This window comes from Salvia splendens, chromosome 10, assembly GCF_004379255.2.
Source record: "Salvia splendens isolate huo1 chromosome 10, SspV2, whole genome shotgun sequence".
NCBI classification, from domain to species: domain Eukaryota; kingdom Viridiplantae; phylum Streptophyta; class Magnoliopsida; order Lamiales; family Lamiaceae; genus Salvia; species Salvia splendens.
The window spans coordinates 13,358,399-13,429,864 of NC_056041.1; the positions used below are offsets into that span (position 1 = coordinate 13,358,399).

Consider the following 71,466-nt stretch of genomic DNA (forward strand, 5'->3'; position numbering starts at 1 on the left):
TCAATATAGATATTTTCATTTCACTTTTTAAATGTGTTCAACTTTTAATATACATGTTTTGTTTGGATGCATGTATCATAATCATACATTACATTAGACCTTTGGAAGATTATGTGAGTAATACAAATATTTTGAAAAAATAACAAGCCAAAATATTTGAAATGCATCAGAATGAAAAACATATCATTTTTAATGGACCTGTATATTTTTGTATATTAACATAATGCTACATTTTAAGTTACCATTCTGAATTTTTATATCTTTCCATGTTAACATAAGATGTGCATTTACGTATAATTTAATTGTAATAAACTTATTTTATTTATTTTAGTTGTATTTTGGCAGGGTTCTAAAGATGTGAAGGGGCACGTGAGTTATCATTTGCCGTAAAATAAGAAAGAATGTATGATGATTATTATTACTCAGCAAACGATTTCATAATGGGGGTCTAAAATTAAACTTCAAAAAAAATTACATAAATTAAATTATAAGGTTCAAAATGTAAAAGTCAAATGCAATCACATCATAACATTTGTCTTCTATTCTTCATCTTCTGAAACCGCTGCATAATAGTTTCATTGGTAACTTTAACAAACACATCATTTTCGATGTAAGGAACTAAGCAATCATTCAATAGTTGGTCTCCCATGCTATTACGTAGAGAAGTCTTGATGATCTTCATTGCTGAAAAGGCTCTTTCTACTGATGCAGTGACAACTGGTAAGATCAATGACAACTTAACTAATGAATAAACCATTGGAAAAACTTCATGTTTCCTTGTAGAAACCATCTTTTGAGCAAAATCACTGATTCCTGATATTTGTGAAAACTTTTCATCTATGCGCACATCGAAAATAAAGTTCTCAAGTTGACTTTTAAGCTCCGACAAAGCAACTTCAGAAAATTCAGAAGGATAATACCGTGCAAGACGAAGCAGCTTCTCCAAATCAAATGCAGAAAATAAATCCCTAGGATCAAAACATGACATGCATAAAACTAAGTCTGTGTTGACTTCATCAAAACGTTGATTCAACTCTTGAGCTTGCAAGTCAATAACAGAACAAAAGAGCTTAACTCGATAATAGTGGAGATTCTTCATTTTCTCAGCTCTACGTCTTCCTTTTTTTCGAGCTACAAACTCATCTTCTATGTCAAGCACATCCAGTTCATATTTGCTACAAAACTTAGAAACATCAGCAAGCAATACATCCCAATCTTTTTCCCTCATTATTTGCAGACGTGATTTTGCTACCTTGACAAGATTCATCGCATTAACAATGTCTTGATCTTTCTTTTGTAGCACTTGGGAGAGTTCATGTGTGATTCCCAAGATTTGCTTCATAAGATGTAACACAAAGACAAACTCAAAACTATTTATAATTTCTAGCACATCATCAGCTTCAGCCCTTATTGAATCGTCATGACCATTCTCCCCAACCTATGTAGAAAAATTAATTGAATTATATTTGAGTTTTGAATATACCTAGTTCTAGTTTACCAGATTTCAGACTTGGAACGGCAGAATGAATACGATAAATTCAGACTTGGATTGGAACGGCAGAATGAATACGCTAAATTAAGAGGCACGATTCATATATATTTTGCTGAAACCTATCTCTAATATTATATTTATTATAAATTATAATTATTGTGAAATTACTAAAATACCCCTAAGTTTTTTAAGAATTAGTGAGGGGACCATGGGCCCCCCTGGCCCCACCCTCCCTCCGCCCCTGGCAGAAAGCATGCTAATTTTTAATTGTAATTGTAGGGATCAGATCATTCGGGATTCACTAATTACCGGGACCTCTTTGATTACACCGTGTGTCGGAGATGGTCAGTCCCCCAAGAACACAGACCATAATACAATCAAACAATGATCTACACTATACTACTTAACAGTAATACAAGTTACAGAAACCCTAGCTCTGGTTAAAGTCCTTGACCGGACTTGGCTCCAAGCAGCTATAGTTAATCTCGTACCTGCACACTCAAATAGAAGTATTAGTATTACCAGAAATCAGATCCTAAAGGATCTGAACAAGAAACTAGAAAGTAACAAGTTAGAAACAATTGATATTGGCTCAGGTTGCACACGCAACTTCACAGTGCCAAAGACCTCCACTGTCTTCACCAACGAGTCACAAGAGAGCACCGTGAGACAAACAAGATCCCAAACCCTAGGGATCACCGATTGCTACGTTGCAAAAGCTGTCTACAACACGAACCAACCACGACACTCCTCAACCTCTACCAAACCACCAAGAACATCACAAATCAAATGAGAATGAGAAAGGTCAAAGGACCTTATCTCACAAAACAAACACATCCACAGATCCAACGGTTCAGGAGCTCGATCCTCGTGGAGTTGCCACGCGGCAGCAATCGGTGACTTCCAAGTAAGTAACAAGCCTTATTCCTTTTGGACCAACTTAACCAAGGATCCGGGCTCAGAATTAATTCAGCCCAACTAATTAATTCCTCCAGCCCAATACCAATAGGGGTCCATTTATCTCACAGTAATATTCACGCTTCTCGAATAATATAGTACTAGTACTACTTCTTTACTTCTATGGTGGATTTGATCGTCTTACTTTTTGATACAAACTTGTACGAATATTCGACATATAAATTACTCTAAATTGTTACTACAAAAATATAAATAAATGGTTACATTACGTACGTGTCAAAAAAATATTTATTACAATAAAAAGGTAGAGTATATACATAAACAAAAATCAAATTCAATAACAAAATTTCCAAACGAAAGGGTTAATTTTAAGAAGACGAATAGTGGATATATATATTTCTAAAGTTGGGACAATCGAATCTTGAAGTTTTCGATCAACAAATTTTCGGTCGATTTGACCACCCTACAAGGTTTCATGTCTTAATTCCTAAATTAAGACTAAACCAATGTCTTTGATGCTTAACCAATTTATTACCACCTATTTTGTTTAAGTTTCACGTCTATCATTGTATAAATAAGACATCTATATATATCAGTAGGGGATGGCTAAAATTCATTCTTAACACTATATAATTAATCTCTTCAGTTTGGATTTGTTATTGCATTATTGGGCTGCTTAAATTGCATAAAATCGGCCACTTCAGAGTACTCATCTAGACCAATTCTCAAAATATCATTTTCCCTTCATCCCACTTTAGCAGTCCCATTAATTTTTTTTGCACTTGTTTTATAAAAATGATAATAAATAATTCAAGTGGAGAAATTGTAAAATAAGAGAGACAATTATGTAGAGAAGAGTGAATTGATGAAACCGGATCTCTTTATGGTGAATTGATGACTTGTATAGTCGCCGAATAAATATTCCAGAATAATATACTATTATTTATAATATAATTATAGAGAAACAAAATAAAAATAATTTTCTTCATCAATCTTATATATTCTTAATCCACCTTACTTAATTTTAATCCGATTAACTCGTACTCAACTAATCTAATATACTATTTATAATATATTTATAAATAATTATAGAGAAACAAAATAAAACTAATTTTCTTCACCCTTCCAGTCTCCGAACTCTAATAAAACCAAGAAATGAATTCTGTCCAGAAATGGAATACTATGGCCCACATATTTAAATCCGGCACCTTTATTTAGTTAGCTAGTTTTGAGATGAAAACAGTATCCACTTTTGGGGTTTTTGAACTAATTTTCAAAGTGGAGGGATGGAATTAGGCCCTTAAAAAATTAACCAAAATTCAGCATGGGTAAGAGGAGACTTTGAAATTTTAATATCGATTTTTGGTTGAGTTTTCAATGCAGATAACAACTCTTAGCCTTTTTCAAAGAAATGAATTTGCATCAAAGTTTAGTCTTCCCAGAATTAATTCGAAGACATCAAACAGAAAGAAATGAACAGATTCGACCCTATTTCTTTATCATTTCTTCAAAGGTAAACACGCTCTAATAATCTAAATGTGGCTGCCCTACTTGATATCTCTAATTATCACTTTAAAAAAGAATGTAGTAACAAATTTCTGCTTCTGCAATAATGGGAATTTTTCTATTGTTGGACCCAAAAACGGGTAGGACCATTTTGGACTTCATTAATGCAGGGATCCTAAAAAGTGACAAAATTTAGGAATATTTTCTATGATGGCCCAATAATGAGTGAAGAGCTTTTCTTCAAACCGAATCATTCTATTCCATTAAAAATCAACGCTTAATTCGACTTCCCAAAGCCACTTTATTTTATGAATTGTTCGTCATCTCCAATTTTTTTTTCTTTTTTTTTTAGATTTAACCCTTAAATGCAAGACTGCATCTCATTTATTAGATGAAAATATGAAAAATCGAGATTCAAGAAAATGTTTTTTATAATTTTATCGTAACATTATATGAGTAAAATTGTTTATATTATATTAACCCAATCTTTACAGGTTGTTGATCGGATCGCTGTTATTTCACTATTACTAATTAGAAAATCCATTTTATAATAGCATTAAATTTATATCATCTTAATATTGAATATATCTAATCAAATGCATGTATTTCAACTTCATATCTCTATATTCCTACGAGATTGGAGGATTCTCTTTGCATGTACATGAAACACCAAATTGCAAAAAGGTATCAAAATTAATTAAAAGAATATCACAAAAAGACTACATATGTTGAAAATATTGTTACACGTATATACACCCTCACCGTGTGGTTCTACTTCAAACACTTCAATTCATTTTCAACTTTTCCCAATTGCAAATTCCCCAACTTGGCCACCCACCTCACCCCCTAAACCTTTGTACTACTACTACTACTACTATATAAGAAGCTTGCATGCAAGCAAATTACCACCATCCCACATTTCAAATCCACATCTATTTTCTTTCTAGATTTTAATTTGAGGCCAAACATTACACCTCTTTAGTGTTTTTTTGGTGATCATATTAATATAATGGCATCCGGTTCACTAAGCGCACACCGGTCCGGTTCATGGACGCAACAAGAGAACAAGCTTTTCGAGAAGGCATTGGCTCGGTTCGACACTGAAACTCCGGACCGGTGGCAGAACGTGGCCCGGGCCGTTGGAGGTGGGAAATCGGCGGAGGAGGTGAAGCGCCACTACGAGATTCTCATAGAGGATCTTTGCCGCATCGATTCCGGCTACGTTCCCATTCCCAAGTATAAGAAAACCTCCAATTGAACAAGATCAATGAAAAGGTATATTACTATTATTTTCAGTCAAATAAAATTAGGATTGCTATTTATTACTATGCTCTTTTACTTTTATGGAAAAATGAATTTAATATACATGTTTCGTCGTTGTGTCATACAAATTATATTTTACATTACACTAATTTCCATTAATCATAATTAGTATATTGTGTGAGGCCATGAGGGTATGTCAGTAATAAAAATGTTTCTATAAAAAACAAACCAAAATATTCGGAATCTACCGGAATGAAAGCATGTCATTTTCAGTGGGACGTGGTATATTTTTATATATTAAAAATATTTTTAGTTACTACTGATTTAATTAAATAGCCTTAACTGCGTTTTTTTGGATCTCCTTACATATAACATAAGATGCATATTTTCGTATGATTTAATTAGAATAATACTAGTAAGTAATAAACTTTTTTTGTTGTATTTTGGCAGGCTACTCAACCTTCTAAAGATGTGACGGGGCTCCTGAGTTATTATAGAGCTTTTGCAGTGAATTAAGAAAGAATGTATTTTAGTAGGATGATTATCATAAATCGCATTTTGAATTGTTGAAGTAATATAAATTGGCAGCAAGCATGCTAATTTTTAATTGTAATTTTCACGCATTTCAAATAATATAGTACGTACGGCTCTACTTATATGATGGATTTGATCGTCTTACTTTTTGATACAAACTTGAACGAATATTATAAGACATGGAGTATAAATTAACTTAAATGTTACTACTACAAAAATATAAATAAATGGTAACATGATTACGTGTCAAAAAAAATATTTTATTAGAATAAAAGGTAGTATATACATTAACAAAAATCAAATTCAATAACAAAATTCCAAACGAAAGGATTAATTTTAAGATGACGAATAGTGGATATATATTTCTAAAGTTGGGACGATCGAATCTTGAATTTTCCGATCAACATATTTATGGTCGATTAGACCACCCTACAAGGTTTCATGTCTTCCTAAATTAACACTAAACCATTAATGTCTTTGATGTTTACTTGCTTAGCCAATTTATTACAACTACCACCTATTTTGTAAGTATAAGTTTCATATCTAACATTAAAATAGGCAGCACAATTGGCAACGGAGGTCAGATCTTGGTGCAATAAGTTTCATATCTAAGACATTTATTTCAAATTTAATTTAATTTAATTGAGAAGAATGGCTTAAAATTCATTCAATTTTCTTCATCTTAAAACCGTACAATCTCTTTAGTTTGGATTTGAGATTGGGCTACTTAAGTTGCATAAAAGTGGCCGCTCCAGAAAAAAAATCAAATATACCATTTCTCAAAACATCTTTTTCGCACTTCTTAGTTTTTTTTTTTGTTTTTTTTTGGCAGAAAATATTAATTTGATTGGAAAACAAAATAGAAAACTTAAATAGAGAATGAAAAAAAAAAAAAAAAAAAAACTTAAATAGAGAATGAAATGGATGGATTTTTCCAACTTCTTAGTTATATCTTATTGGCTGTCAATTTAATTAAATATTTGACAAACTATGCTCTAATCATCATCATCATTACTACTGCTGTATTATTATTATTATTACTATTATTATTATTATTATTATTATTATTATTATTATTATTATTATTATTATTATTATTATTGAGATCCCATATAATCAACATAGAATGGTTAACGCACAAGGAAAAACGTCTCGGATTCGAATCCACCATATATAATCATCATCATCATTATTATTATTATTATTATCACTACTACTATTGTATTATTATTATTATTATTATTATTATTATTATTATTATTATTATTATTATTATTATTATTATTATTATGGAGATCCCATATAATCAACATAGAATGGTTAATGCACAAGGAAAAACGTCTCAGATTCGAATCCACCATATATAATACATATTTGTACATAGGGTCCTGTTAGGTTGAAATTTTTTAGCTTAATTGAGAATTGAGATGCATTTTCAGCCACTTATCCGCAATATTTTCGAAATGTCAACTGCAAATATGTTATGTCAACTCGGGGTATTATCGTCAATATCCTGCACATCAAATGTCAACAACTCATAGTTGACATTATATGTGTATAGTTGACTTGAATTGTATATGTAGTTGACATTATATGTGTGCAGTTGACATGAATTGTATATGTAGTTGATATGGATTATACACATAGTTAACATTATATGTGTATAGTTGACATGAATTATATATATAGTTGACATGGATTGTACACATAGGTGACATTATATGTGTGTAGTTGACATGAATTGCATATGTAGTTGACATTATATGTATAGTTGATATGAATTGTATATGTAGATGACAAAAAAAATTAAGTTTTTTTAAATTAAAAAAATTAAAAATGTATTTATTGACTAAAATGTACCATAAAATTACCATTCTGCCCTTTTCATAATTAATTAATCTAAAAATATTTTCCATGTGGTAAATTCTGGACCACTCATTTAATAAAAATGAATGGCTTATAATGTATCTCAATTAGGCTAAAAAATCTCAATTGATCACAATCCTTTGTACTTATATATTTCAATATTCAATTAGGCTAAAAAATCTCAATTGATCACAATCCTTTGTACTTATATATTTCAATATTTTTGGGCTAGCTAGGTTAGCCCAAAATATAAATATTTAATTAGAGTTATGATTTTAAATTTCTAATCCCATAAAATTCACTCCCATTAATCCGCACCTAATTGATCTTAAAATCTATGTACGGATGATCCAAAATTCGATGGTGTGGCTCGATTGAGATCTTTAATTATATTGAATCACTTTAAAAACGAGTGTAATAAGTTTTAAAATATATTCTGTTGCACTATTGAGAATTTAAATTGGAATTGGGCCAGAAAATGGGTTGGACCAATTTGGAGTGGGAATGGATCCAAAAGATGACAAAATCTTGGAATATTTATATGATAGGCCCAGTAATGTGTGAAGAGCTTTTCTCCAAATCGAATCATGCATAAATATCAACACTTTCGACGTCCAAAAAGCGACTTTAATTTGTGAATTTTTCGTCATCTGGAATTTTGTTTGAGATTTTTTGGAGATTTAAATGTGCCATTATAAATTTCTCAGAATATCATTATATGAACAAATTTACAAATTATATCATTATATTCAACATATATAGTCTTTCAATATTCCTATAAGATTGGAGGATTTCTCTTATCACCAAATTGCAAAAGGGAATAAAAAACAAAAATAATACTACTATATATGTTGAAAATATTGGTACACGTACACACATACCCTACCGTGTGGTTCTACTTCATTCACTTCCAACTTTACAAAATAGCATATTCCCCAACTTGGCCACCCCCTAAACCTCTCTATATAAGAAGCTTGCATGCAAGCAAATTACCACCATTCCACATTTCACTTCCTCTTCTAGTTTTTTCTTTTGAGGCCATACATTTCACTTTTTTAGTGCTCAAATTAATTTAATGGCATCCGGCTCACTAAGCGCACACCGTTCCGGTTCATGGACGCAACAAGAGAACAAGCTATTTGAGAAGGCATTGGCCCGGTTTGACACCGAAACTCCCAACCGGTGGCAAAACGTGGCCCGGGCCGTGGGAGGCGGGAAATCGGCGGAGGAGGTGAAGCGCCACTACGAGATTCTCATAGAGGATCTCTGCCGCATCGATTCCGGCTGCGTTCCCATTCCCAAGTATAAGAAAACCTCCAATTCAACAAGATAAAAGGTACTACTACTATTTTATATCTATATTACTATATATACGTACTATATTTCATTGTTTTGTTAATTGTTATATACTCCCTCCGTCCCGGATAATTTGTCCCATTTTTTCATTTCGGTCTGTCCCACATAATTTATCTCATTTCACTTTTACCATTTTTGATAGTGGATCTCATATTCCACTGACATTCCTACTCACATTTTACTATAAAACTAATATATAAAAGTATGACCCGCATTCCACTAACTTTTTCAACTCACTTTTTATTATATTTCTTAAAATCCGTGTCCGGTCAAAGTGAGACGAATTATCCGGGACGGAGGGAGTATATTCTATCAAAAAAGTGAGAGAGAGAGAGAGAGAATCAATCTTAGATATTATCTTTCTGCTTTTTATATGCGTCCAATTTATAATATACACATGTTTTCTTATAGATACATTATACATGCATCTGTCACAATTAGACATTACCTTTAGAAGATTATGCGAGTAGCTAGTACAATTATTTCCAAATAAACTCCAAATATTCCAAATGTCAATCTCAATGGGACCGACTTATATTGCCTTAACTGCATTTATTGCTCTCGTTACATATACATTAAAATGAGATATGCATTTACTTAAGGTTTTATTGTAATAACTTATATTTATTTATTTTTGTTGTATTGTGGCAGGCTTCTAAAGATGAGAATGGGCACGTGAGTTATTATATAGTACTACATATTTGCGGTGAATTAAGAAAGAATATTGTAGGATGATTATTAACGCAGAAATCGCGTTTTTTTCTTTAGTAATATAAATTGGCACCAAGCTTGCTAATTTTTAATTGTAATTTTTCCGCATCTCAAATAATATATAGCACGTCTCTACTTTACTTATATGGTGGATTTTGTCGCGTTTCTTTTTATACAAAGCTTACACGAATATTCGATATATCAATTACTCTAAATTTGTTAGTATATAAATGGTAGCCTTACTTGTCAAAAAATTGTACTCCCTCCATTCTGCAGTATAAAAAACATTTCTTTTCATTATAGAGATTAAAAAATACTATATACATAGTATATTAAATATGGACAATAAAGTAAGAGAGATGAAAAAGTAGAGATGACAAAATAAGGGTGAGAAAATGTGTTAATATTTTAACTAAAAGAGGAAATGACGCAATTACCATGGAACGTCTCAAAATGAAAAAATGACTCAACTTATAGAACGTCTCAAAAATAAACAACTGACTCAACTACCATAATACGGAGGGTAACTAGTAATATTACGTGTCAAAAATTGAAAAATAATTACTAAATTCAGTTGTCAATTAACTAGTTTTGACTATTTTAATAAGATGGAGTACTTTATAACTCTCCTCTAAATAAATACGCTATATACTTTTAATTATCGAAATCCCTGTTACGTTTGCATAGCATAAAAATTTTTTTATTACAGTAAAGATATGCATAAACAAAATCAAATTCAATAACCAAAAATCCAGACGAAAGGTCTAGTCTCGATAAACAAATTATTGGTCGATTAGACCACCCTAGCACTTTATTCGCATTTTGTTAGTATAAAATTTATTATAGAAGACTATATAAAAAATATAAAAATAGGATTTATGTTTCACTAAACTTTTTAACTCTTTTTTTATTATTCACTCCGTTCTGACTAAGATGACATATTTTAATCAACACAAAATTTTAGGAGTTGTTGAATAATGTGTTTAATTGGAGAAAGAAAGAGTGAGTGGAAGTATTAAATGGAGAGAGAAAGAGAGTAAAATATTTAATTGGAAAGAGAAAAAAGTGGCTGCAATAATTAATTGGAGAGATAAAGTTACAAAAAATAGAAATATATCATCTTGGACCAGACAAACTAAAAAAAGAAAATGTGTCGTCTTAATTGGGATGAAGTGAATACTATATTTCTTGAAACATATGTCTCTTAGTTGGATATCTCAAAATAGCAAATTGTGATAGTACTGTATTATTTTGTGGACGGATGAAGTATCTCATATTTGCTGGCAATTTTATTAAATCTTTGACCAATAAGTTATAAAGATGTTTATTATAATAATAAATTATTATTATTATTATTATTATTATTTAATAAAAGAAAATCCCGTGTGATTTTTGAGCTCGTGCTTTATTTGTTTGAAGAGATAATACGATCAAGTAGTTGGCCTAGTTTTTATGAAACAAATAAATCAAATGAAATTGAATCTCTTTTTTCGGAACTAGAAATCAATATAGGAAGAAAATGTAATCTCTTTAGTGAAAAAAAATACTGGTACGTACATTAAAATTCCCAAAAAATACCATATTTAAATTAATTCACAGATGGTGATTGTATAGTGGCGTGTGGAATAAATATTCTAAAATAAGTATATTATATTATGCTCCCTCCGCCTTCGAAAAATAAATAAACTTATAAATGACACACGTTTTAATTTGCAATTGATAAAATAAGATAGATGGAAAAAAATAGTGGATTGTGGGATCCACATCATTAATAGTGGTATGGTGTGTAATTAGTTAAAAAGTTTCTATATTTAAACTTGGTCTAATTTTGTGGAATGATTCAAATTAGTAAAACTAGTTTTTTTTTTAAGTGTGAGTATAAAAACAAAATAAAACTAATTTTCCAACGAAAATATATTCTCTTGCGGGAATATTTCTTTAATTGGACCAATTTGCAGTGGGTATGGAGCTGATTAGGGTCAGGGATCCTAAAAGGTAATAAAATCTAGGAATATTTATAGGATGGCCCAATAATGAGTGAAGAGCTTTCCTCCAAATCGAATCATGTCATCAAATATCAACCCTATCGACATCCAAAAACAACTTTTACTTTTTGAATTTTTCGTCATCTCGAATTTTGTTTGAGATTTACCCACCCCTTTAATGCAACAGAGCGCATCTCATTTATTAGATGAAAATATGAAAGATCAAGATTCAATAAAAATGTACTTATAATTTCATGGGAACATTATTATGTGAGTGAAATTATCTAACTTAAAGTAACTATTATTAACCCATGATATTTAAAGGTTGTAGATAGCTGTTATTTTCATTATTATTAATTCAAAAATACATTCTACCATAATATTAAATTTATATAATTGAAATATATTTCATCAAATGCAATTAGATTAGCTTCACTATAATTATGAGTGATTGACGGATATAGTTTGCACTATTACAGAATTTAAAAATATAGGGAGTAATAATTTAACGTAACATTAAATTTATAATGTCATAGCATTGAATCTACTATATTATAATGACAATTGAAGAGATACTTATATTTCCCATGTGAATGCATGCAATTAGTAGCATTCCGTTGCAATACTCATAAAATTGTCTTTGATTTGCTATATAATATGTGAAAAATAATTTTACTTAAAAGAGATGTTTGATAACTGTCTTTTAAAATGACAGATGTCATTACAAATTTGAAATCAATTATTATACTTATCATTTATACTGAACAAATTATTTGGAAGTGAAGAATTATAATTTAATTTTGTAGTTGTATACCGAACGAACATTAATTTAATTTTGGAGCATGTATAATTAATAATACGATGGAATATGGTATTTATAGTTAATGGAGTATTTAAATGAGCATGGAGTTAGGACCACCAATTGTGCGAACAACTAATGAATTTGGGGTGCACCCTTTTGGAATTTCTGATGCCCAGCTACTTCTACTAGGGACAAACCCCACCCCTTTTCTATTAATTTCTTTTTTCCTCTAAATAATTTCTTGTGGAATTAATTTTGTTTGGCTTATAGAGACAAACACTAAAAAACAACAAAAAAAACTTAGCCTGAGAAGAGATGTGAGTTGTGCATCAAAATCGAGGAAATATGAAATAGTAGGGCAGTGCATGGTTGCAGGCAGCTGGTATAAGATTCGAAGGATTTCATTACCAAAAAATACATGCATCACTTGTCTTTACTCACTATTAACCACAGTCCAAATCCAAAAACCAAAAAATAAAAAAGTAAAAAGATTGAAATATATACCATTTTAAATTATTAATTACTACTGGAGTCACTGGGCGGTCAAAACATAATTAATATGACAAACTAAATTTCATTTTGTTTTCATTTGACTGAATCTTTGTTCATTTTATCCTAGATTTATTATTCAACTACTCCCCTCATTATTATATTTTGCCAAAATAAATACTAATTGTTTCCTTTCCCTCAAGTCAAATTTAAACACCGTCCAATTGTGGTTGCATATTTGTTTAGGGTTTGATTAATCATATGGAGTACTACTAAAATACTAGCAACTAAACAACAAATATATTGAAGCTTTTTTCTCTACATTAAAATAGGAAAATTTGGAAGCGAGTCGAAAGATGGATTCAAACAATATATGTATCAGTCTGATCTTGACTTATATATAATTGCAATTTATCCTCATTGATAATTACAAATGCCTCAATTTCTCAAATTTATCTGCTAAAAGTTGATACCCGTGTTTAGTTCATCTCCACAATATTAACCTTAGATTCCCAACAAAAAAGAATCAACATGCGTAGTCACGTACACAAACTCCCTCCGTGCCCCCATTATATGTCCCAGTTTTCCATTTTGATTTGTCCCATATTAATTGTCCCTCTTTATTTTTACTATTTTTAGTAGTAGACCTCATATTTCACTAACTCATTTATACTCACATTTTATTATAAATCTAATAGTACTAAAAAAAAGATCCACATCTCACTTACTTTTTCAACCCACTTTCTATAACATTACTTAAAACTCGGGTCGAGTAAAAATGAGACTATATTGAGGGATGGAGGGAGTAATTAAAAACTCACAAACTCAACTAATTAATCTAACAAATTATGACTCTATCATTCTTCACATCTCTATATTCCTACAAGATTGGAGCTGGATTCTCTTTGCATGTACATGAACACCAAATTGCAAAAGGGAATCAAAATTAATTAAAAAGAATATAACTAGTAGAAAAAAACTATGTTGAAAATATTGTTACACGTACACACAAACACAACCGTGTGGCTATACTTGAAACGACTAATTTATTTTTCCACTTTTTCCTATTGCATATTCGCCAACTTGGCCATCCCTCACCCTCACCCCCCCCCCCCCCTAAACCTCTATATAAAAGAACTTGCATGCAAGCAAATTACCACCATCCCACATTTCTTCTATTTCCAAATTAAACATTACAATTTTATAAAATGGCATCCGGTTCCCTAAGCTCACACCGGTCCGGTTCATGGACGCAGCAAGAGAACAAGCTTTTCGAGAAGGCGCTGGCCCGCTTCGACACTGAAACTCCTGACCGGTGGCAGAATGTGGCACGGGCCGTGGGAGGCGGGAAATCGGCGGAGGAGGTGAAGCGCCACTATGAGATTCTGATAGAGGACCTCTGCCGCATTGAATCCGGCTACGTCCCCATTCCCAAATATAAGAAAACCTCTAGATAAAAAGGTATACTACTTTTTCATTTAAATAAAAATAGGATTGCTGAATACATTCATTTACAATGTTTATGATTTTTATCCTGGTCCTGGGCCGGATCTTTTGGGATGTCTGCTTATTACTTTCTTTACATGCGGTGCACAATCGGTATAATTTATATTCTATCAAAAGTGAAAGACAAATTCAATCTAATTAGATATTTTCTTTCCGCTTTTTTAAGGATAATGTTTTTTATGGACAGAGAGAAGAGTAACAATGCAAACTCAATTTTTGAATGTTCGTATGATTTTATTATTTATATACACGTAAGTGCATTTTTGATCTCGTTATATATAAGTAATGTTTATTTATTTTTGTTGTTTTTTGGCAGGCTAGGCTTCTAAAGATGTGAATGGGCTCGTGAGTTATTATTCATAAGCTTTTGCGGTGAATTAAGAAAGAATGTAGAATGATTATTAACGCAGAAATCTCGTCTGTTTTGTTTAAGTGATTATTAGCACCAAGCAAGCATGCTAGTAATTTTTAATTGTAATTTTCACGCTTTGCAAATAATATTGTCTCGTCTGTTTTGTTTAAGTAATTATTAGCACCAAGCAAGCATGCTAGTAATTTTTTATTGTAATTTCCACGCTTTTCAAATAATATTGTACGGCTCTACTTATATGGTGGTTTGGTCGTCTCACTTTTTGATATAATAAAGTGTACGAATATTCCAAAGTATAAATTGTCATATCTAACGTTACACCATCCGCATCCATGCTCTTGCCAAGAGAATAGACGTGGGCTCTGATCCACTTTTATTTATTTTTAATTTCATGCTCTTGCGTAAAAGCACAACATCCACATTCATGCTCTTCTACAAAAGCATGCTCTTATACTATTCAAAGGTCTCACCATTCTATTATTCAATTTAAATACTTCAATTACTAAAAACATTTCCACAATATTAAAATGCATTAAAAATACTCGAAATACTATTACAAATTACTAAAAAATTACATAATTAAAATCCTAAAAATTACATAATTAAATTCGTAAAATTTTTTTTAAAAAACCCACTACTTGTAGCCGAATTTCGCCCAAATGTGTTTGATTAGGTCTTCTTGTAGTTCGATATGGGCTTTGGTATCGCGCATTGTCAATCTTCTTTACTCAAATGTGTGTATTTATAGATGCTTTTGAGATAATTAAATAAAATAAAATTTTAAAAAACGGTAGAAAACGGCTATATTTTTTGGAATCTGAAAGTATTTTTTATTTAATTTTTCGGATTATTTCGATTTAAAAAAATAAATATAGAAATTGCCAACGGCAATGCCGTTGGCCAATCAGGGCGCGCCACATCAGCCTGCTCTTCGGCATGGCGCTGCTCATCGGCAAGAGCACATCCGTGCCGTCGGCAAAAGCACAACGACGAGCATGTTGCTCACCGCGCCGACGACACGGCGGGGGTGCTCTTTTGTGTCAAAATACATGTGCTAGACTTCAATTGGGGATCTATTCTATAGATTTTATCGGACATTGTCAATAAAAAATTAAATAAATATTACCAAAAGTAATATTTGCAATATTTTAACAACATACATAGAAATAGGCTGGACAGATAAAGAAATAGGGAAAGAAAACACAACAAAGAGATTAAAGAGCATTTTTGTAGTAAGTTACTCCCTCCGTCCATGATTAAATGTCTCATATTTAACCGGCACGGATTTTAAGAAATTGTTTGACTTTATATAGTAAAGTGTGTTATAAAGTTAGTGGGATGTATATTGATTTTATAATAAAATGTGAGTGAAATGAGTTAGTAGAATGTAAGATCCACTTACCAAATATAGTAAAATTGAAAAGGGACATTTATTAGCAGACGGATAAAAAATGAAAAATAACACATTTAATGGCAGACGAAGGGAGTATAATTTAAGCAGAGTGAGTCCGAACTGAAAATTTGATCTCTTTTGGATGTAAGATGCATATTTGCACTATATACTTTATGAAAATAAACTGAATCGGAGATCTTTAGATTAAGGTATTAATTCATATGATACTACTATTTCTTTACCTTTTTACTCCTTCCAACTATAAGGATAAATTTGACTATTTATGATTATTCTCATTTTTCCCTCTCTTCTCCTATTACTCTCTTATTCTCTCATTTTTCTCTCTTAACACGTGTTCTAAAATAAAATAATCTTAAACTTCCTTTCAGAATAATCTCTTTATAGTCAGTATTAGAAATAAATCTTTATGCATATTTTATATATTTTGAGTTCTATACGTAATGTTAGATATAGAAATATAGGGGTGCGTTAGGTGACATCAGTCTTAAGGTGACATCAGTCTTAAAGTGACAACTTGACAATAACGTAACATGCAATTTGACACCAAGTAAAAAAATATCATAAATGAATTAATAATTATCCAAATATATATGGTGCAATTTATTTTCATGAAAAGTCACAAATAAACATGATACATTCAACAAAGATCAAATTTGATTTACACTCTTTTAAGTAAATTAAGTCCGCGAATAAGTACATATAGTCTAATTAAGTAAATTAGACTATATACCCTAGAAAATGCATCTAGATATGTACATATTTCTAAGGCTTAAAATTTCATATCTATCGGTAGATAAATAAATCATTTACGCATCTTTTAAATTAAATGGAATTAAGTAGTGTGGGTAAAACTTCAACAATTTTCTTATTTATAAATAGATTGATACTGGGCCACATAAACATAAAATGGGCCGTATCAGAAAAAAAATTATTCAAATCTGGCCGTTTTTGCAAGACAAATTTTCCCACTTCTTACTTACCTATATTTGTATTGGCTGTCAATTTTATTTTATCTTTGACAAAATAAGCTGCAAATATGATAATAATAATAATAATAATAATTATTATTATTATTATTAAAATGATCAAGCAAAGTAACTTGCAACTTTCAAGCAAGTAATTAGATAATACTATTATTAAATCGTAAAATGGAAAATCCCATATAACTTTTGAGCTCATGATTTATTTTTATTTTGTTTTAAGAGACAATACGATAGAGCAGGCCTATTCGTCATGAAACAAATAAATAATGTACCTGTTCCAAAAAAATTTGAATATACATATGGTGAATTAATGAATTGTATAGTCGTGGATTTATGTTCTATTGTAGTAATATAATCATTAAGTTGTGTATTTCTTTTTGAGTTGTTTTATTCCAGTGAATTCATTTAATACTACTACTTTTTAGCAAAATTCAACATACTTAATCTCTTTAGTATACATAAGTCTACTATACTTTATATACATTGAACAGGATTGGTTATAATACTAAATTATAGATTACATTAGTTTATTAAAATATTTTTAATAGCGAATTATATAAGTTTTAATACAAAACCTGATAAAGTAAGATCTAGAAATCAAGATAAAGACAGAAATAAAAATTAGCTAAAGTATTATTAGTAAAAAGTCTAGAACACATTTTATTAGGATAAAAAATTATCATAGTATTAATTAATTTTAATGGTCGAACCAAAATAAATAAACAAAATTATTTTTCATATATATATTGAGGTATAAATTATGACTAGAGCTGGGCCTTAATTCCATTGAGTTTGGTAATTGTACTCTCCAGCCTCCCTTACACTTTACAAGTAGGCCACCATCCAAAAGTAGTAAACAACATCACTATTCTTTTTGGTTGACAGATCCATTTGGATACACTGAATGTTACATAATTACTAGAAATTTGAATTCTAGGTTATCCACAACATTGTCACTATACTGTCCTTTAATCGTCCCTTAAATTACTATTCACGGGTTTCACTATACTTTTTACACCATCTCTTAACTAAGGGACGGAACCTGCAACCCTCCGTCCTTTAAACCGTCCCTTAAATTACTATTCATTCAATTTCATTTTTTATTTTTATTTCCAACCAAATTCAATTAAAAAAACACACTTCATTAAAAATAAAATAAAATTACAACATAAAAAAAATACAACTTAAAATTCAAAAAAATAAAAAAAAGACATAATTAAAATCCTAAAAAATAAAAATGACATAATTTAAAATACAATTTTATAGAAAATAAATAAAAACTATTCCGCCGGCGAATCATCCCCCGGATGAGGCGGTTGAGGTGCACCGAAGCCTTGAGGAGGTGGAATGCCAAGTTGTGCCGCCATAAACGTAACTCCGTTAAGCCAGGCTTGGTATTGGGTGGGCGTAAAGCGGGAAGTATCCGCCATTGTGGCGGTCATATACATGGACATAAGGGAGTTCGAGGGTCCCCCCTGAGCCAGAGCCCGAACCCGCCTGGCTTGATTCGGCTCGGCCCCTCCTCCCTCTAGCCGCCTTCGCCGCATTTCTCCCTTGCGGCCGACGTCGCCCACGGGAGGACCCCCCGGCATCGTCTGTCGGGGTCTCCTCCTCCTGCGAGGCAAGCTCTTGTGGTCCGCTGCCCGAACCGCCCTCACCAGACGAGTATTGGCCACTCGCCGTGTGCTTCGTGCGCTTCGAGGTCGAGCTCGAGCTGGACCGCATACCGCCGGCCCACCTTTCCTCGTTCTTGACGACCTCCCAAACATCGGCATATTTGAATTGTTTGCCGGTGTCTTCGAAGTAGTCCCGTGGCTCCGCTTTGGTACTGAGCCGCTTCATGCTTGTAGATGGCGCAGAATCGTTTGACCTCTCTGTCGACTCGGTCAAAGTGAGCGCGGAGCATCTTATATGTGCGGCAGCGGGTCTTTTTCGGCTTAATCTCGTGGTAGGCCTCAGTGACCTTTTCCTAGAAGCACTTCCGGGGTTGTTGATTCCCGACGATGAGATCGTACAAGATGCTGATCCAGGCGTTGTACACCGCCAGCGTTTCTTTGGGGCCGTACGGATGCCAGCCTAGATCCTCCGCCTCCGCCCTGGAATTTCCCTCGCCTCGGCCTCCTCCCCCGCCTCGGCCTTCTTCCGGAGTGGGTTGAACCGGATAATCCTCCCGAATCTGGGAGTATAAATTGGGTGGTTGGTACCGCGGGACGGAGGGACGAGTGTATGCATCCACATCAAAATTGGGTGGTTGGTACCCCCGGCGTCGACGAACCGGCACCACCCAATGTGTTGTACATGTTCCCCCAGTCGTCGAACGCGTTGAGATCCCACGAGCCGGAGCTGCCACCGCCAGAGTTTCCTTCGCCGGATATTTTGTGATGAGATGTTAGATGAAAATTGGAGAGGAAATATAGATGATTTGAGAAGAATAGATGTGTAGTTGTGTGAAATGAGGATGAATTAAGAGTATTTATAGAGTAAAAAATAAAAAAATAAATAAATAAAGGAAAAATGGCTATTAAAGGTAATATTACCGTTTTTCACATTATTATTATTATTATTATTATTATTATTATTATTATTATTATTATTATTTTATTTAATCTGAATTCTAAAAAAAAATAAATTATTTCGTCAGCGTGATGATGCCCACTCGCGGGGCGTCATGCATGGCCTGGGAGCGCGTCACGCCGCCTCGGCGCGTGGCGAGCCGTCCCGCGTTTCGTCACGGCGGAACGGGACTGGTGACGGGCTGGTGACGAGACTAGATGCTGCAACGCGTCCCGCCCCGGTTCTGTCACACAGGAACGGAATACGGGCCACCCGCATAACGAGTTACGGGTGGCCTTAGACTTTTTGCCAATATAACTTTTGTACTCACCATCTTCAACTATTTACACCAAATTAAATTTCATTTTTTAAGTATATGTCACATCAAAAACAATTTCATTTTTTAAGTATACGCCATATCAAAAAGTAGTTCTATTTTACTAAATCTAAACTTTAAGTAAAAAAAAGTAGTTCTACTACAACCATTTTTTAATATATGTCACATCAAATTTTAGTATTGTTCTATAGAAAAACCCAAAAATGGATTTAGGTTTAGTATGTGATTAAAAAAGCTTTTTACACCAAAACTCATTTTTAAATTATAATTGGAGATGGTCTTATACACGATTATCGTGTCAGCATATCATAATTATACTATCAAAGATTGAAGTGAAAAAAAGAAAAAAAAATCATCCTATAAAACAAAATATAATCTGTAAAACATCCAAAAGAGTGAAAAATATTCTACCCATCCGTGAATATACGTCCTACTTCGACTTAGATCATATTTTAAGAAATATAAAAGAAAATAATTATAATAAATTAGTGAAGAATTTACTTCAATAAAAACAAAGAGGTTAAGATAGTTATTTACTCTGTTTATTAAGTAAAAATTTTCATATGAGTATTTGTAATTATGATTTAATTAGAATCATTATAAATTATAGTAATATTTAATTTGATATGTAATTTGTGGAAAACAATTCATATTGAGTTTGGGAAATTTTATAAGATAAAAAGTGGGTGTTGATCGTCATTAGAAAAAGAAAGATGTCATTCAAATTTGAAAATATTGTTTATTATTAAAATCAATTCAACGTAATACTCTATCAAATATACATTAATAATATAACGCTAAGAGCATGCGCAGCGGTGGCGTCCGTCGCCACCGCCGTCCGCGCCGCTGGCACGAACGCCATCCGCAGCCGCTGCGCTCGCGCCGCTGGCACGGCGCTGCTCGATGTATCGAGCACGTCCGTGCCAGCAGACGCACACGTGGCGGCACGGGATTGGGCAACAGCGTAGCCGTTGCATTCAAACTTTTTTTTTTAAATCGGTATTTAATTATAAATAATGCTAAAAAATAAAAAATATATATTTTTTCCAAATCCCAAAAATATGGCCGTTTTTTCCCATTTTTTCTGAATTTTTTTGATTTTTTTGATTATTTTTTTTTCCCAAAATCATCTATAAATACACACATTCATCACTCATTTATCACATCAATTCATCTCTCATTCATCTCTCATTCATAATTCTTATACAAACTGTCATTTGTAATATTTATTGTGGTTTTTAAATGAATTTTAATATTATGGAAATGTTATTGTTTAATTGAATTTTAAATTAATTGTGCTCGTCCTTGCGGAAGAGCACAGTTGTGGGTGTTGTGCTCTTGCCAGAGAGCAGGCATGAATAGTACCGCCTGGGCCCACAACCGTGCCGCTGGCAAGAGCACGGTTGTGGATGTTCTAATTGCGGAAAAACGTCATATCTCACGGATTCGTGCTACTATTTCCATAACCGATTTTGCATTAACTATCAAAATCATCCATAGTTATTATCATAATAGGTTGTCACATGGCATTATTCACAACTATCTGATTTCAACATTCTAATGGAGTTTAATATTTGATCTTAATTCCTCATTAAAAATATGAGATCTTATTCCAAATTTATTAGTACTAACTCTCTATCTATATTTATATCATAGAATATTAAAACTATCATGGTTGTCTCTATAATGGGCCCAAATGTCGATTCCCAGCTGGAAAGAGAGAGGTACAGCCCATTTCAAGTTTATCCACAATTCAACTTTATTATGCTTCTCTACTTTTTTTTATGTATTAATTTTCGACTAAAGTTTAGTACAAAATATATTATGAAATATACATAAAAAAAAACGCAAAAATAATTTAAATATAGTCCATGAGTGCTATAAAGTGGCTTCAATTAGTTATTATTTTGATTTGACAACTAACTAGCATTTTATATTGCTACTGAATTTGTAATTATTTTAGGATTCCAGAACGTTCCTATTATACAATTTGCAGAAATAATTCGATTTTGTGTTTGAACGTGTTTGTTTTTAACAATTCATTTCGTTCAATATTAAAAAAGAATTGGGGTTTTATATATAGGAGTTTAATCGGTTTTATATTTTCATTTGATTCGATATTAAAACTCTTAAATAATGTATATATAGTACGTGGGTCTTCTATAAAAATTACTGGAAATATTATTCAACGCTCTACGACATCTTCTAATTAAATACTTATGACTTTTGTAAAACTATTAAATATTTTCAAGAAGTAACTGCTTAACTAACTAAAAGCTAAGTGGAGTACTTATTAATTAATATTGCTATCGATACACACAATACGTTTCTTAGAAGTAAAGATTATTCTATACCATTTTTTCTTAAAAAATATCACAACAGTTCATCTTTTCCGATTTTTCCTCTAAACCTATTAATGACTTAGTACTTCTATAATTAAATATTTTAAAATTATTTAAGTATTATAGTAGTTCTACATCAATTTTGAATGATAATTTCAAATTAGTTCCTTAGTTATTTTATTTTTTATATATGAACAAAATAAGTCATACTCAATCAATTTGTAATATAAATAAAAGTAATATTTTTAGTGAATAGAAAAATAGACTTGTGATGAATCTTTTTATTTGTAATTCACTCGATTTGATTTATTTTTTGTATTTTATCCTTGCAGGAAATTGAATACATGAATAAAGGCAATCATAAAACTATTAAACTATAAGTATTTTATACTACTATCATTCAAGAAAATACAAATATAAAATTATTTTACAGTATTCTATTTGACAAAAACATGCACTCTGTTGAATCTTGGAAATTCCCAAATTTACATAAATGGAACTTCAACACTGAATCCCATGACTCAGAGACCTCTGCTTTCTATTTTTAACATACAACATGGCCGATTTTAATAATTTCAATGCTGTGGAAAAATATTAGGATTCAAAGTATTAGACTAGATTCAATTTGAATTTATACTTTAGATATTTAAATAAACGAATCTCATAATTCAACTCAACTTTAATCTAGAATGACCTAATATTTGACTCTTACACTATGAACTGTTTATTACTAGTTTATACGATCCACTTTGTTTATACTCAATTCATCTAAATCATTATAAGTTTACTGAAATTTTTATACGAGTAAATAAAATTGTTAAGAAAAAAATAAGCACTAAACTTTCCAGTTAATGGGACCATATTTATTTTTATGATAAATTAATGTTTAAGAGTTAGATAAAGATTTAAACAGGATTATATACCAAATAAGTTTATGTAGAACAATTTTGGTATCCCTAAAAATATAGTAACATTTTGTTATTAGCATCCACATTGCACTTAATATTTCAATCTTTAAAACATCTCTTATTTACAAAAAAAAATATCACAATTTTTAATATAATGAGACCCTTGGTAAGTAATCTTATTAAATCAAACTACATCGATATACTAACCATTTTCTTCAAAACAATGTGCCCATTCCGCTTGCGGAAATGGTCTTATATTTTGATAAAACAAAACGGATTTCGTTTTATGTCCTAAGAGCATTAGCAATGGGGCGCCCTAAGGCGCGCCACGTCAGCAGTTTTATCCTCCTACCTCCCCACCTGCAGTGGGGCGCCCTAAGGTGCGCCCTATGGCGCGCCACATTATCATTTTATTGTTTTGTTTAATTAATTTAACTGTTTTCAAATAACAAGTAACGAGTAAATAAAAAACGGTCTAAATAACAAACGGCGAAGTTTTAATAAAAAAAAGTTACATCATTGAACTAATAAAAAAAAACTAAGTCGGACCAATTCCCAACTTCCGACGCAGCTCATCGAGTAACGCCCGGATATATTCGGCTTCGTCGGGGTCGGTCTTGAGGGCCCTGTGCGTCTGCAACATCGTCCTTGCCATCGACGCTGTTGCTAACGACTCAAACGCGGTGGCCGTCTGGGTCAGGAGCTCTACCGGAACTGGAGCTTGGGTTGCAGCGGTCGACGATGAGGTCGCGGTCGCCTTCCCCTTGGCCTTCGCAGCCTTGACGCCGGGAGGACGCCGGAAGGACACTGGTGTGCCGGAACTTCCTTCATCCACGTACGTCCGGTTGAGGTCAACCGGGTGGTTGCCGCTGCCGCTGCTCGTGTAATCACCAGCTTCAGTGGTCTTCGTCCTCTTCGGCGCACCAGTGTGCAGAATTCCACCTTGGAACTTCTGCTTGTCCCTCAAGAGCGCCCAGATGGCCTCGTGCTTGAAGTCGTCGTACATCGACCGGTACGACAACATCGCTTTAGCGCGCACGTCGCTCGCGCTCTCGCCGCTCCCCTGTGACCGCGTGAACTTCTCGAACTCCGCCGCGTACAAGTTCACTTGCTTCTTGACTTGATCCCAGTGCTTGCGGAGTTGCTCACGCTTGCGCTTGTACGCGGTCGGCGGCTTCACCGAATTGTAGAGGTCGCGATGCGTTCCCAGTACGCGATCTGTCGCTGGTTGTTCGCGAATATCGGATCTTCCGATATATCTACCCAACACCGGGCCAAGGTGAGAGTTTCATCGTCGTTGTAGTTCGTACGGCCGGGGGCGTACTCATCGCAATCACCGGGAGGCGGCAACTTCTGCGCCCGCTGCCGGTTCTGCTTCTTTCTGGCTGGAGCGGAAGCGGTCGCGGCGGGGTCGGGATCGGCCCTGCGGTTGGGCGGTGCGGAGACGGCTCCATGTCAGACAACCCATACGATTCCGTACTGAAATCGGGATCGTAATGGGCGTTGGTGTCGAACGAACGATAATTGCCGGGTTCTGTACCCGGCCAATGCGCCCTTGCGCTAAACGTAGGACTATTGGGGCTTGAATCCATTTCGTAGTAATTATGTAATTGTAAGTTTCGAAAATGAAATCGAGTGAAATGAAATGTTACAAATGAACGGTATTTATAAAAAAACGAAACCGCGTGCCATCGTCCGCGGTTGATCGTCCGCGACCTCCACAATGGGGCGGACGATGACCATCGTCCGCGCTATCCTCCGCGACCGAAGTATAGGGCGCGACTATCATCCGCGCCCTATGGCGCGCACCCGCAATGGGCGCGGACGATGCATGCCATCGTCCGCCCATTACGGATGCCCTAATAATTAAAATTTGGAAGATGAACACAAAACATGTTGATACAAAAGCAATAGTTTTGGATGTCACAAAACGTGTATCAAAATCATTGAATTGGAGTCAGAAAAAAATGAAATTTCTCCGTTTTACACTTGCCAAGAGCCGAAACCGTTTAAAAGTTTGCAGGATTTCTGATCATGAGTTTATAGCCTCAAAAAAAAGGCACACACATATTTTTATCACATATTTTTATCACACACGAAATATAAGTACTACAAATTAATGTACGTATATTTATATAATTGGAAATGATGAAAAAGCTGCAAGTGGGTTTATTTTTTCTTTTTCTAAGTGGGGTTTCAATTTCCTATAGCAGATTTTTTGGTTACATGACATAATATTCAATGGTAGTGCGCGGAATTTTAGGTTGTTCGAAAACGAGTATTCGATTAGAATTATAAATTAAAATTGTACTCTTACATAGGCATGATTTTTTTACAGGCGAATACAAACTATTTATGGTAAATAAATTAACTTGTTTAATATGTATTGGGACATCCACTTTTTAACGAGTCTTAATTATAGAAAAACTACATATATAATGTGGCAAGTCTATATCTTTGACAATCCAAAAGAGAGAAGTGTACATGTCAATGGCAAGTTTATATTTGACAAAAGTATTGAACATAATGATTTAATTATAAGTATAATAATTAATACTAATATAAAGGCCTCACTGCAAAATACTACTCCCTCCGTTCCATAGTAGTGGAGTCATTTTGCCATTTTGGTACGTTTCATAGTAGTGGAGTCATTTCACTTTTTAGTAAAAGTTAACACATTTCTTCTCACTTACTTTACTCTCTCTTACTTTATTCTCTCTTCATCTCTCTACTTTCTTAATCTCCGTGCCGACAAGAAATGCCCCCACTACAATGGAACGGAGGGAGTACAAGTCTACCACCACAATGCTTCAATAATACAACTCTGTGCGTGTGTCCATTTCTTTTATCATAAATGAAGTTCGACCATATATATCCATTTTTTTCAAAATACATCTAAACTAGATACTTGATGCTGAAAATGAAAAAACCAGTTCCAATTTAAATGAAGTTCGACCATATATATCCATTTTTTCAAAATACATCTAAACTAGATACCTGATGCTGAAAATGAAAAAACCAGTTCCAATTTAAATTATAGTAAAAAAACACCATATATGTGGATGATGATAATAATAATATAATAATAATAATAATAGAATATTTTGAGATCCTGAAAATTAAGGGACCAGCCCTTGAATCATGGACACCCATAGCGACTTTCATTATCTCTCTAAATATACAATTATTTATTTTCTACTGATTTTCTTTCGCATATATAAATTCCCACAAGGAATGCTATATAGAGTAAAAGTATATTTATGGTTGGGTGAAACCAAAATTGGGTTATCAATTTTTTTGAATGAGAATTTGGAACATTGGATCTGCTGCTAACCTAATAATTTCATGCCCCCTTATCACATTCCATAACTTTAGAGCATCTCCTATGGCGCCCCTCCGGTAGGACGTCCGGTCGGACACCGGGAAGGGCGACGGGACGTCCGCCGTTGGGAGGTCGGAGGTCGGATACGGACGTCCCGTGAGGACGTCGGGTGTCCTCGGACGTCCCCGGGAAGGGCGGGTGGACGGGCGCCACTGTGGCGAAGGTCGGACGTCCCGGTCGGACGTCCGATATTTGATTTTTTTTTTTTTTTTTAAATTCTATATATACGGCTCGTTGAACTTCTTTTCATTTGCACCACTTGTGTTAACAAGTTTCTCTCTTCTTTTACTACAAATTTCATTTCTACTTAATAGAGAACGATAGGAACTCCCCGGCCACGAGCGAGTCGCAGACTCCGGCGTTTCCCATAGATCTGGAGGGAAACGTTAGCGGAAGTGCGTCAACGGTTCCGGGAATGTCGGGGATGGGTGGAATGGGTGGAATGGGTGGAATGGGTGGGATGATGTCCCCTTATATGTACAATTGGATGGGTGGTATGGGGGGTATGACCCCAAATATGATGATGCCGGGTATGAGGATGGGGGGCATGACCCCAAATATGATGGGTATGGGTGGGATGATGCCGGGGATGATGCCGGGGATGATGCCCGGGATGATGCAGGGGATGATGCCGGGGATGATGCCCGGGATGATGCCTGGGGGAGGGGGTGGCAGGGGTCATGAACCAGTAGCGGACGATGTGTATCGCCCGGTGATGGCTACGCTGTCTACGGATACCCCCTCCACTTATGTTCCGGAGACTCAGTTCACCGGCTTGGAAACTTTCTCTTTTGAGGAGTTGGGGCTATCTCCAATCAGGGAGACTCCCGATGATGTGGGGGCAGCAGCAAGGGGCAGGGGCAGGGCAGGGGGATGGGACGTGGCAAGGACAAGGGGAAAGCCCCGGACTCTTCCTCTCGAACGGTGGCAGAGGAGGAGGATGAGGAAGAGATGGGAAAGAGGACGGTCTGGAGCCCGTGGGAAAACGTTGCGCTTGCAAAGGCTTGGGTGGCAATAGTCGAGGATCCCTATGTCGGTGCCAACCAGCATATTGACAGACTGTGGCATCGTATCGCTGAAGCCTACCACACACACAAACCGGCTGGGGCGAAGCGTCGCGTTCCGGAACAGTGCCGGAAACAGTGGGAGCGGTTGAGGCCTAAGCTTAGTCGATTCGCTGGTATCTACCAAAACAACCTCCGCCAGGCAAGCAGCGGTATGTCCGAGGAGGATGTCCGGAGCCGTTCCTTTTCTCAGTACCCCGACAGAGCCTTGAAGTTCAAACAATTCGACCAGTGGGAGGCCTTTCTCGTGGTGAAGGATTCCCCAAAGTTCTGTGGGGGTGTCGAATCGGGCTGGAAGCGGACGAAGATCAACGCTTCCGGTGAATACAGCAGCAGTGCTGGTTCGCACGAGCTCCCAGAAGCCGATGAGGTTTCCCCGCTACCTCAATCAGACGCTCGCCGTCGTCGTCGCCCGGTTGGGCAAAAAGCAGCGCAGCGGAGGGGTCGGGGAAGCAGCAGTGGAAGCGGGTCGTTCGAGGTCGAATCGGGGGCCCCTGCTGAATCGGAAGATTTCAACCGCCTCGCCCGCGCACAAATAACCCAAAATTATATCCGGACCATGCATAGGTGGCATGGCGCGACCGATGCGACGTACAAGAGGATGCTGAAGGAAATCATCGATGGATGTCGGCGCGATTTGGGGATGCCACCCATTGGAGATGATGGCGCCGAGATAAGCGGAGGGGACGACGGGCCAGGCACGGGCGACGGGGGCGGCACTGGTAGCGGCGACGGCACGGGCGACGAGGACAGTGCGGAGTGAGCCGGGGATGTTGGACTATGTATTTTTTTTTCATGATTATGTATTTTTTCTTTTTTTCCTAAATTTGTTTTTTTTTTATGTTTTATGACTTTGTATGTTTGCCCTTTTCAAGTATTTCCCGTAATTTTTCCGTATTTTGCTTTCCCGCTTTTATGTTAAAATTAAATTATTGTGATTTTTTTAATTGCGGGATGTCCTAGTGGGAAGGGCGATGGGAAGGGCGGATATGCAGAGGATGTCCTAGTGATGTGGCAGTGGGGTGGGATGTCCTAGTGACTTGGCAGGAGGTGTTTTTGGGATGTCCTAGTGGATGTCCGAGTGGGATGTCCGCCCACTGGAGATGCTCTTATATCCTTTTATTATTTCCTGCCCTTGTTTCATCCCTAGAAGATAAGATAAGAGCCTATAAAATGTTTCAAAATTAACTAACACTACTTCAGATTTCATAGGATTTCCTAGATTTGGCTGAATAATTATATAACTATCTGCAGATGTAAAATATTCCAAAACAAAAACCTGTCAGTATTTTTTGAATTCAAAAATAAATCCAAGATGAGAATGAATCAATCATGACTTGTTAATTACACAAGTAATCTGTTTCAAATATATAATGATTGTTTTCAATTTATATATACGATATAATCTTTGTGAAAAAGACTAAACACTTATGTAGGGTTCTTGGAAATGTTTTTATACATCTCACACACACTCACTATGTGTAATTAATTTTGCAAACAGTGTTGTTGGAGTCCATGGTTGGCAAAATGGTGGCACTGTTGATTAGTTCATTGTACATGGGCTCTAGGGCAATAAAAGCATAAAGACGAGAACAATTTGGAGTCAAGGAAAATAAAATAAAAAGAAAAGAAAACTTGATACATACATAGATAGATATATAAATAAAATAGAAACTAGTGGTATAGGGATATTAGTTCCTTGGAAAGTGATAGAAGAATTGAGATAGGGACAGGTCCCATTTGCCATTTGAGTTTTGGATACCGTAGGCTCATTAGTGACTCAATGCTCATGGTGCCCACCAATATTTTAAGAACATGACCGGTAAGTGAATCGATGAAATTATTAGTTTATGATTCAACCAGTCGAACTAATTTGACCACTGATCGACGTAACTAGGAGTGTGAGAAACCCTAGGTTTAGGTAAATTAGTTAATCCTCTATCTTATTGTTCACAAAAAGATAAATCATACCCCTTAAGAGCATCCCCAACGATGCTCTTGCTGAAGGACCGTGTCCGTGCCAACGGTGCGGCACCCTGCTGTCAGCTGCTGCACTGTTGTTGACGGCACATCCGTGCCGCTGAGCAGGGCGACGTGTCAGCACACAATTGGCCAACGGCCTAGCCGATTGCAATTTCTATTTTTTTAAAAAAAATAAAAAATAATATTAAAATTTAAAAAATATATTTTCGGATTCCCAAAAATATAGCCGTTTTATTACCATTTTTTAAAATTTTTAATCCCAAAATCATCTATAAATACACACATTCATCATCCATTTTTCACATCAAATTATCTCTCATTCATGTTTTTTCATACAACTCATCTACATCTTCCTCTCTCACTCATACCCTCTCTAAATTCAATCCGCAAGACCCGAGACAGGTTCTTTATGCGCAGCGTCAAGAGGCTGCTCGGAAAGACGTCGAAAGAGCTTTTGGGTCCTTCAAGGCCGATTCAACATTGTGAGGGCCCCATCTCGGCTGTGGTACGTTAAGAATATTGCCGACAACATGTACACGTGTATTATCTTGCACAACATGATTTTAGCTGACGAATGACCGATGGCGGCTAACTTTAACGATAAGGATGAAGCCGGAAGCTCAACCGCAAGGTCTCCCCCACGTCGAGGTATGCATACGACTGTTCGCGAGAGGATCCAAACAATACACACAATACGCGATACCAAAACCCACACTGAGCTACAAGATGACTTAATCAAACACATTTGTGTGAAATTCGGCAACGAGTAGTGGCTTTTTTAAATTTTTATGAATTTAATTAAGTAATTTTTAATTTTTGAGATTTAAATTATGTAATTTTTATTTTTTAGACTTTATTATGAAAATTTTAATTTTTAAGCTTTTAATTATGTAATTTTTAATTTTTTAGTAATTAGTAATAGTATTTTGGATATTTTTAATGCATTTTAATATTGTGGAAATGTTTTTAATTAAATTGAATAATAGAATGGTGGGACCCTTGAGCATGTCCTTGCGGAAGAGCATGGATGAGAGTGTTGTGCTCTTGGGGAAGAGCATGGAGTAAAAAATTAATAAATGTGGGGCCGAGTCCACGTCTAAGCTTTTTGACAAGAGCATGGTTGGAGATGCTATAAGGTTTAGGTGAATCTCTACAATCCATATTTCAACATTCTAATAAATTAAATACCACTAGGGTTTAGGTCAAACTTCAAAACAAATAAAGGATTATTCTATAGAACAATTTTTTTTTATCAGTTTTGCTGATCTTTAAACGTTAAAAAACACCCTTTAGGGTTTGGGTCAATCCACAAATCAGATTTCAACTTATAACAATTTCAATAGGCCACCATGATATACAAATTTACTATATATGGAGGAGGGAGGGAGGGAGGGAGGGAGGGAGGAGGGAGGGAGGGAGGAGAGAGAGAGAGAGAGAGAGAGAGAGAGAGAGAGAGAGAGAGAGAGAGAGAGAGAGAGAGAGAGAGAGAGAGAGAGAGAGAGAGAGAGAGAGAGAGAGAGAGAGAGAGAGAGAGAGAGAGAGAGAGAGGGGCCCTTATTTCTACAGGCATTGCTGTAATGTCTACTTCAATATTTGTGGAAGAAAATGATTAATAATTACCCACTTTATCCAGAGTTATGTCAAGTCACTTGCAAAACTAACTACCAAATTGCCTAAGATACAAGGCATGTAACACAAATACATTATACACACAAAAACATTCATATCCATGGTCTTATATTGATAATTCGAATCATCAAAGCAAAATTAATTATGTTGATGATAGTCAAGTTGAAATTTGAAAAGTATGTTGACGATCAAGTGGTCTCACTGATCAATTCTTCGTGATTGACATTTCTTTCAGAAATATAATCAACATATAATTGTCTTTGAGTCAAAACCCTAATCATATTTGATAGTGATTTTTTAAATTAATAAAGTATGTTTACTTTACATAATTTCGGGTGATAACAACACTTATACCTCGAATAACAAAAAATGTTGTCTTAGAGCAAACCCTAATCATATTTGATAGTGATTTTTAAAATTAATAAAGTATATTTACTTTTTCAAATCGCGGGTGATAACAACATATTTATAATTTGAAATTAAAAAAAAAAACAACGTACTTATATCCAATTGCACCATTATGAATGTTACATATATATCAGCGTCGTTTTCAGAATCTAGAGATAATATACGTTGTTTTAATTTGTGTTCTTTTTTTCTCTCATTTGGTATTCATAATTTTAATTAATAAAATAAATTACAAGATAATACGAGACCAGGGCAGACAGCAACATAAAAATATGATTAAAGATGTCATCGTCATTTTAAAGAAAAGGCGAATGAGAAATAGAAATTTAATAATATAAGAAAATTATGTGAAAAGGATATGAAATCTGTACTGGATTATGGTTGTCTAGTGACAACGATTTTGTAGAAAATTTACACAGCGTGGTCCACCCTCGAATTGTGCTATCTAAGTGTTATTACTATATAAACATAATTTTACAAGGTTGGATGCACATAAATGAAATGAAAAACTCCCTCCATCACACAAATATAATTGTCCACTATTTTTTATTGGGATGTCCCAATTTGTAGTATACTTTCCCAATTAGAAAATAGCAGTATTAGTAGTATTTGACCAATATAATTTGTGATTTGTGAAGACAATTAATAGAATAATAAATAATGATCAAATAAAAAAATTATACTCCTTGTCGATAGTAATTTGTACTTACCGGCGAAATAGCCCGTCGGCAAATAGTCCAACAAATTACTGAAGGATCTCCAACATCATTTTCTGCAAAATAAACACGATAAGGTTCCTTGAACTATGTCATATGATGGAAATTCGAACTTGTTTTTTGTTGTTGTGAAAACTGCAAAGTGATTTTCTATGATTTTTATCATGTCAATTGTATGTAACGTTCAATGTTGTTTAACAACCTTGAATTTTTGTTGCAGATAAATGTGAAATTGAATTCATGGTTTGATTGGTAGTGGTTTAGAATTTTGAAGATGATATGCTTATGCATGACAATTGAAGAAATGAAAAATGAATAGAAATGAAACATATCACTGCAGCTGAAAAGAGGAAGATAAACACTTAATTTAACTTTTTTGAAAAGTAAAATGATGTTTTAGATATTTCGATCTCAAAAGTTAAAACAAACATTTGATCATTTGTGGCTTTGTGCTATACATGCATGGTTTTCCTTATTCATAAATCATAATTATCCTATTCTTTTTTATAATCTAAGGATATTGTCTCTTAATTACTAATTTTTGGTAATTCAGATTTGATCCATAATTTTCAGAATTTGAATGATTGTCCATAAACTTTCAATATTTCTATTTTTTCTATTGAAATCAATTAACGCCGAAAAATCAAAGTTGATTTTCCAAAATAAAAAAAAATATATAAAGCAAATAAAACATGACATTTCTATCAAAATGGCATTGTTATAATTAACTCGTAAAATACAAAAAAATATAAAACTCTATCCACATCATCACAAACTCACCTTCTCTTCTCTCTCTTTCCCCCCTCACAATGTCACATATCTTGCTCTATGCTTTCTTTAATTTGTCTCAACTCTCCATTTTACTACTACTCTCTACTCTCTTCCCGCCTTGTTGTAGTCCTTCAATGATCAATGGCTCCTTTTGAGGAGTAGGCGATGGTGTGAAAATTATTTCTATTTTTCAAAATTTTAGATGGTAATTGGAACAATATCATTTTGATCAAAGCAGTTCTAGTATAGTACCATCATATCTATTTTTCCAGATCAGGTTTGATTTTTGTATGGATAATAAAAAAAGAAAGTTGGTAAGTTGATGAATTATAGTAATTGAAAACATTGAAAGCTATGATGAAATGACACAAAAATCAATGTTGGAGTGATAATTGTGGGCAACCAACAATTATCCCACAATAATCTACAGTGTCAAATCGAAGTCCCTCCCAACCAATACCTGATATAGATGTGGCCCATCAGACACGCCCACGTGGCTAGTCACATCTCCCTGGGGCCCACACACCATGGCTTCTGCTTGTGGTTACATTCCATTCCATGCCTCTCTCTCTCTCTCTGCCCCCACCACCACTCCCTCCCTCCGGCTGGATATGTCAGCTGCCTGTCTTAATCGGACTTCCCGGCGGCTTTCCCTCGATTATGCTTCTCTCTCTACCAAATAAAGAAATCTAGTATATTTTTAAATTCTTTTTCCCTAACTACTTTTATCCTCCACACTCCCCATATATATCCATTGCCCACTCCCACCATTTTTCCCTCACACACACTTCTTACCCTTCATGAAAACACTCTATATATCTCAACACACAAACCTTACTAGCTAATGAACACTGGATTGCCGGAGATGTTGCATTGCCTCAACTCCTCCACGTCGGAAAACTGCGAAATGAGCGTGCTCGAGCGGCAGCGCTCCCGCCTCAAGCAGCAGCAGCAGCAGCTCAGCCAAAACCACCCGCCAATACCTTACTTCAATGGGAATGACCACCTCGCTTACTCAGGCTTCCACGTCGATCAAGCCCTCTCCGATCTCGTGCTTAACGGCGGCGCCATGAAGCCAGACCCCGGTGTCGAACACCACGACTTCCGCCGCTTCATGAATTCTGGGAGTGCCACAACAGACTTCCAAATGAGCTCCGCTCTCCCAAGAACGGTCAGCTATACGGCGGCTGCGAGTGTCAACTCGGCCCCCGGGAAAGAGAGCTGCAAGAAAAGGAAGGCTGACAGAAGCCCCAAGGTATTATATAATATAGGAGTATGTACATGTTTGGTTTTATTTGAATTCATCCAATTTGCTGATCAAGAATGTGTTTTTTGGTGTAATCAGATAGCTGCAGAGGAGAAGAAGATGAAGGGATGTGCAGAGGAGGAATCTAAGATAACAGAGCAAAACAGCAACAGCAAAAGCACCACCACCACTATTAGCACCTCGGCTAACAAGAACAGCAAAGGGGCATCTGCTAATGGGAAGAAGGCTAGCGACGCGCCCAAGGCCGATTACATCCACGTCCGGGCACGTCGTGGCCAAGCAACGGACAGCCATAGCTTGGCTGAAAGGGTAAGAAAGAAAGAAAGAAAACCTTCACTTGATATGTTGAAAAATCTTGCATTCTTTCTGATGGGTTGGCTTTGATTGATCCAGGTTAGGCGAGAGAAAATAAGTGAGAGAATGAAATACCTGCAAGATTTGGTGCCCGGGTGCAACAAGGTTACTGGGAAAGCCGGTATGCTTGATGAGATCATCAACTATGTCCAATCTCTGCAAAGACAAGTAGAGGTATAGATATGATGAAATAGAGATATATCAGTTGCCATTTTCTTGCAATTACCATCATAATATTAATACCAAAACTTTCTATATGCCAGTTTTTGTCAATGAAATTAGCTGCAATCAATCCAAGGCTGGATTTTGACATCGAGAGCTATATTCTTAAAGAGGTAAAAAATATTGACAACACAGTCTTCAATTCAACATGTATGTGATATTAAAGTGTTATATAGTACTAGTGAAGCACAATCCAACTGAATTTCTTGCCCGCAGATGTTTCCAGCTTGCCCTCCGGCAATGGAGCCTGATCATTCTCACCTTCAATTCAATACATCAGTTGAAGAAGTTTCGGGTTCAGGTCTAGAAATGGTGGTGGATCCAATGGATGCCACGCTTAGGAGAACCATAAGTGCCCCTATAACAGCCCAGCAATCATTTCTGAATTCATCCAGCTTGAATGTGAGTTCTCTACTTTTTTGTTACTTGAAATGGTTAAAACATTGCATCTCAAGATGTCTGACAAAGCAACTACACATGAACAGCAAATTCAGCAAGTAACATGGGAGGATGAGTTACGTAATCTCTACAGTATGGAGTACCAACAAGGAAGATCTACATTTATTTCTCAGCAGATTACAGGTACATAGACATGTCTTTCAAGCTACGCCTTTGGTGTCTCTGGTGGCTTACACAAATTAAGCATATAGGATATTTCTGCACTCAATAAGAGACCATACTAACCCCACAACACAGAGCTAACTAAAGTCATGTGGTCCTAAACAGTGCAGTTGCTAAACCTTATCCTTTTTTCCCATCTTCCACTGAAAATGAACCAATGATCCAATAATTCCTTAGTGCATTGCCACATAGATTACATCTAAGTTTTCACCTTGACTTCACTTCTATTTTACATTCAATCCTACATCTACAGTTCTACATGAATATAAATACATAGCTTAACTTCTCTTTTTTCCAGGTTTTCTAGAGGCAAACCATGTAAAGCTGGAGATGTGAGTCAAATATACAGATTCTTGAATTGAACAAAGTCCAATTCAAAGTGCTTCTGATCCCCATATCCCCCCACCCTTCAGAAGCTACGTATTGTGTATATTGCATCTACGTGTATATTTAGTGACAATATTAGCAATGACGATGATGATCAGTAAAGATAATGAAAGATAGCCCAATTTTGTATTAAATTTCCCTTGATGTTGAAATCTTCTCATACGAACAGACATTGCTTATGTTTAAAGTTGACATCTTTGTAGAAAGAGGGCAAACTATTCATGTATAACATGTTAAGAATCAATGTAACATCAAAAGATTGGAATTCATGTAAAAACAGCACAAAAGGGTCAATTCCATCTACTTGAACAAGTGGTGGTGTATGAATTAAACCTGAAAGCAATCTTATACTCTATATATTTTTTTTAATGAAATGATAGGAAGAGAACAATGAACCAGTAAAACATGGTGTTCCTGTTGGGAGAGGAGAACGAGACATCCCATTTATCAGACCTCATGATTAGAAAACGAAAGGCAATTTCTCGTTGATTCCTCTCAGTTGTCCCATTTTTCCGTCGTTGTGGAGTAGTGGGGACTGGCCATAAATGAGCTGCAAAGTTTCAATAGTTTTTATGATAGGAGCAAAAGCATTTGTAAGTTTTCTAGTACTGAAGAACAGAATTAAGGCCATTACGAGAAACATTAGCCACATGTCTGTTGAACTAATCATTTCAGTTTACCCTATGCTACTACTTCCACCCATGATCAGTACAACAATTATCAAAGACTCTTTCTTTGGGAAAAGAATGCATTGTAGTGTGCAGTCTTTTAAGTATCATAACACATTGATTAATATGAAGAAAGAAAACTGAGTAGAAATCAGTCAAATCTGACAGCAATCAGGCCTATCAGAGCATCTTTTATACCAAGCTACATAGATATTTGTGAAAGCTGGGGATTTTGGAAAACAGAAATTCAACAGGAAATGTGTAATATAAACACATACTGTACAGCAGTAGGACTCAATCATAATTGATAACATGGTTTAATGACCAATTCATACTGTAAAGATCCCTTTATCTCTTTTCCTAATAACTTTTTTTCTTTCTTTTGGGGTGGGGGGATGATATTAGTGGTAGGCATAAAATTAAATTGAGACAGTTGAGACGCCAACCTGTATCCTACGGCTTGCAGAGTAGTTCTCCACTTTGGGACCTCAAAAGGGCACCAATATCACCTTCATTTTCAAGCCATGTGGAAAAAGGTAAAGGCTGGACCTGGCTTCGTGTTATCTTCAAAATCTCTATGATTCTCTCTGCCCCATCGGATGGTGAAAGAGATTTTTTCCTGCTTCAGAACTTCATCAAGAAAACAAAATTCAAAGGATAAAGAAACGAAAGCGAGTTTTAGCCTAGTCGCTGTCATGGGGCCATTCCCCGCTTGAAAAACTTATTTCTCAATGTTGACAGCTTACAACTATAAAAGTTATAAAACTAGATTCTAATGGCTGTGAAGATGCTGGGTCAGTGCATTCACAGGTTGTGTGAGAACCTGAAAGAATAATTAGATTTATAGAAATCTTGGGACTGGTCTTTCTCATTTCTGAGATCAAATCCTGTTAAATAATTAATCAAGATATAAGTTGCATGCCTCCATGGGGTGGTTGGATAAAAGATATTAGTAAATCAAAATATAGCAGGCAGGCATGCAAATGATGTGAAATGGGATATGGGTTGGAACAATGAAGGGTGAAATTGTTATGAAACAAAATCATGCCACTCCATCAAAACCAAGATTGAACTAACAAAATGCACTCAAAATGAGTATTCAAGGGCATAAACATTGCCACAATTCGATGAAGAATATTAGTTATACACTCCACTATTGTACTATAAAATAGTTATAGCCAAACTAATATACATGAGTACAGATAAGTAGTATATTACAAACATCAAACTAATTAACTAATCATAATCTTATTCCTAAGTTCACATCCAACAGAAAGAAATCCTGCCTTCACTAGAAGAGGTACAATCACCATATGCATGCTTCTGTCGATCCTTAACCTGTTCATCCTGCTTATGATCCATTACAGCACAAATTTCTCCCCTGCATCTGTGATAACCAAAAAATACGTTTAGAACTACGAGTGTGTTTAGTTTATATATAAATTAATATAATACTTCTGAGTATGGTTACAAGTATACCTTTACCAGGAACGACTATAATTGGTGCTGTTTTGCAATTATGGAAGCAATATTCACTTACACTACCCTGTATTACAATGGAGTAAACATAATGAAAAGAGAACACACATATGAGTATGAAATGAAATGAATGTCAAGTTAATAGCATTATCATGGAAGGACATTCATGAGAAAAGGGGTTCGATAAACCTTTGAATCAAGCTTTGGCCTCCGGTGCCCATAACTACAGCAGCAGGCTTCAACCTCTCTGCTTCCTTGCATATTACTTTCCCTGCATCTCCTTCCACTATCCTAGCCTTTGTCTTTACCTATTTCCATGAAAATATTTGCAAGTTTGAGTTGTAAAATTAGAAGATCATAAATAAAATTTCCTATGAACACGTCTTAATTAATGTGCATGAAGTAAACAAAAAATGAGTCCATACATGAAGATAGATTAATAAGTATCATATTCAATCTCACAATTACAATGGCATATAATCAGAAAAGTCATTCATTACGCACTTGCATATAACATTGATTACGGAAACCCTGAAACATGTATCTGCACTCCGAAAAATCAATGGCAAATGACATGAAACGTGTATTTTTGCTCAAGAGATCCATTTAAAGGAGAGCTAAGTGGAAAACTAGGCCCCAAAATACTTCCATTCTTCATCCATTGCAACATAATTTCTTGGATTGAAGCTATAGCAAACCATACACAAAGACATAATAGGTTTCACAAAAGATGAGCTCAAAAACATGTTTAAAGTGGATATTAAATTGACTGCATAACAACTAACAAGTAAAATCAGTGAGCTCGGACTTCATGTTTTTAGGTGGCTAGCAAATTGTTCACTCGATTGGAAGTAATGCTAACTGTTGGAAAAAGGAAGGATAAATTGGCCGCCTACTTTGAATGGAGTAGAGTTCCTAAGGCCATCCACAATAGGAATAGCCCAGCAATAGCCCAACCATAGCCTAGCCACAAACTCCTCCTGCCACATCATCAACACTAAAAATCCTCCTGCCACATCATAAATAGCCCAGCCACATCAATAGCCACATCACTTAAAATTATATAAAACAAATAATTAACAATCACACAAAATACGCAATTTAATTTACGATACATATACGAGAAAATTCAATAATATTATTAAAATTTAAAAAGTACATTAATTAAAAAAAATTACATAATTAACAAAAAAAACTACTGCCGTGCAGTCCTCCGCGCCCATAACTCTTCAATTAAATCCTTTTGAAGTCGAATACAAGTGGTGCGAATGAAAATGACGGGCAAGTCGCGTATATATAGTGTTTCGGAAACAAAAAAAAATTAAAAATTCGCGCTAGGCAGTGCGCTAGGCGATCCGGACGCTGCAATAGCGCCACGGAACCGCCGAGCGCTAGGCGGTTTTTTTTCGCGAAAATCGCTGGGCGGCTGCAATAGACCGCCTAGCGCCGGCGCTCGGCTAGGCGGTGCGCTAGGCGCTATTGTGGATGCTCTAAGAACATTTATTTAGTGTAGAGTTCGTAGTATAGTATGTTTCCAATACACATTTATTGGAGCACCTCAAGTGACTCTAATCTTCCTATAAATACTAGGGAGATAAGCTTTTGTAAACAAACAATTGGAATACATCCTTTTACTTTCTACTCTCTACTTCCAATATGCATATTCAATCTTCCTACACCTCTCTCGGTTACCATCTTTAAGACCATCGTCTGGATTATAAGTACTCCTAAGTATTTAAAAATAAACCGCTAAAATTGTGAAATTATATCGTACGAACTCACCATAGCAACCTCAAAGGCCTCGGCTGCGAGCTTCTCCATGAGCCCCTGAGTCATGTCGTACACAATTTTGTTGTTCAAACCTTAGAATCACCAATCACAAAAACGTCAGATTCTCAACCACAACAAAATAAAAAAAAACGCACAGAATTGAAAAATGAGTAGTTGTGAGGTGTAGTGGAGATGGCGAAGACGAGGTGGACGGTGAAGGCGAGGCGGCAGAGGTGCGTGATGGCCCAATCGAAAGCGTGCTTACTTTTAGGGCCATGATCGACCACGATCATGATGTGGCGGCCCCTCCTTCTCTCTCCGGTCTCGGGTACAACCAGTATCAGCGACGGCAAAACCACTTCTCTCCAGTTGTACTCTTCCTCCTCCTCCTCCATTAAGGTCTCCATTTCTCAACTTTGTTTGGCTAAGCTCCTATTTTGAACTTTCAATGGATGCAAGCAATGGCTAAGCTCCTATTTTGAACTTTCAATGGATGCAAGCAAATAGGCGTGCTGTGGTGGTTCATATGCAGATTGAAGAATAGTAGTACGGGATATGGATGAATTAATAGTAGAGAAACTGAAATTGATCTTTCTCATTTGATGATTGTGATTACTTTTAGTAGTATTTGCTACCAATATTTGAGTCGTGTTCGATTCCAATTGGAATTGAAGGTGAAGTTGTAAAGTACGCGGCTTTTTTGTGTTTGAATTTTGAAACACATTTCTCAAAGTTCACCATATATTGACTACCTTCATATATTTAAATCAGGTTGAACACGGTATTCCTTTTGGATCATTACAAGATAATTGCATCAGTTAATTATATTAAAATTCAGACAAGTTTAAAATTAAACAAAAATATTGAGACGATAAACCATGAGTCTGAGAGTTTTAAAACAAAACACAAATGAGGAACGAAATATAATCACATCAGTTAATTTCGGATTAACGAGATACAATCACATCATCATCGCGCATATACAAGTCAAATAAATTTAATTAATCAAAATTAAGTTGTAATTTTCGCAAAAAACTCTATTTGAGATACTTTTTCCCTTTTTGTAAAACTGTCAACCTATTTTCAAACTAATGCAATGTATTATTGATACTGAACTTGCAACAGATCAAATTGTAGTAGTTAAATTTATGTATACGGCTGAAAATCATTTCGGATGTATAGGATTTGTCACAAGTTTTGATATATTTGGAAACGGTCTGAGACTCTGAATTAATCAATCCAACAAGTGAAAAATAAATACTACTAAAATTTAAGACCAATGTATAAATATCAAAACATAGGTAAAAGGTGTAGTAATAATTCAATAGAATAGCATAGCATAGCATAGCATAGCATAGCATAGCTTTCAACTTTCTTATGCTACATCCTAATTGTAGCTTAGGGAAACTGATAAATCTAAATAGCTAGTCCACTCAATGTGGATTGAAAAATTTAACATACTGTGTTAAAAAAACAATTCAGAATTTACGAAAAAATCATAAAGCTTACACAATGGGTTTCGAACTCTTTCAAAATGAAAACTAATTCATTTATTTAAGAAGGGATAAAATTAGAGAAACTTTAAAAACAGTAACTGTGGATTGATAAACCATGGGAGGTTAAAAACAATAAATATATTCAAAAATAACCTAAGAAATAAGTAAAAAGTGGAAAGAAATAGGAGGCGCTCAGACAAAAAAGAATGGATTGATAATTTTCCTCAGTTAATATCAGATTAACGAAATATAATCACATCATCACCGCGCCTCCTCTTTGACCAACGCAAAACAGGAAATTGAAACTAAACTCGTCTGAAATTAAACTCAAAGAGGAAATAGAAATTAAGAACATCTTTATGGACAGAGAATTAGAGCACAAAATCCGTTTTCCCATATGGAGGGAGGCGCTTTCGAATTCTGCTCTTCAGGTAGGGTTTAAGTAAAGGCAAAAGATGACTATCTAATTTATATAGAGGAAAAAGGCATGGGTAATTTCGTCCATTTATTATGAATATTGAATATGACCACTTCACTGGCCTTCCTAAAAGAATTACTAGTCCGTACTAGTTTCAGGCCCAAAATATGACTACAAAAATTACTACTCACAAATTGTCAATATTATTTTCTTTTCTAATTTATTTATTTACATACTATGTCAATATAATTATAATAATAATAATAATAATATCAATGGTGTATCATTGATTCTTTAGTGACATCGACTCAGATATATCACTTTTTTGGTGAGAGGGCCTCCTAAATTTTACTTCTAAGTGTGCACACATTTAGCATCAAATTTGCCTCCAAAAAATTTATTATGGGACAATTAAATTTTTTTAAAATTCATAATTTATCATTCAATTTAAAAGGTATGGAATAATTCGAAATTTTACACAGAGTTCTGTTTCTTTGATCTATCGTTAATCACGAAGACATATCTCCAACAAAATTAACATTATTGGGGCTCGAATAAACGTCTATCTAAAATTCTAAACAACAAGAGAGATTCAACATTTTTCATCATCTTACCGTGTGGATTTCCACTCTAGCAAAAGGTGTAGCGAAGAAATAGAAGTAAGTTCTTGAAGACATCTCATCTAGTATTGATGGTTAGAATGCCCTAAATTTCAAAGGAGTATTGCTGAATCGAGATTGAGCTATATCCAGATGTTAGTATGCGACAGTTGATCATATGATTCAATGATTCATATCAAGAGAAATAAAATAGATAATCTTTTAATACAATGTAGGCATATTAGTTTGAGTCCCCTAATAATGAAGATGAAATAACATCATAAAAGAACTGGTAATCTCCCTGTGGCATGTCAAACAAAATGATGCTTTTACTTCTACAAGCACGATTAACAGTTTGCTGCCATGATCAAATAACAGCGTGCAACTGAACTATACTCCTAATATACCCGTCATTTTCAAGTACAAATCACGGAAACAAATAGAGTAAATCATCGTAATCAAATCCATCTTTCCCACTTCCTCCCACTCTCAGATTCTAATCAAATCACAAACGGACTCAAGTTCAGTCTCGGGGGCTGCTGGCACTTGACGCCGGCTTTTTCTTTCCATATTTCTGTTGCAAAATAAAAAATCATTGGTAAATACTTTTTATATCAAAATAGTTTCATCTCAACAACACCTCAGTGATACGTGCAGATAATAATTTCCTAATACCACAATAGCAATATGTAAGAAATTATGCAATTTGCTTGAGAGAGCAGCTCACCTGTTTTCCCAAATTAAACGGAATGTATCTGTACTTGACCATGTGCATGATTTGACGCTTCATTGTTAGAAAAAGAAGAACAATCCAATAACATAATAGGATAGGCCAAAATACTGGAACATCGAACATGGAAAAGAATGTCATCAGGAAAGCTACACAGAAAGCCTTTGTGATGGCATACCTGGAAAGACAGAACAAAAAACTTATCAACAAATATCTAACTCCATTTTCACCATAGTTTCAATAGAAAAAAAAATATATCGTTTGTTTCAGCTCGACTGTCTAAAACAAGTAGATGTTTACAGTGGGAAATGGACATAGAAGAAGTCTAGGCATATATATTCAAAATGTCTACTAGCCAAAACATGCAAAAAAGTGGTTACAGCAACACCCTCTTAAATGCACTTATAAGACCATGATGCCATCAAGTAACATGGCACATGAGCTCTGTAATTTCGATCATGGCACAGGATTCCATCAAGCAACTGATATAACATAATCAAGTAACATGGCACAGAAAGTTAACAAAAAATATCTTATGACGCCCAAATAAAGACCATCAAAAGACTAGAACAATCACCAGAATTTGAACTCAGGAAGACGGCGAATGAAAGGCTTGAACTCGTCAGAACCCTTAGTGGGCAGTGAAGGTCCTTCGTTCGGTTCCAGCTCGGGGTCAACAAGAGGTGACAAAAACCCAATGAGCAAATTGAGAAGGTAGATCCCCAAACCATAGGTAACAATGTAGAATCCCTGAACATAATAAACCCGCAGAGCATAAAGAAGCACCAAACAAACTGTCCCAATCCACCGATAAAGAGAATGTGGGGTGGATTTATCTAGATAATGCTGAAAAAGTTTTGACAGCTCATGCCTCCGTTGGTCAAGTGCGGCAGCAGCTGCTGAGGGACCATCACCTCCGGTTCCCTCCATGAAAAATCAACTTCCAAACCCTACAAGTCCATCATAATGTTCAATAAGGAGTAACAGCTAAGACACGTCAAGCATCCAATACGTAAAAGAAAGTCAAAACATGTGTACTCAATACAGGAATTCTCAATTCATCTGACAAAGGAAGACTAGTTGATTATCTTTCAGAAACACATTTTCTACCATTTGAGATAGATAGATGATAAAACAGGGAAACTCAGTAAACAAGATTAATTAGTGGAAAGATCAATTTCTACCTACGGTAAAATGCACAAATACGTCAGTGACAATATTTTTCCGACATGGATTGCGGTTGACGATAAATCCAATGTATTTTGCTTCTTAGCCCCAATCTACTAACACAATCCGAATTACACAATCTCTAATTCAGATTCTCTCTCTCAACTTAATATCCTCGCGATGATAGCTAAAACAGCTAACGCTATTCCTAAAAACAAGCTAAACCCCATACGCTTGATAGGAAACGAAACTGAACACAACTTACGACTGAAATTAGAACCGACACAAAGATAAGAAACAATAGTTACCGCCAGATCCAGCAACAGACGATTTAATTTCTTGTCAAAAAAAACAGAAACCTAAAACGTAGACCGTCAGATATGAACATAAAACAGCAAATCACACAAATTTGAGCAAGTTACTCCATATTTCGATCAGAGAGAAGAAGCAGATTAGGGTAATTACCTTCCGCGAGTGAAAGAACAGTACAGAACCAAAATCTTTGGAGAATTTAGGAGTTGAAAAAAATTGGGGATTTAGATCTGTATATAGAGAGGGATTCCGTTTGCACCGATTACTTCGAATACTATACGAAATGACAAACGACGACTTCCCATTTTTTATGATAATATCTTTCCATGCCATGGGCCTTTTCGTCATTTTCGTACTAGCCTAAGTTAAATTATGTGGTAAATTAATTTCTAGTTCGTGACATCATCATTATATAATTTAGAACATTAACATGTGAATTATTGATGGATAAGAGCATCCACAACGATAAGAGCATCCGCAACAGTGGACGAGCAACCGGCTAGCGACTCGTCCATCGCGGACATCCACTATTAGAGCCGGCGAGCGAACGACGGACGTCCGCGACGGACAAGAGGTTGCCTGTGGTGGGAGGCGCTCGTCCGCTATTGTGGTCAGGCGACGGACGAGAGCATTTTTTATTTTTTTAAAAAACTTTATATAAAATAAAATGGTTGCATTTTCTTCGTATTCGTGTTGAAATTTTAATTCCGTATTTGTGAATTTGTTATTATTGTGTTAGGCTATTGAGATGTCTGTCCTACTATGGATGCTCAAATACGTAAGTATATTAAGGAGTAGTTTTACTACTCCATTTTATTACTCTTTACGTACGGGGTGTTTTTTTTCATACATAGGAGTTCGAGATATATTCGGCAAGCGAACTAGCCCGCCACAGCCCCTCGGGGCTCGAATACTTTAGCTTCCCTCCGACGGGTTCGGGCGTGAACTAGCCAATGTTGGCTCGTAGACTGCACTCCCTCCGACGAGTTCAGCCCCGGTAGACTACCCCGTCACCCTCAGACGCGTCCAGGCTCGAAAGCTTGACAAGCCCCAATGAAACAACCTTGAACATGCTCACAGGGAAATTAATCTCAAAGTTGAGTTATCCAGGAGTCGAACTCAAGACCTCCAAGATGGTGTCATATCCTTGCCACCCTTCTCAACCACTTGAGCTAGGGGGCTTGGATTTACGTACGAGGTGTGTTAAAATGCTAACTTTTCTTAAATTGCTAATTTGCTAACTCATCAACGTAGTGTATTAAAAATGTCAATACGATCACATAAAATGTCAGCACATATTTTTGTGTTAACATTTTAATAAATTGTGTTGACATTTAAATATTAATGTCAACATGATATACCAAAATATCAATTTAAGTTTATATTGACATTTCAGTATCATTGTATTGATATTTTTAATACATTTCATTGATGAGTTAGCAAGTTAGTAATTTAAGAAAAATTAGCAACGAATCATACCCATTCACCTAATATATTAAATTGATATGTATATTATTTATAATTAATGGAGTGTGCCTTAAATTTTGAAAGGCACGTGACATACCCCACCCTCCGTGTGTACGAAATACTAATGTCATAGTATTTTGCTAATTTGAGAATTTAAAATCTTATTTATATTTCCATTTTGTATAAATTATTACATATATTTTATTATAAAATTAATACTATTACATACAACTAATATTCTACTATTAGTATATTACCTACTTTTTCATATTTTTTAAAACCTACTCTTATCATTGTCACAGTTTATTGGTGATTATTTTTGGAATTCATTTGTTTTTCATTCGTTGATTAGATATGCCACCGATTTGGTTGGCACCCACAAAAGTTGGTTGGTGTAAGTAAAATACTGTCATAACACTTGCCTCCGATAGAATTAGTCTCTCCTTAAATTATCTTTTTCAGTGCATTTGTTTATTTTTCAATAATCAAGCCTTGTGTTTTTTCATCCATCCTTGATTATAGTATAAACCAAATTTGTTGATCAATTTCAAGCGTAAAGTAAATCATAATTTAGGTGAATGGGTCAACGATCTGATCAAATTTTTAACCATATTGATATTATAGGAATTAAAATTACTTGATATTACTTTGTTAGATACTCACATTTAGGTCATCCGCAACGCGTCACGCGGGTGGCCCGTATTCCGTCACGGAGGGACGGGACGGCAGCGTGACGCGTTGTAGCGCCCCGTCTCGTCCCCAGCCCGTTCTGCGTTCCGTCACGGCGTGACGAGTGGCGAGACGTCTCGCGCCGAGGCGACGTGGCTCGCACCGGCGCCATGAGTGACGCCCACTCGCCGCCCCGGGAGTGGGCATCATCATGCTGACGCGATAAACCATTTTTTTAATTTGAATTAAATAAAAAATTAAAATTAAAATTAAAAACGGTAATATTACCGTTTATAGCCGTTTTCAATTTTCTTCACTCTATAAATACTCCTAATTCATGCTCATTTCACACACAACTACACATCTATTATTCTCAAATCATCTCCATTTCCTCTCCAATTTTCATCTAACATCTCATCACAAAATGTCCGGCGACGGAAACTCCGGCGGTGGCGGCTCCGGCGGGTGGGATCTCAACGCGTTCGGCGACTGGGGGAGCATGTACAACACATTGGGTGGTTCCGGTTCGTCGACGTCGGGCACCCAAGGTTCGTCGACGCCAGGGGGTACCAAGCACCCAATTTTGACTTGGATGCATACGCCCGTCCCTCCGCCCCGCGGTATTTGCAGGGATTATCCCAGATTCGGGAGGATTATTCTGTTAAACCCACTCCGGAAGAAGGTCGAGGCGGGGGAGGAGGCCGAGGCGATGGAAGCTCCAGGGCTGACAAGAAGGAGGATCTAGGCCGGCATCCGTACGGCCCCAAAGAAACGCTGGCGGTGTACAACGTCTGGATCAGCATCTCGTACGATCCCATCGTCAGGAATCAACAACCCTGGAAGTATTTCTGGGAAAAGGTCACCGAGGCCTACCACGAGGTTAAGCCAAAGGGGTCCCGCCGCCGCACATATAAGATGCTCTGCGCTCACTTTGACCGAGTTGACAGAGAGGTCAAACGATTATGCGACATCCACAAGAATGAAGCGGCTCATTACCAAAGCGGAGCCACGAGAGCCGACATTCTGAGGTTGGCTTTGCTGGTCTACTACGACGACACCGACAAATAATTCAAATATGTCGATGTTTTGGAGGTCGTCAAGGACGAGGAAAGGTGGGCCAGCGGTGTGCGGTCCAGCACGGGCTCGACCTCTAAGCGCATGAAGCACACGGCGAGTGGCCAATACTCGTCTTGTGAGGGCGGTTCGGGCAGCGGGCCACAAGAGTTTGTCTCGCAGGAGGTTGAGACCTCAGCAGACGATGCCGGGGGTTCCTCCCGTGGGGCCGTCAGCCGCAAGGGAGAAATGCGGCGAAGGCGGCTAGAGGGAGGAGGGGCCGAGCCGAATCAAGCCAGGCGGGCTCGGGCTCGGGGGGACCCCCCAACTCTCTTATCGCCATGTACATGATCGTCACAATGGCGGACACTTCCCGCATGACGCCCGCCCAATACCAAGCCCGACTTAACAGAATTACGTTTATGGCAGCACAACTTGGCATTCCGCCTCCTCACGGCTTCAGTGCACCTCCATCGCCTTCGGAGGAGATTCGCCGGCGGAGTAGTTTTTTTATTTTCTATAAAATTGTATTTTAAATTATGTCATGTTTATTTTTTTAGGATTTTAATTATGTCTTTTTTTTTTGAATTTTAAGTTGTATTTTTATTTTATGTTGTAATTTTATTTTATTTTTAATGAATTGTGTTTTTTTAATTGAACTTGGTTGGAAATAAAAATAAAAAATGAAATTGAATGAATAGTAATTTAAGGGACTGGAGGGTTGCAGGTTCCGTCCCTTAGTTAAGGGATGGAGTAAAAAAATACAGTGGAGCCTGCGAATAGTAATTTAAAGAACGGTTTAGTGACAACGTTGCGGATGGTCTAATCGAATACACCAACCCTGAATATGATTTGACCAACACTTCGTGTTCAATTAGCTTTTAAGTCCAAAAAAAAGTAAATGTCCTAATTAATCAGATAATGAAAATAAGACGGGGTGTGTTAAGGTGAAAATTTCCCAGTATTTTATTCAGTAATTTTAAATATTTTCTCTCATTCAATAAAAATATTTTGATTATTCCATTTAAATAATTTAATAAAATTAATCCTATTTTTATTTATGAAAACTTTTCTCAATTTTTTTCCTCCTTCATCTATTTTCTTTCAGAAATGAAAATTTAATTTCTGTAACATTTACTACGTACTACACTTCTGTTGAAAAACCAAACATCACTACCAGAGCAAGCGGCGGCGTACAGGCTACTAGCTCTGCTCCCGCCACCGCCGCAGCAAACTCAATGGCGGAAAGCAAGAGCAAAATTCTAATAATAGGAGTCACTGGCAACCTCGGATTCGAGCTCGCCAAGGCCAGCTTAAACGCATCCCATCCAACACTCGGGCTTATCCGAGATTCCGCATTTTCCGATCCCAACAAACTCCACAAAATTCAGCTGCTCTCCGATTCAGGCCTCAAAATAGTTAAAGCATGTCCGATAACTCGACTTTTCCCCCTTGTGTTGTTGCTATTCGGCTCATGATTTCTCATTTTCTCGGCTTGTTACATCCTAGGGCTCGTTACACGATGAGGAGATCCTAATTGAAGCCCTAAAACAAGTTGACGTCGTCATCTGCGCCGTCGCATCCAAGCAAGTTCATGATCAGAAGCCTCTTACTTCGGCCATCAAACGTGTCGGTTGCATCAAGGTCAATTATTCTCAATTTTGCAGTTTTATCAGTGCAAAAACATTCAAAAGTGTGAAGTATTAAATTGATTATTGTTGTTTCTCTCTACGCTCTGTTGAATTGCAATGTAATTAGAATTCTTTAGTGAATTTCTCGAATCAGGACTAGAAATGGTGATGTTTTTCTTCGTTTAGTGATTAATACTACTCAGAATAGGTGTTTAGTGTTATGGCAAGACTTTGACTTATGGCATTGAATTTGATTGGTTGGGAATTGGGATTGTGCAGAGGTTCATTCCATCAGAATTTGGATCAGATCCTGACAGAACTAGAGTTTCCCATCTCGATCACAATTTCTATTCAAGGAAATCTGAGATTAGGCGTCTCGTTGAATCCCAAGGCATTCCGTACACTTACATATGTTGCAACTTCTATACGAGCTACCTGCTTCCGTCCCTCGTCCAGCCAGGCCGCCAAGCCCCACCACAAGACAATGTCACCATCTTTGGAGATGGAAATGTTAGAGGTTTCACATTTATCATTGTCTTAGATTGTATGAACTATACGTCACAAATGTATTGATTCATTCAGTCTCTTTGCATATTACTTGGTTTCTGCTATTTTTATCCTTTCCTTCTCAGTAATGAGTTTGAATGTTGTAATATGTGCGTCTTTTGCAGGCGTCTTTATGAAGGAAAGTGACGTAGCTGCATTCACGATAAGCACCATGGATGATCCATGCACGCTGAATAAAACCCTGTATCTAAGACCACCTGGGAATACAGTCTCCATGAATGAACTGGTTACTATTTGGGAGGAAAAAATAGGGAAAAAACTTGAGAGAAATTATATTTCAGAAGAAGAGCTTCTTAAAAGAATTCAAGGTATTATGTTGAACCATTTTATTCGTGACTGATTGTGTGTCTACATTTCAGTTGCTGTAGTTTTCTTGCACACTTTGATTGACTGATTTGGACGGATTTCTAACTTCTGGCATGATAGTAGGATTATGTAACTATCCTAAGTCCTAATATACAGTAAGTTGATATGTGTCTACCATTTCAGTTGCTACAATTTACCCAACTGGTTAAGATGGAATTCTAATTAAGTGCAACACATCTGACAAAATCTACACCCACATATATCCTAGCATGATAGCAAGATTATGTAACTATCCTAACATGATAGTAAGATTATGTGTGTCTACCATTCAGTTGCTCTAGTTTTCTATAACACTTTGCTTGACTGGTTTGTGGTTTAGACGGAGTTCTAACTTCAAAGCGTGACACATCTAAGAAAATCTATGTTGACATATATCTTAGCATGATTGTAAGATTATGTAACTATCTCACATTGGATTGCAGAAAATCCATATCCAGAAAACATGCAGATGGTCTTCATATACTCGGTGTTTGTGAAGGGTGACCAGACTTACTATGACATAAACTCATCAAACGGTGTGGAGGGAACTCAGTTGTATCCACATATCGAATATACTACAGTAAGCCAGTTTTTAGACAAGCTGTTGTAGCTTATAAGGTTGTGTTTTTTGCTACTTTGATATCTGAGGGATTGTATTTTTCCCTCTTATTTCATGCGCCATGAGTTGGCTGTGATTAAACGTTGAGTTCTGATTCATAATTGAGAGATTTGGTAGAAAATGAGATTTTGGGTTTAAAGTTTGCATATGAAGATTTTTGTTTCAGAAACGAAACAGAAGTACTCTTATACTGCAGAAACTGGTATCATTCCTTAGTGTATATACTTCTCAATATTATCAAAAACTACTAGAATATAAAATAATGAGCTCTAAATAAGTTGAGGAATGAAGTTTTAATACTACTAGAGGAATGGAATTTCGTATTTGCAATGGAACACCTAAAAATGCAATTGCGATAAGAAATGTTGATTTTCAAAATTTATCGTTAAAAAATGCAACCTAAGTAGTACTACTATTTAGTAAGAAAGGTTAAAAAGAACTTGCGCTTTTATTTTGAAAACTCCAAACATGTTAAAAGCCCACAATCTAAACACCATAAAATTATGTGACACATAATACAATCATATATGCATGGTTCAAATAATTTTTCCCTACTTCCAAAATGGCAAAATAAGTTGTTAATCAAAATTAACATACAGACTCAAGCAACTAATAATAATTAAATTTTGTTCTTATTTTCAAATAATTACAAGGGTTGCAGAAAAGAGAATTTGCATCATCACCCAAACAAATATTCTTCTCCAGCTATCGGGCGAATCCTTCAGAGTGCCCGGAAATATGAATATTCTGATCTTAAGCAGTAGTTACATCAGAAATTCATTTTGGAAGCAACCGCCGGTAATTTCATACTACATGTGACCTCGATACGTGTTGATTCATGCTGTAGTTTGTATTCAGTTATTTATAGATCATAACTACTGAATTTGAATTTAATTATTTGGTTAATTGAAAAGGCTTAGGAGATATGTATGAAAACAACGAGAGCTTGGTGCGAGCAATTAAACAAAATCAGGATCGGATTGTAGGTGCTATGCTATGGAGGAGACTGGTAAGTGTATGAACTGAAAATATGAAACAATTTTACCAAATGAGATGTATATAGGATTTGCTTCATATCAACTATTGATGTTTGAATGCCCTAAATTTCAAAGCACCAACAGCAATAATTTCACTGTAAAATGTCAAACAAAATGAAGCTTTTGCTTCTCCAAGCACCAACAACAGTTTGCTGCCATGATCAAAATAACAGTGCGCAACTGAACTAGTATATGCTAATAAACCTGTCATTTATAAGTACAACTTGTGGAAACATATAAGAGTAAATCGTCATAATCAATTCCATCTTCCCACTTACTCCTGGTCTCAGAGTCCGATCAAATCACAAACCAGCTCAAGTTCAGTCTCGGGGGCTGCTGGCGTTGGAAGCTGGCTTTTTCTTTCCATATTTCTGTTGCAAAATAAATATCATTGGATAGGCAAATACTTTGTAAATGAAATGGTGGTTTCTTCTAACAACACCTCCGTGACACATGCTGAAAATTTCCTAATACTGAAGAAGCAATATATAAGACATTATGCAATTTCCTTGGAGAGCAGCTCACCTGTTTTCCCAAATTGAATGGAATGTATCTGTACTTGACCATGTGCATGATTTGACGCTTCATTGTTAGGAAAAGAAGAACAATCCAATAACATAATAGGATAGGCCAAAATACTGGCACATCAAACATGGAAAAGAATGTCATCAGGAAAGCTACACAGAAAGCCTTTGTGATGGCATACCTGGAATGACAGAAATGAAAAACTTATCAATATCAAAATCTTAACTCCAAAGTCACCATTGTTGATACACACAAGAAATTTATATCATTTGTATCCAGCTTCCCTTTCTAAAACAATTACAGGGTCCAGATTGTCATATAGTTAGCAAGAACAACCTAAACAAACATTGGGAAATTGCCACAGAAGATGTCTAAACAACAAGGCATGTGTTTATTTTTATTAAGACCATGATGCCACCTCAAACTATTTTGTTGTTTTAAAAAGAAACCACAAACCTCTATAAAAGTCGTGACAAACTGACAAGAACAATGAAATTCTTCTACTTAACTAGACTCTAAAGTTAGGTTGATATTCTAGAACATTGAATGCCCTATATCAAATCCAAGCAGTTTATTCTGCTATAGTCAAAAGACAAGCTTCTTCTACCACATTCCCCAAACTGCCCACAGCATAGGACAAGATCATAGGAGAAATGGTCCGACCAAAGAACTGGTAGCAGAACTTTACACAGCACATCAGTATCCTTTTTGGCATGCTTTTATTTTAATCTAGAAAGATTTGCATTTAATGACACATGTGGTTATAGGATATTTTTATCTCTGTAACTTTTGATCATGATACATGATTCCACCAAGCAAGTAAGCAACTGATATAAGTAACATATAACATAATCAAGAAACATGCCAAAGAAAGTTAATGGAAAAATATCTTATAATGCCCAAATAAAGACTATTAAAAGACTAGAACAATCACCAGAATTTGAACTCGGGAAGACGGCGAATGAATGGCTTGAACTCATCAGAACCTTTAGTGGGCAGTGAAGGTCCTTCGCTCGGTTCCAGCTCAGGGTCAACAAGTGGTGACAAAAACCCGATGAGCAAATTGAGAAGATAGATCCCCAAACCATAAGTAACAATGTAGAATCCTTGAACATAATAAACCCGCAGAGCATATAGAAGCACCAAACAAAATGTCCCAACCCACCGATAAAGAGAATGTGGGGTAGATTTATCTAGATAATGCTGAAAAAGTTTCGATAACTCATGCCTCCGTTTGTCAAGTGCTGCAGCAGCTGCTGAGGGACCATCACCACCCTCCATGAAAATCAACTTTTAAACCCTACAAGTCCACCATAATGTTCAATAAGGAGAACCATCTAAGATATGTCAAGTATCTAAATCAGGAACGAAACTCAAAGCATGTGTTATCAATACTGGGACTACCGATTTAGCAGCCAAAGCAAGACTAGTTGATTATCTTTAACAAGCACATTATCTCCCATTGGAGATGGATCAATTCTAAAACAAGGAAACTCAATATAGACAAGATTAGAAAGTGGAAAATGAACAATTTCCACCTACAAAAAATACACAAAATCCAAGCATAACGTTATCAGAGTAGCTAAAGCAACAGTAAAATGCATGAATATCTCAGTAACATTCTTTTTCCGGCATGGACACTGTTGACCTCAAATCAAGTGTATATTTTTCTTATGATCCCCAATCAACTAACACGAATCACAATTTCCTAATTCAGCTTCTCTCTCAACTTAATTTACTCACGATGATAACAAACAGCTAATCATTACTAAAAAAATTAAACCTCGTATGCTTGATAGGGAACAAAACTGAACACAATTTACAACGCAAATTGGAACCGCAACCAAGATAAGAAACAATATTTGCCGACAGATCCAGCAACAAATGATTCAATTTCATGCTACCCCAAACAAGAAACCTAAAACCTACTCCATTAGGTAAGGAAATAAAACAACAAATCACACAGATTTGAACAAATTACTTCATATTCCGATCAAAGAGAAGAACGTAGAATAGGGCGATTACCTTCCGCGAGTGAAATAACAGTGAAAGAGAGACAAAATCCTCAGTGATTTTGGGAGATGAAAAAATTTGGGGGTTTGGATCTGTTTGGAGAGAGGGATTCCGTTCCAGCGATTTCTTCGAAAACCACTCGAGTTTCGAAACGCTTTTGGTATATATCATTTCATGCCATGGGCCTTTTCGTCATTTCAGTTCTCTCCATCTAAGTTTAATAGGAGTAATTAAATTGAGGTGATTATCTCATGCAGAAATAGTTAAGCATATTTTTCTTATATGCTTAACAATAAAAGAGCTTTTCTTTTCTAAAACCAAAAAATGAAAATAAAAGATAAAACCATTTAAAATTTTATTATTTACTGCGCGGTCAAAATGACAAATTTCATAATATACCGTTTCAAACGCATCAATTTTTAACTTAATAATTTTATCAACTACACATTTTTTTAAAAATAATCAGAGAAACAAACCAAGCAACAACATAAAATCCAATATAAATTTCGTCCTAGATTATCAAACAACAACATAAAATCCAATAAACAAACCAAGCAACAACATAAAATCCAATATAAATTGATCCTAGATTATCAAACAACATAAAATCCAATACTTTAGCCCTAGATAATCAAACAAAAACATAAAATAAAAAAAATACTCCTATAGAATATAGACTTAGATAAAAGATACTCCCTTTGTCCCTTAAAAATAGAAATTCTTCTTTTTTTGGTCCGTCCTCTATAAATAGAAACTATCTATTTAAGGAAATTACTTTATCCCTAATAAGGTGAAACTCATTTTCCACTAACACACTTTTCTTTATATATCACTCTTACTTTACAAATTTTCATTCAATTTAATGTTATTTCAAAAGTTTCTATTTTTAGGGGACGAAATAGTATCAATCATAAAAGCTACTACTCCTCCGTCCGGCTAAGATGACTCATTTCTTGGCCGGCACGGGATTTTAGGAGCTATTGGTTAATGGTTTAATTGGAGAGAAAAAAAGGTTGGTATAAGTATTGAAATAGAGAGAGAAAGAAAGATGAATATTTTAATAGGAGTGAGAAAAATGGTTGGGTGTATTAATTGGAGAGAGAGTTTCCAAAAAAAAAGGAAATGTATCATCTTATTTGTGATAAACTACAAAAGAAAACATGTCATTTTAAGTGGAACAAGGGCGTACTATTTAAATATTCTGACAAGATTTTTTATTCAATTTTTTGTATTCATGTTTATAAATATCATTTAAAAAATGAATCAATTATTGTTTTGTAAATTTGCATTTACAAATGTATCTGTATTCATTCAGCTCTCGTGCAGATTTCTAGTTCGTGCATATTTCTAGTTTGTGCTGATTTCTATTTTGAATGATTTCAACTTTGAGTATTTATTCAACTATCGTGCTAATTTCTAGTTCTTGTTGATACTATTTCGTGCAGATTTCTAGTTTGTGCTGATTTATATTATAAAATGATTTCAATTTTGAGTCTGCTTCACAAGACCCTCCTAGGTTCTATGTCCCTGGTTATGGTGCTCTCGACAACCATCCTTCTAGTTTTTTTAATTTTGATTTTATTAATTAAAATTGATTCATAAATGTTTATAATAAATTAATTTAGCTTAATAGTAATCTTATTAATAACCAAATATTTTCATAAAATAAACCAAACAACAACATATGTCCTTAATAACCATACCATCTTCCCATGATATGCCTTCTATTTTTTTTTTCCGGTAGGGGGAGTTGAATTGAATACAATAACTATAAGGTATTTATAATGGTGAGGAGCCACATCATTTCTCATTGCATGCAAAATAATAGTATGTGTTTTGTTACTGAGTGTAAGACCTTTTAAATTTACCAAATGATTTATTTATAAATTATAAAACTCAATACATCTAACTTCACAACAGCTAGCATTGTCTAATTACCACACATACTTTTCATTACATGCTTATTTAAATGACTTACGTTTTTATCTACTACTAATAGATATAGATAGTATGAAAATACATGAGATGTATCACAGACATTGGCTTGTGTTAATTGATTCGGGGGTAGATAATGAGGATTATTAGTAGTAATTTCATCAAAACAAACCTAAAATCGATCAGCACATGGGGATGGGGTACTGTTATTTAATTTACTATTTAATAATGCTGGCATTATTATAATAAAAAAGGAAACATCATAATTTATCAAACTTCACATGACTCCACTGCCTCTTAATATCGAGCCTTCTTTTTTTGAGCCATAATTTTAACCATTCTCATTGATGCATCGTTGTTTGTGGTATTCCAAATAGTAATATTTTGTATAAATGGTCACTAAAACTTTTAGTTACACCCAATTAAATCATTCAATTTTTAAACCGGATCAATTTCCGGTTTGTTCAATGCATAAATTGGATTTTCTTATCCACCATATTAATTCTTATTTAACCGGAAAAATTAATACTCCTACACCATATGATTTTTACTGTATATTAATGCTGTAAACGGATAGCAATGTATCTCTAATATTAAAAAATATAGCATATATATTCACAATAGCTATAGAATGTGACATAAAAATATAATTCTGTGTTTCTAGTGAGCCCAAACTGAAAGCCCAAATTAATGAAGCCCTTTTTTTTTGAAGGAGTAAACTTATATCCAAACTCAAGAGATTATACAGCTTTTAGAATAAGAAGAATAAATTAGGCTTTAGTCAACCTACTAAACTTGGGCAGTGCACAGTCATTTTCAGCTCTAGTTTGACTAAACTAATTAATTAATTAATTAAAATATTTATGTAATCAAATGTTAATACTTTATTTATATTGCTTTTATATTTTTATAGTTAGTTTAAAAAAATTCATTGATATTTTATAGTTTTACTTAATTGTTATACTATAATGTAATGAGGCGTGATAGTCGATATGCATCGGTACATCTTACAAAATCAACTAATTATAACCAAAAAGTCGATCAAATAATTATAATTTTAAATATATAATTCATAGATAAATAATATGTATATGCAATCTAATTTTAAATATATAATTGGTAGATAAATAATATGGATGTGCCAAAATATTTGCACGAATTATTAAGTTGTATTCGATAGTCATTAACCACCGCAATTGTGAGAAGTAAGTGATTATCATTGAGAAAAACTTATTTTGTCTTGATTTTGAAGACTATGGCATGCCGTGCCTGTTTGAGAAAAGAGACGAAGACCGTCATGGTAAAAGGGTGGTATATTACCATTATTCTTTGGATTGTAGAGTTTAATTTTCAAATACTAGAGATACTAAATTTTGAATTTGTGTTAAAGTTTGAGCAGATCGCTATTGGTTTGTGGCGATTGACATATGTAGATTGCAAAAGTTATGCCTAAGGAGTTTTATTATTATACTACAACTTTCTGCACATACCTCAAGTCTTGCATTCATCACAAACATGAGATGTTGGCAATACAACCCTCACAGGAATAACTATCGACGAGCTTAAACTTGCCATACCCCCGCTTTTGTGTGCTTCTCGCAAGCCGGCCGGTCGTCAGATTTGGAGTTCTTTTAGGGTATTGAAGAAGGTCATGTCTCCATTTTTAGAGTCCAATCTTCAACTAATCTTTAAAACATTTTACTATAACTTTTTCATGTACGTAGCAGGTGGGTGTGACGCATAATGTGGTATGGGAAGGATCATATCGCAATTAATTTGGATGAGAGCTTTTATTTTGATGAACATGTAAGTCAACCCATTATTTATTACTTTACTACTATTGTTTATAATCTTGAATTAGTATACATTTTTTTCTGAAACAACACCTAAATAAGGATGCAGAGGAACCAGTTGAACAATCAAATTGAACAATCAGCTCAAGTGGTGAAATCACAGCCATTTGAGCATCTCATTACCAAACTCATGTGATTCAAGGAAAATTATCAAATGTTTATTTTATCTACATTCTTACTTTAGTACTAATGATCATTAATCTTATTGCGGTCTAGGATTATTACAAAAAAAAACATTCATGTGCATAGTCATTTTCAGCTCTAGTTTGATTTCATAATTACAATTTAGACATTTATAATCAAGATTTAATAGTTTATGCCTAAATATTTATCAATATTTACCCATTAAGGATGCTCTTAGTGGCTTTATACGAATAATCTTGATTGTCAAAATATGTATAGTCACTCCATCACTTTGTAAATTTTTAGAATGTGAAACCACCAAAAAAAAAAAAGTTTGTCGTCTAGTTCATATGTTCATTTTTCGATATTAATACCACATATATAAAATATTATTATAGTATAAATTTACTAGTTAAAAGCAAGAGCTGTAATATGGAAACAGAAATTAAGCGTTATGTGTATAAATCGCAGTGTTGAAAGAGCAACACATCTATATGACCGTGCCATCAGCTATCGTTCCTTTCTCGACTACTACAGTGATCCCCGAGCGAATATAGAACCCTTCCTCCGATCTATCAGCTTCTTCGATTCCCTGCACAATGCCAGAGATGATATCAGGACATGACCGATGCTATAACTTTATATACGCGAGCTAGCTGTGAATCGAACTTACATCTTTGTTCTTGATGGTCACGTCTCTCCCGATTCTAGCGTTCTTGTCGATTATGCAGTTACTGCAAGACAGAAGTATGCTGTTGTGTTAGAATCTCACTTTTTTTTGTAAATGTGAAGTAACTGCAAACTCTGTGTCACTTCACCTTATTTTGGTGTTACTACCAATCCCCATTGGAACTTTGCCTTGAGCTAGCAGTGAGGCAATCTCTGATTCCGTTTGATAAGAATCAGCCCCCATCATAAATGTATCCTATTATCAAAAAGTTAAATTTTGAAAAAATGAAAAATAAAAAAATAAATAAATGTCACTTATACCAAACTGAGATTCTTGAACAATGAAGCCATGATGTGCTCACCTTGAGTTCAACCCCGGAGTCGAGACGAGAGCGCTCGCCTACTATAGAGTGTTCAACAACACATTCACGCAGGAAGCACCCGTGTGATATGATCGCGTCTTTGATCTGGAGAGGATTGAACTAAAAGCATCAGAAACATTTATCTATAGGGCGTTTGATCACGACACCACACTGTCATACCTTGCAATTGTCGATTTTGGTTGGTGGCAAAAAACGGGGTGATGTGTAGAACGGAGTCTTTGGATCGTAGAATTCGAACTTCGGGAACTGCAAACAACCTTGCAAATGTCAAGATACCTCATACAGTAGTAAGCTTGAATGACTTATTACTAGAGAAGAAGGTGAGAGCTACCTCATCCGTAAGAGCCAAATTAGCATCATAAAATGATTTTATTGTTCCGATGTCTTCCCAGTAGTCTCTAAATACATATGCCTACAAAAAAGATGTTGTCGTATTAACAACCTCCGAGATCAATACAGATCAAAGAAATAGAATTTTTTTTGGCCATTGTCTTGAACATCATCAAAAGGTGAAGAGATGGAAATGAACCTGCACAGTTTGTTCCTTTACTGCAGATGGTATGATCTCAGACCCAAAGTCGTTTGAAGTCGGGTATCTCCACCGGAGAAGCTTCAATAGAACATCAGTCTTGAATGCATATACTCCCATAGAAGCAATATACGGAGATCTTACAGCTTCCTCCGCGGACAATCCTATGATAGAGGTGTCTACTTGCTGCAGCATATCAAAACACAACATAATTTAGAAGATATAAAAAGAATTTCGGATGGTAATGTTGCAAGAAATCAAGTGATCTTATATAGAATTCACGTAGTAAGATTGTTCGAGGTGCAGTTCATCATACCATTGCCATCTTATCCACGCCTTTAGGCTTCTCAGAAAATTGAGATACGCGACCTCTGCTGTCAATTTTCACCAGTCCAAGGGATGATGCTCGGCTGAGGAAATCGAGATTACAATTCACATTGTCAATAACAGAGAGAAAAGTCTGAAGACAAGACTTAAATAAACTACAGCAGGTTAGTTAGTCAGTCACTCTAACCTTTCATCAACTGGTGCACACGAGAGTGTGATGTCCGCATTTCTATCAATGTGGTTCTGTTTAAAGAAACATCCGTTAAATTTTATGCACTATAGAGTTTGCTGCAACACTGGCTAATACCAAATTATTGTATACCTGAATGAAGTCCATGTAGTCCATCCTGTACATATGATCCCCTGATAGAATCAAGATGTTGTCAATATCTTTTGCCTTGGCATCCTGCAAAACCCAGTAGAAAGGTCGAGATCAAGAGTCTGATTTCTAGTTTGAGAATGAGACGCTAGGCTAGATGAGTTGGTATCGAGTAAATTACATAAAAAATGAAGACTCGCCTCAAATAGCCATATAAATTGCCTAACCGCATCTGCTGTACCCTGGAACCACCGGTTTCCTGTTTCCCCTGCCGTCTGAGTCGCAGCCAAAACCTACAAGGATACATCTTCCAGATGAGTGTTGGGTTTAAAAAGTAATCAGAGACTACTTCCACCCATTAGCACTTTTTTAGGATCTATCGTTGCTTGTATTACTCCATAGATTCACGAGTAATTCCCACTTTACAATATATCATGGTAATCCATAGATATTATCCAGTGCAAATATTAACATGTTTAATTCGCAAGCCAGTACTCAACTACCAGTTCACAGTTATACAGGTGTTCACCTCAACATAACCATCCCCAAAGCTAATGCCATTCCCAGTATATGTTCGAGAAATGTGCCGATTTAGAGAAGCAGAATTGAACTGAGTGAGCACAAAGATCTTGTTAATGCCACTGTTGATGCAGTTGCTCATTGGGATGTCAATCAGCCTATAGCATCCTCCAATTGGAACCTGTGCACATGATATTGTGCAACAGCACAAAAATATGTATCAAGCAAATTTGATCATAGCTGTCGGATTTAGAGATGAAAGGCAAAACTAAGTAGGTATGATCAAGTTCATCAAATAATTCCAGTCCCCTGGTTCACAAGCTCACTCACACAAACTCTCCTTCAATCAGATGCATTTGAGCTATGTCTGAACATGTTTAACCACGAGACACATATATAAGGATTAATAAACTTCTATGCAAGAAATCAAATCAAACACACTGGTCCCAGATACTTAACTGTGCTGATGATTGCACAAAACAACAGGGTCCAATTACTCACCTCTCATACACACATAAACACACACACTAATTTAGAAAACTGTAAGAAACTAAGAACTTAACATCTGGTAAAACATAACATTAATCATGAGTGATTCACTAAAGATGAGACATTTTTCTTACAGCTGGAGTGGCAGCTCTGCTTGTAAGAGGGAAAAGCTGCGCACCGGCACCTCCTCCCAGAATGATTGCAGCCACATTTTTCGGATTCGCTCTCTGTCTCTCGAATCTTGGAGCAGGTATTGTCTGATTAAACCCCAAGAAGCACCATATCAGTTTCAACCATCAAGACATTGTATCACATACACGCACAGGTGTTCTAAACTCATCACAGATTCTACTACTTAAATATTTCTAGTAATAACAACACGACATAGAATACAATCAGAACAATCAACAAACATATTCAAAATCGAGTGAACATGAAAAGAGAGAAGCAAATGCTAACCAGAGTTTCATTGCTGTTTTCTCTAGTCAGAACAGAGTAAGCCACCCCAGGTTTGATCTTCCTTCCCCTTTTCTCAAGATTCAATTTTTTCCCAATCTTACAAGCTCCGGCACGATTACTGAAACTCCATGTAATCTTCTCTCCCCAAAACCCATTCTCTTCACCACCAAACACACTTTTGCTCGGATTCGCCAAATGGGATGCCGATTTCAACGTAGCACCGAAAGCATCCATAGCAGTTTTTCTCAATCACCAAAACCAAATTTCAACAATCACCCCTCTTTTCACACAATCACTGAATCAACAATATAAATCAGATGTTTACGCATAAGTGTAACAATACAGTAAAGCACGAAATGAAGAAAATGTAAACTAAATAACCAAGTAAAGTATAGATCATAGTATATCTTAAAAATTTTAAAAATTGTTAGACAAGAAAAGGCAGTCTAACAGTTGGTAGCCTTGAATTAACGTTTACACAAACTAATAAAATATGTAGTGAGTATTCTATTTCATCATAAAAAAAACTAAAATACTGTACCCTCGAGATCTCATGCGAGTAGATCATCCAGAATTATAAAAAAGTGAAGACTGAATAGAGGACAAAATTCCTAAAACACGAATCTTGAAAAAGAAGGAGATCGAAACAATAACTTAAAGATCACAAAAGCTGGCGATGGATTTATAGCTAACAAGAATGCATGAGAAGTGTATGCATCAAGTGGGAGAGGTGAAAGGTGGTAGCTTTATTGGTCTGTGAGTTTTTCACGAGAAAGCTTGCAAATTTATTTCTGTTAAATGTGAGCTTCACTTCTATATATAGAGAGATTTGTGGAATTGGAAAAAAATCAGGCCTCCCAAGTTGAGGATCCTGTTTATCCCACACACATAAACACGCCCAAGTGCGTGTACACATCAATAGGCAGCCATTTCAGTGTGTAAGATTTTGGGTTTTTGGCCATCGTCCACGTTTCTAGACCCCTCTGCGTTTGGACAAGAGAGGGCCAAACAGATGTCCCTTTCTCAGCTGCAGTTACAACCAAAATTGGTGTTTTGTGTCGTGATTTGATCCAAAATAAAAAAAAAATTGGGAAATCCTTTTGTAAAACTATGGGTGATTTTACACGAGTGGCTGTAAATTAATTTTGGGAAATCGGAAAAATGGACGGGGTTCATTGGGGCATTTTGTCGAGCAGTTGTGAGGCACATACGCATTTTCTACGCCATATGACAAGTTGATTATTGGATGATGAAAATCGATTTCACAATCGTTGGTGTCATTTTTGATTGAGATTGTGAATGCAAGATGTCAAGTGATGTACAGTCAGAGATTGAATCGAACAATTTTTTGTGGATTTTGTTGATGTGCGACATAATAAGTTTGTGATATTTTGAAGAAAATTAATCTTTTTAAAGAGAGGAAGAGAGAATTGGATCATATGATACAATAGGTTTTAAATAATATCCCATAAAAATAAAAGGTTGAAATATTAATATGAAATTATTAAAATATGAAAAAGAATTTAGTAATTTGATAAGAAGCTATTTTTTCTAAAATATGAATTGTTTTGATTTAACCCTATTTTAATCTACAAAATTTTGATAACTTAAAAATGAACTAGGCGTTACTTTGTGTAATGCTAATAATACCAATATATTATGACTTATTTTTCACACACCATTCTTATTTTGTAATGCACATGTGAATCGAACAGTCAAGCTTTTAGTCAGTTAGTTAAAAGAAAAATATCTTACTAATTCATGCGTTTCGAAACAAAGTTGAAATTAGGAAATTTGGGCATCATACTTATTATTGTAAATTGTGTTTATCATTTTTTAGAAAGAAAATATATTGTATTAATAAAAATAATCTTCAAGTACAATATCATTAAGCCATCTGGAAAATTAACATATCAACATTTTGGTTACATATCATATCAATTAATTTTGCAGTACATTAAGATATCATACCTTACTATATTAGTAATATATTGTGTTTTTCAAGTTTGATTATCTATTTATCATATATCATGTATTATTGACAATACCCTATATCCAAGAATTTAACAGGGTCTATCATATGAATCACATACGACTCATTAATTCATATCTATTGATTTTTATGAATGAAATAAATAGAAGAAAAAAGATTATTAACATCCGCGTAAATAACAATAGAAATGAAACTAAAAATAAACATTTATCTTTAAAATAGAGAAATTGAATTTATAGCCATCAGACAAACCCATGTTACACGAACCACCTCAAGTTACTAGATGACTTCTAGTGTGTGTCGTTTTAGTAAATTAATTTAATATATTATCATATGACTGATTAATCAGATGATTCATATCAACTACATAATCTACATTAACATCAAACTGTGGCAAATAAAGAATATTGGTTCAAATTAATTTTAGAGCATTTATAAGTATTTAGTTTCTTATTCAATCAAATTGATGTTTGGAAACATAATAATCGAATATAAATATAAATAATGGAAAGGGGGAATAGATTTTGATTTTTAAGTAACTTGTAAATTTGATGGTTTTAATCTTAATTTAAGATGGAAAATTATATGCTAGTGTGTGCTTTAAATTAGCGGTCACAAATGGAGTGTAGCATAGTCTTAAAATGGAGGGGAGAAAATGGCCTTCCAAATAAAATAATAACTAAAAATTCATAAAACGATGTGATTGTACTAAAAATAGTCACAATTTAATATCCTAGTCCATGTTAAGAATTATCCACCTAGAAAATGACATTAACGATGATAGATTATTGCAATTGGAAAAATGATTACTACAAGCAACCAGTAGGGATTAAATGTCACCTCATTTCACATGGTTCATTAGTTAGTATAGAGATATTTTTCCAAGTCCACTAAATCATTTCACTTTGTTTAACATCAACCAATTTATTCCTAATCAAACTAATGATATTTTGTTCAAGCTGAATCGTGTGTGTATATATATATATATATATAGAGAGAGAGAGAGAGAGACATGACCATGTATTTATTTTTTAAATATAATTTACTTTAATTGATAAAAGAGTAATGAATATGTCTGCACAAGAGCATGACTACTCTATATCGAAAATATTAACAATTTAACATGAATGAAGAATTATTAATACGTACATTATAAAAGAACGATGAGTCGTTATCTCTAAGGAAATACTATTTTATTTAATCATAAATCACACCATATTATACTACTTCTACTCTCTCTATATATATATGTATAACAAATGTATTAACATAAGAAGAAAACAAAGGTTGTTAAACGTAGATGCTGTTCATTTAAAAGCCTTCCAATATATACTAAATTAGTTTGGAAAAGAAACCATTGTTGGAAAAATAAGATTTCACAATCACTTACTAAAAGAGAAGTAATTAACCATTGTTGGATAAATGACCACATGAAGAAAACATTAGAATAAATGTTTAGTTGTTGCAGAATAAAATTCCTTCCGAAAACAAATGACTAATTAACTACCAGTTGTCCAAACAAATATAGTTTATAAATATATATTGGCCTTATTTTATAGCAAACGATCTGCAAGATACAATGATTTTTAATTTTTATTATATAGTATTAAGTATTTAATGATTTAATCTGAAGTGATAAATTCATAGAGATAACGATAGTGACATAGATTGCTAATAAACAAATCGAAGAGAAAATCCCAATAAATTTGTCGTTCATTTTAAAGCATGAAAAATTCTGTCCGCACAGGTGTCGCTACTTCATTCATTGGAAATATGAGTACTTTTTTATAGTATTGTGACAAGTTCAATTTAATTTTCAGATGTTGTACCTCCAATTAATAGGTCGATATGTTCAAACTACTCCGAATATTTGAGTGTGAGATATGCAAATTGCAATTACAATAATATTTTATATTATTGCAATCATGTAGTATTAAGAATTTAAGATGGTCGAAAGCTTTGAGATTGTGATACAGTTAGAGATGTCAATATAACCCGAACTCGCGGGCCGGCTCGAATAACCCGTTAAAAATACAGGGTTAGGGCTGTAATTTCGCAGCCCGAATTTAAAATCGGGCCATTCGGGCTGACCCGTTCAGGTTACGGGTCGGCCCGTCGGGTTGAAGGCTTCTGCACAATGAGCAGTTTTTGTACCGGTAAAAAAAATCATAGTTATAAGCAGCATGATTTTATCATGTTAGTGGGTAATAGTGTGTAAGTGAAGTAAAGATATCAACTTAAGAATTAAAATAGTGGTGGTATGGTAAGGTTGACTTATGTATTCTTAAGGAGTACTATAAATGATAAGTGGCAAGTTTTTAAATGGGTGAATGAAATATTTATTAATAATGCTAATATTACAAAATAAACAATAATATTGTTGTGTTTTACAAATAAAAAATGCACTTGTAATTCTGAAAATTGATCATTTTAGTTCGTAGTTTAGTTAATAATACATTATTCAAGACATTCACTACAATATAAATCATGTTATTTAGCTTAAAATGATATAAAATGATAAATGTCTCCATGAGAATGTAAGATGTGTGCATGTGCTATGAAACAAATTATTAATAGTACCAAATATAAGGTGACTTCGTGTCATTTCAAGAAGCTTATAACGTAGCAAATAAAATTGGCATAACATGTATGTGAAAACCCACTAATAAATAATGCAATGATTCAAAATTTTCATTTTTTCCCTTTGGAGATGTGAGATGGGAATTGAGATTTGTAATATTGTCTCACTCTCCTCAATAAAAGGAATACCACGAATTTCTAAGCTAGTAATTTTAGTGCAATGACACTACTTTATTAGTTAAACTTGTAAAAGTAGTATTTGTATCTTTCACAAAAAAAGAACCTACAAGTCCTAAATGAAAAATATTGGTTGTGACTTGTGATGTTAGTTAAATATATTTGACAGCATTGAAGAGCCATACCTAATTTGTCCATACAACTTATTTGGTGCCTTAAATCTCAAAATTTCATTTTAGTGTATAAACAACATCTAAAAATCTCACACAAGGTTGATACTGTATTTTTTTAGTCAAATAAGTAAAATATTTTGATTGGCCAAACGACCCAGGTGAGCCACTTTTGAAATAAGGCATGCTCCTACACATATATTTACAACCATCTACATTTTTATGTATAAGGTAAAATATTTTTATGTACTTACAAAAAAATACAAATCTGTAAAATCTATAGATTCGAGCTATCATTGTTGTACATGATTTCTATAATTAAGAGTATGTAAAGTACCCGTCTATCCAAAATATTCGGCTTGGTTATTTTCATGTTCGATTATTTGATTTTACCATTTCATGTTGAACTGATGATAAATTACGAAAATACCTCATCATTAACTAAAAAAAAATTTGATGACCAATTAATTTCTTCTTCAATCAGTAAATTTATTTAAATCACTATGACCATAAGATAATTGAACTATTGTTGATAGTTAAAATGAGTTGACTACAGTAATAACATGATATTATATAGAAATTGAATGAAGTGAAAAAAAAAACTTGATCGATGGCAACGAAACCATTGCCCACCAAAAGAAGCTTTGCACCTAAATTACATTTTCTATGTTTTTCTAAGTGTTTGATAAAATTAAAATCTCACTGTAGCTGATTAAACTCGAATTGTGTAAAAAATACTTTTAAAAATCTATAATGGCGATATTTTCTTTCTACGCATGTCATTATTTATAAGTGTCATTTATATAGTTTGTATTCTTTAAATTTCCAACTCGTAACGATTCTAAATGTACAATTACAATTTTTGTACATTTATCTTTAATCATTATTAAAATAAGCTTATAAATTAACTATAAGCAATATTTACATCCGAAAAATATTATCAACAGATTAGGATAAATTAAAGATAACAGCCCAACTATATAAACGGGCCATAAAAAGCAAATGGGCCCATAAATTGATGGTCTCCATAAAAAATCTCAACAAAATATGTCCCAAACCAATTAATGGCCAATTAAAGGTCAAGAGCATATTTAGCAGATGGGATATTAAATGATACCTACATTTACATATTTCATATATCAATAATAATACAACAGAAAAATACCCAAAATCATTGCTAACATATCATATATAGTAAGCAGCCACATGCTAGTTTTGATGAGGTTGTGACAAACTAATAACTAAACCATAACTCCAATCTCAAAATATACGTGATTTTAAAATTTCAAAATTCTAATGATCAAATTCAAATTACTCAACCATTAATCCAAAATTAGCATTTCAAAACTTATATCAATCGAACTTCTTGATTATGAAACAGAATCAAATACACGAGTAGACAATTTCAGTATTGTGATTTTTTAAATACTAATGAAGAGCTCATTTTACTTGTGAATACATCTTCCTAACATTTTTTAAAACCAATTTTAAAGCTTATGAAAAATACTAGAAATCACAATTTCAAATATCAATATCCCAATAAACAAGCAAAGAAATAAGAAGTACGAAAATGTAGAAAGTGATTTGATTAAAATAATTCTCAATATCAATAGTTGCAGTAACAGGAAGCAATGGGAATGGGTAGTTGTATCCGCCAACCTATTTTCATTACTCCCTTTCAACATATATATTTTTATATTAAAAACAAAGCCTCTATTAAATCTAGCCATTTCCAAATTCGTCGCATTCACCAATTCCCAATTTCGCAAATCTAAAACCCTCGATCTCGGAATCTGCCGCGCCGATGCCCGGAATGTTCTCCGCCGTGCGGCGAATCTACCTCACCGCCTACAACTGGACGCTCTTCTTCGGCTGGCTCCAGGTGTTCTACCTCGCCGTCTCAACTCTCTGGAATTCCGGCCACGAATCGGTCTACGCCGCCGTCGAGAAGCCGCTCATCCTCGCGCAGTCAGCCGCGCTGCTCGAGATCCTCCACAGCCTCGCCGGAATCGTCAGATCTCCGGTCACCGCTACTCTGCCGCAGGTCGCCTCACGGCTGTACGTGACCTGGGGAATCCTGTACAGCTTCCCCGAAATCCGGACGCATTTCTTCGTTTCGTCGCTGGTGATTAGCTGGTCGATTACTGAGATAATTAGGTACTCGTTTTTCGGGTTGAAGGAGGCGTTCGGATCTGCGCCGTCGTGGCTGCTTTGGCTGAGGTACAGCACGTTTCTGATGTTGTACCCTACCGGAATCACGAGCGAGGTAGGGCTGATCTACTACGCGCTGCCGTATCTGAAGGAATCAGGGGACAAATTCAGCATCAGGATGCCGAATAGGTGGAATTTCTCGTTTGATTATTACTGTAATGCGGTGTTGGTTCTGGGATTCTATGTTCCTGGAAGTCCTCATCTCTATGGATACATGTTGGAGCAGAGGAAAAAGGCGCTCGCCAAAGCGAAAACGGCGTGATGGGATCTGATGTTGAAGATTTTAATCGTGGTTTAATCTCTGTAAAATTTGATTGTGTTATGGATTTAGTCTGATTTGTTTGTAAACTAGTGTTTTAATTTTTTAATCCATGAATTCATAAAAATAAAAATAAAATAAAAACTTTTGAGTTTGGGTGTGATCGGGTTGTTCATAAATGAATATGAAAGTGAACTGCAATTCACACTTTTATCTTACTACTAGTACTTATTGATTTATTTTTTGTATATCACATTTTTGTATTCAAAGAAAATGTAGTAGGCTAGTAAGAGCATCCATCCACAGCGGTGCTCGCTGTGGAGAACGGCGTCCGTGCCGCTGGCACGACACGCCCCCTGTTTGCTGCTGTGCTCTTGTCAACGGCACGGCTCTGCTCGATACATAGAGTACATCTGTGCCGCTGAGCAGGGCGACGTGGCGCGTTTCTATTGGCGGTCTTTTTTTTATCTTTTTTTTTTTAAATAAAAAATAATGCCAAAAATTAAAAAATATATATATTTTCGGATTCCTAAAAATATAGCCGTTATATTACTGTTTTTTTAATTTTTTTTTGAATTTTTTAAAAAAATTAATCCAAAATCATCTATAAATACACACATTCATCATCCATTTGGGCGAAATTCGGCCACAAGTAGTGAGTTTTTTTAATTTTATGAATTTAATTATGTAATTTTTAATTTTTAGGATTTAAATTATGTAATTTTTAATTTTTAAGACTTTAATTATGAAACTTTTAATTTTTTTCTAATTTGTAATAGTATTCCGGGTATTTTTAATGCATTTTAATATTATGGAAATGTTTTTATTTAAATTGAATAATAGAATGGTGGGACCCTTAAACATGTTCTTGCGGAAGAGCATGGATATAAGTGTTGTGCTCTTGGGGAATAGCAGAGAGTAAAAAAATAATAAAATTGGGTCCGGCCCACATCGGTACTCTTCAAGAGCACGGATGTGGATGCTCTAATACACATAAACTTTTAGGGTTGAGAAAAGAACGATACAATTTCGAGTTTTGTCATGTGATGTTTTGGCAAGTTGTAAATTTTATTATATCGTGATTATGCAAATAAGAATTATTTCATAAATTAGTTATTGGAGTATAGAACACGGATATAGTCATAATAAACACTAGAATTGTGACAATAGTCATTCATTCTCTCCTATAGTAGTAGTATTTCATCAACCCTATTACAAGTGATGATACTTCTTTTTTTAGATGTCCTATTACAAATTGTTAATTTATTTGTTTACAAAAAACAATATATCTCTTTTTAAGAGTTTGTAATTTGAAAACAAAATATAATCACAACTGAATATCGAGAATTTTCATTTCAACATCGAAAACACTTAATTTTAAGTAACACTTTTTATTGATATATTAAAAGCTCAAATAGTGCTATGAAGAACCTAACCAAATTAAATGTTGGTTTCAGCGGTAACCAAATTTGCAACCCGACTTTGACTACTACACATGGGATGGCCCAGTATCGTAAAAATATTCATTTCTCACTAATAGATAATTAACACATACGGAGTATTAGAGCATGCACAACGATGAGCACGAATATGCTGTCCGCCGCTGCGCCGTGCCAGCGGGCTGCGCTCGCGCCGCTGGCACGGCGCTGCTCGATGCATCGAGCACGTCCGTGCCAGAGAGCAGGTGACGTGGCAGGCGCTGATTGGGCAATGACATAGCCGTTGCATTTGAATATTTTTTTTAAAAAAATCGGTTATTAATTAAAA

At 35.0% G+C, this 71,466-nt stretch overlaps 7 protein-coding genes and 1 non-coding gene across 9 annotated transcripts; 3 read left to right on the top strand and 5 right to left on the bottom strand.

Annotated features, from left to right (window-relative positions):
- The first annotated feature begins 33,926 nt into the window (after positions 1–33,926).
- On the top strand, positions 33,927–36,273 carry LOC121750776 (transcription factor bHLH63-like). Its single transcript, XM_042145380.1, has 7 exons — positions 33,927–34,543; positions 34,634–34,864; positions 34,949–35,083; positions 35,173–35,244; positions 35,348–35,533; positions 35,617–35,713; positions 36,051–36,273. Exons 1-7 carry the CDS (start codon positions 34,133–34,135, stop codon positions 36,086–36,088), a joined length of 1,170 nt encoding a protein of 389 aa, XP_042001314.1. The 5' UTR covers positions 33,927–34,132; the 3' UTR covers positions 36,089–36,273.
- Positions 36,274–37,890: 1,617 nt separating this feature from the next.
- LOC121750277 lies at positions 37,891–41,969 on the bottom strand. Of its 2 annotated transcripts, none has more exons than XR_006039844.1 (5): positions 40,069–40,461; positions 39,183–39,295; positions 38,476–38,594; positions 38,287–38,353; positions 37,891–38,194 (listed from the first exon to the last, which is right to left on the bottom strand). XR_006039844.1 is itself a non-coding variant. In XM_042144793.1 (5 exons), exons 1-5 carry the CDS (start codon positions 40,461–40,463, stop codon positions 38,169–38,171), a joined length of 444 nt encoding a protein of 147 aa, XP_042000727.1. In that variant the 5' UTR covers positions 40,464–41,969; the 3' UTR covers positions 37,891–38,168. The 2 variants fall into 2 exon arrangements, 1 of the variants encoding a protein (XP_042000727.1); XM_042144793.1 differs by lacking the exon at positions 39,183–39,295 and having other exon boundaries at positions 38,287–38,363; positions 40,069–40,148; positions 40,322–41,969.
- On the bottom strand, positions 41,743–41,821 carry LOC121753431. Its single transcript, XR_006040409.1, has one exon. It is a non-coding gene; the product is annotated as a small nucleolar RNA U30 (small nucleolar RNA).
- Positions 41,970–42,759: 790 nt separating the features above from the next.
- On the bottom strand, positions 42,760–45,054 carry LOC121753039 (protein RER1A-like). Its single transcript, XM_042148187.1, has 4 exons — positions 44,932–45,054; positions 43,877–44,249; positions 43,297–43,477; positions 42,760–43,143 (listed from the first exon to the last, which is right to left on the bottom strand). The coding sequence occupies exons 2-4, from the start codon at positions 44,227–44,229 to the stop codon at positions 43,093–43,095; spliced, it is 585 nt and encodes a 194-aa protein (XP_042004121.1). The 5' UTR covers positions 44,230–44,249; positions 44,932–45,054; the 3' UTR covers positions 42,760–43,092.
- Positions 45,055–49,085: 4,031 nt separating this feature from the next.
- On the top strand, positions 49,086–51,268 carry LOC121750412 (probable pinoresinol-lariciresinol reductase 3). Its single transcript, XM_042144946.1, has 5 exons — positions 49,086–49,391; positions 49,477–49,611; positions 49,878–50,115; positions 50,270–50,473; positions 50,954–51,268. The coding sequence occupies exons 1-5, from the start codon at positions 49,206–49,208 to the stop codon at positions 51,118–51,120; spliced, it is 930 nt and encodes a 309-aa protein (XP_042000880.1). The 5' UTR covers positions 49,086–49,205; the 3' UTR covers positions 51,121–51,268.
- A 900-nt stretch (positions 51,269–52,168) lies between these two features.
- LOC121752534 (protein RER1A-like) lies at positions 52,169–54,833 on the bottom strand. The gene is made up of 4 exons (XM_042147660.1): positions 54,717–54,833; positions 53,626–53,991; positions 52,692–52,872; positions 52,169–52,537 (listed from the first exon to the last, which is right to left on the bottom strand). The coding sequence occupies exons 2-4, from the start codon at positions 53,970–53,972 to the stop codon at positions 52,487–52,489; spliced, it is 579 nt and encodes a 192-aa protein (XP_042003594.1). The 5' UTR covers positions 53,973–53,991; positions 54,717–54,833; the 3' UTR covers positions 52,169–52,486.
- Positions 54,834–58,995: 4,162 nt separating this feature from the next.
- On the bottom strand, positions 58,996–63,382 carry LOC121753337 (glucose-1-phosphate adenylyltransferase large subunit 1-like). Its single transcript, XM_042148601.1, has 15 exons — positions 62,851–63,382; positions 62,310–62,604; positions 61,985–62,107; positions 61,372–61,542; positions 61,043–61,135; positions 60,846–60,929; positions 60,711–60,766; positions 60,513–60,606; positions 60,197–60,382; positions 59,999–60,079; positions 59,827–59,913; positions 59,647–59,751; positions 59,434–59,540; positions 59,289–59,349; positions 58,996–59,207 (listed from the first exon to the last, which is right to left on the bottom strand). The coding sequence occupies exons 2-15, from the start codon at positions 62,541–62,543 to the stop codon at positions 59,106–59,108; spliced, it is 1,584 nt and encodes a 527-aa protein (XP_042004535.1). The 5' UTR covers positions 62,544–62,604; positions 62,851–63,382; the 3' UTR covers positions 58,996–59,105.
- Positions 63,383–68,946: 5,564 nt separating this feature from the next.
- LOC121750470 (very-long-chain (3R)-3-hydroxyacyl-CoA dehydratase PASTICCINO 2A-like) lies at positions 68,947–69,917 on the top strand. Its single transcript, XM_042145008.1, has one exon. The coding sequence runs from the start codon at positions 69,034–69,036 to the stop codon at positions 69,700–69,702; it is 669 nt and encodes a 222-aa protein (XP_042000942.1). The 5' UTR covers positions 68,947–69,033; the 3' UTR covers positions 69,703–69,917.
- Positions 69,918–71,466: the final 1,549 nt, after the last annotated feature.

What these genes read in the sequence shown, in the direction of transcription:
- LOC121750776 (XM_042145380.1), top strand. Translation starts at nt 34,133, where the DNA reads ATGAACACTGGATTGCCGGAGATGTTGCATTGCCTCAACTCCTCCACG. An exon ending in AGGCTGACAGAAGCCCCAAG is followed by an intron (nt 34,544 to 34,633) that starts GTATTATATAAT and finishes TGGTGTAATCAG; the next exon opens with ATAGCTGCAGAGGAGAAGAA. An exon ending in TATTTCTCAGCAGATTACAG is followed by an intron (nt 35,714 to 36,050) that starts GTACATAGACAT and finishes TCTTTTTTCCAG; the next exon opens with GTTTTCTAGAGGCAAACCAT.
- LOC121750277 (XM_042144793.1), bottom strand. Translation starts at nt 40,463, where the DNA reads ATGGAGACCTTAATGGAGGAGGAGGAGGAAGAGTACAACTGGAGAGAA. An exon ending in AGGCCTTTGAGGTTGCTATG is followed by an intron (nt 38,595 to 40,068) that starts GTGAGTTCGTAC and finishes TCATGGAAATAG; the next exon opens with GTAAAGACAAAGGCTAGGAT. An exon ending in TATAGTCGTTCCTGGTAAAG is followed by an intron (nt 38,195 to 38,286) that starts GTATACTTGTAA and finishes TGGTTATCACAG; the next exon opens with ATGCAGGGGAGAAATTTGTG.
- LOC121753039 (XM_042148187.1), bottom strand. Translation starts at nt 44,229, where the DNA reads ATGGAGGGAACCGGAGGTGATGGTCCCTCAGCAGCTGCTGCCGCACTT. An exon ending in CTTCCTGAGTTCAAATTCTG is followed by an intron (nt 43,478 to 43,876) that starts GTGATTGTTCTA and finishes CTGTCTTTCCAG; the next exon opens with GTATGCCATCACAAAGGCTT. An exon ending in CGTTTAATTTGGGAAAACAG is followed by an intron (nt 43,144 to 43,296) that starts GTGAGCTGCTCT and finishes ATTTTGCAACAG; the next exon opens with AAATATGGAAAGAAAAAGCC.
- LOC121750412 (XM_042144946.1), top strand. Translation starts at nt 49,206, where the DNA reads ATGGCGGAAAGCAAGAGCAAAATTCTAATAATAGGAGTCACTGGCAAC. An exon ending in AACGTGTCGGTTGCATCAAG is followed by an intron (nt 49,612 to 49,877) that starts GTCAATTATTCT and finishes GGGATTGTGCAG; the next exon opens with AGGTTCATTCCATCAGAATT. An exon ending in TGGAGATGGAAATGTTAGAG is followed by an intron (nt 50,116 to 50,269) that starts GTTTCACATTTA and finishes CGTCTTTTGCAG; the next exon opens with GCGTCTTTATGAAGGAAAGT.
- LOC121752534 (XM_042147660.1), bottom strand. Translation starts at nt 53,972, where the DNA reads ATGGAGGGTGGTGATGGTCCCTCAGCAGCTGCTGCAGCACTTGACAAA. An exon ending in CTTCCCGAGTTCAAATTCTG is followed by an intron (nt 52,873 to 53,625) that starts GTGATTGTTCTA and finishes CTGTCATTCCAG; the next exon opens with GTATGCCATCACAAAGGCTT. An exon ending in CATTCAATTTGGGAAAACAG is followed by an intron (nt 52,538 to 52,691) that starts GTGAGCTGCTCT and finishes ATTTTGCAACAG; the next exon opens with AAATATGGAAAGAAAAAGCC.
- LOC121753337 (XM_042148601.1), bottom strand. Translation starts at nt 62,543, where the DNA reads ATGGATGCTTTCGGTGCTACGTTGAAATCGGCATCCCATTTGGCGAAT. An exon ending in GCAGAGCTGCCACTCCAGCT is followed by an intron (nt 61,543 to 61,984) that starts GTAAGAAAAATG and finishes TCATGTGCACAG; the next exon opens with GTTCCAATTGGAGGATGCTA. An exon ending in GCGTGGATAAGATGGCAATG is followed by an intron (nt 60,383 to 60,512) that starts GTATGATGAACT and finishes GATATGCTGCAG; the next exon opens with CAAGTAGACACCTCTATCAT.
- LOC121750470 (XM_042145008.1), top strand. Translation starts at nt 69,034, where the DNA reads ATGCCCGGAATGTTCTCCGCCGTGCGGCGAATCTACCTCACCGCCTAC.